The sequence below is a fragment of the Sturnira hondurensis genome, unplaced genomic scaffold (assembly GCF_014824575.4).
Source record: "Sturnira hondurensis isolate 20B ecotype Veracruz unplaced genomic scaffold, ASM1482457v3 Scaffold0014384, whole genome shotgun sequence".
NCBI lineage: Eukaryota > Metazoa > Chordata > Mammalia > Chiroptera > Phyllostomidae > Sturnira > Sturnira hondurensis.
Window position 1 is genome coordinate 12451077 of NW_028087015.1, and position 72089 is coordinate 12523165.

At 44.8% G+C, this 72089-nt stretch overlaps 1 protein-coding gene across 2 annotated transcripts; it reads right to left on the minus strand.

The window, feature by feature from the left end:
* Positions 1-45268: 45268 nt before the first annotated feature.
* Positions 45269-51985, minus strand: MED10 (mediator complex subunit 10). Of its 2 annotated transcripts, none has more exons than XM_037062973.1 (4): positions 51799-51985; positions 50596-50679; positions 47559-47661; positions 45269-45561 (listed from the first exon to the last, which is right to left on the minus strand). In XM_037062973.1, the coding sequence occupies exons 1-4, from the start codon at positions 51918-51920 to the stop codon at positions 45463-45465; spliced, it is 408 nt and encodes a 135-aa protein (XP_036918868.1). In that variant the 5' UTR covers positions 51921-51985; the 3' UTR covers positions 45269-45462. The 2 variants fall into 2 exon arrangements, with proteins under 2 accessions (XP_036918868.1, XP_036918869.1); XM_037062974.1 differs by having other exon boundaries at positions 51731-51806.
* Positions 51986-72089: the final 20104 nt, after the last annotated feature.

The window sequence follows — 72089 nt, forward strand, 5'->3', positions numbered from 1 at the left end:
TTTTTTTAATTGAAAATGAAATTGTATTTATGGAGGCATCCAAAGAAGGTAGAAATAAATTCCCTCAAAATCAGATTACCTAATCTAATGAAAAGCGCACTAGCAAGGAAAAAATAAAATGGGTTTTTAATTGTGGAAAGTAAACATCCGAACACATCTGAGAAATCCCAACATACAGCCACTTTCTTCAGGTGAATTCCTGTCTCTTGGCTTCACCCGACTGACACCCAGTGTCTTCCCTGGTCCCTCACCCAGCCCCAGGGTGAGAAGCACCTGCAGCTGCCTCCCAGGAGGACGTCACCTCTTCTTTAAAAACCACCTTGTTCTTTTTCTCTGCAAGCCCTGTCTCATCAGCTCTCTGGCACACTAAGGAGCCCACGAGCATGTTATCAGTACTCACGATTATTTCCAAACAGCACTGCAAGGGAGGACTGCAAATCATTACGGCATTGTTCTAGAGAAAGAAATCTGTCAATGAATAACCAACATACACATGCTGTTCAATGGAGAGTATTGTTTCATTATTCACACTTACTTCCTCGCCGTGACTCCCAGTCCCTAGGACTCGTTCACATTCCCTGAGAACAAACAACTGAAGAGTCTCCCCAATATCTGAGAAAATGGAAGGCCCTTGTGGGCTACCCCATGGGACCTGTAAGATCTGCAATTAATAAAGCAAAGGAACAAAAAGTCACCCTGAAGTGTAGAAGCTCCCAGACCAGGATCTACTGGAGCTGGCTCAGCAGATGTGAGAAGGAACACAGCACACCAACTAGAAAGGATGCGGGAGAGGGCTGAGGGTACAAGACCTAGAGAGAAGTTGATCACATCAATGAAGGCCCTAGAAGGTTGTTCAGCCTCTGTCCCCAGCAGTGAGAGGATCCCCATTGTAAAATGGGTGCTCAGTCTGGCACCATTAAACCACTAGCTCAGCCAGCTTCGGATCTTCCTGCCTGTGCACAGAAAGTGTGCTGATCTCCCTTACTTCAAACCATCCATGCACTGGGCCAGCTGTGCCAGAGTCCTCACTATGAATGAAACAAATCAGCTTACTGGTTTTGCCCATCAATCAGTCTTACCAGCTTGGCTAATATGAGTCTACCTCTAAAATATGGAACCACTCTCAATGTGGCTGACCAAGCCATCTGTTTGATCCGGGGATGTCTCTTGAAAGACTGGAAACCTAGCTAAGAGAAAGACCATGTGGCCGCAGGAACAAGACCAGGGTTATTTTTCCTTGAGACACCTACCATCATTCTGTTCTCAGGCTTCAGATAAGAAGATACATAATAAACAGGACTTCCACCCTCTGGATGATAAATGGACCAAGGACCTTCTCCTGAGCCCCTGGACACCCACTGAAACATCCCAACCATAACTGTACTAGGGAGCCCAACAACCTAGAGATGCTGTTCTGGGGAATGTCTTCAAAGACTTAGAAGGTATCTCAAAGGTTGTACAGACCCCCACCCTAATTTATCCCCATAGGAACAGGCTTTGGTCAAATGGCCAAATCACAGCCCTTACAGCATCCCCACAAGAGACAGGTCTAAAATGGTCACGTACAGGAATCATTGCATTCTTCAGAAGCTACAGGCCCAGGAGTTTTCATTTGGATTATTCAAACACCTTAGTATTTGAGATTGATATGGAGACCTGAGGTCATAAAAAAATGAAAAAAATAAAACCATGATTTTCTTGCTTAATAAAATATACCATATGTTGATCAGAGTATGAAAAAATAGATAAGCAGATAAGGGTATAAATTTTTGCAAGCTACAGAAGGACAACTTAGTAGTTTAATATTTATTAAACTGCTAAAATCACGTGCCTTCTAAGCAAGTCATTCTACCTCTAATAAATCATATTAGCATTGTTTATAATAAAAATATATACTGGAAATCACCAAAATACATAATAATAAGTTTTTGCACGTCCATACAATGGAATATCACACATCTTTTGAGAAGGATAAGAAGTGCCCTATGCACTAGCATGAAAAGCTATTTCAGGGTTATTGCATGCCCACGTACAAGTTGCACAAACTGTGTGCATATTACACATGTGCTTGTACAAGTATGCAATGTTCCAGACTAAGGAACTATCTGAAGAGGTTATTTCAGAAGGGTGGCACTGCAGGGCACCCTGTGACTGTGGGCATGTGCAGAGCATCAGCATAGCCCCACTTTGTCTGAGGGCAGCAAGGATCGCCTGAATGAATGAATGTACACAAAGCATGTAGAACAATGCCTGGCACAGAGTAGGCACAGTATGAGTGCTTGCAACTTTCAATTCCTACTGTTAGAAAACCTTTTACTGTGAGTTTGAACTGCTATCATAATAAGAAACAAATTAGTACAAGAATCGGCCGCATTTGAGCAATCTTACTTGGACCTGTGCCTCTACCTCCTTGCACGGTGTGTCTCTGCCGAGAGACTGGAGCTGACACCCCCTTTCGCATAAGACGTGTTCAGCCTGGAAGCCATAGACACTCTGCCGCTGAGATAAGAATACAACGGAATACCCTTTCTGGCTGGAACGGCTTTCTCTTTCCCTCTTGCTCTCCTGCTTCCTTGCGACAATCTAATCCATCAGTGATGACCCAGAAGGGCTTGTCCTGGGCGGCTCCAGGCTGATGGGAGGGAGGCGGCTGCAGCAGCACCAGTGGACTCAGCAACCTTTCTCATCTCTGCCATTGCCAGAGTCCCCATGGGAGTTTTTACCATCACAATTACCTTACTGTTCTTAAAAAAATACTAAGACACTAGTTAGGAATAAAATTTTTTAACTAGCAAAATGGTGGTGTGAGCATTGGCTATCTACATCAAATCCTGAAATACAAGAACCATATTGTCCCTCTGAGGAAGACAAGAGATTTGGGGAGGGATCTCCGAAAGGAAGTGCCCCTTTGCTTGATGTGCGCATCACAATCTACAAATGTGGGTTGAAGCTAAAACCAAGACGACTGCAGACTTAGGGAAGTGGGGAAGTTTTAAGGGTAATTCCAGACTTTCAAGATGGTATTCAAACCGGCAAGCCTAAAAGCCTTTTTTGCTTTTATCGAAATCATACCACTCAGCTGAACAGGGTGTTTCTCTGACTCTGGGACACAGAGACCAAATAAGCATCCATGCATTCCTTCGCACGCTGACCCTCACCCAAAGCTGTGTCACAATCTCATTTCTTTTTCTTCTCACTGGAATTTTAATCAGTCTGTTTTTTTATTCAACTCCAGCAAGTCTGCGGGACACTATAGCCTGTATCTCTTTATTTTTGTTTTCCCACTGACCTCGGCCTCTGGGTCTAATTTGTATCTTGCCTGTCCATTGTATATCTTTTGTTTCTATCTCACTATTTAAAAATTGCCCGTGTTTTAGTATGGAGGGTCCTTTAAAAACTAAAAACATAACTACCTTATAATCTAGCAATTCCACTTATGGGTACATACATACATCTGACGGAACCAAATTTACTAATTTGAAAGAATACATGCACCCCTATGTTTATTGCCGTGTTATTTACAATAGCCAAAATGTGGAAACTACTGAAGGGCCCATCGGTAGATGACTGGATAAAAAAAGCGGTGGTATATACATGCAATGGAATATTACTCAGCCATATAAAAGAATGAAATCCTACCATTTGCAATGGCATGGATGGACCTAGAGGATATTAAGTTAAGTAAAATGTGTCAGTTGGAGAAAGACAAAGATCTTATGATTTTATGTTGTAAAACCTGAAGAATAAAACAAATGATCAAACGAAACTGAAACAGACTCAGACACAGGGAAGAGACTGACTGTTGCCAGAGGAGATGGGATTGGGAAGTGAGTGAAAAACATAAAAGGATTAAGAAGTACAAATTGATAGTTACGAAATGGTCATGGGATGCAAAGTGCAGCATAGAAAATGCAGTCAATAATCGTGTCATGATTATGTATGGTGCCAGATGGATATTGGAAATAACAGAGGGATCACTTTGTAAAGTATATGATTGTCTAACCACTTATGCTGTATACCCGAAACTAACCTAAAATAATATTGAATGTAAACTGTATTTGAAAATAAAATAAAATAAACATTCAAAAAAATGCCCACCTTTTCTTAAAACTATTTCATATCTGTCTTTCAGTCGTGCATTTCCAGCTTATTGCCTGAATATTGTCTGCCCTCACCATGCCTTCGTAGGTCTGTCTCCACTTCCCAGCCCTCACAGGTCCCCTGATGCACTGCCCTCTGGACACAGCTGATCTTGCTAGCCCTTGGGGGTTCTTACCACACTGAAGAGTGGGTGCTCCTCCTTGTTTCCTCTTGGAAGATGGGAAATGTCAGCATCAGGAAGAACAGTGCCTGGCACACAGTAGGCACTCACTACTGGAGTGATAAGAAAAACCTCGTGAGTGAATGACAAATGAATGAATGAGTGAAGGTCACCAACCTGCTTTAAGGTATATGCATCTTCCTTGCCTCCAAATGGATGTGTCAGTAAAATTGCTCAGGATTTCATCTCTTTCCCTGGATGAACTCTTCCAGGGCCCTGGCGGCGCACCTAGAGTCAGCAGTTTGTTAATTGGGAAGGAAAATTCCATTCACCAGATGCCCCTCTGGTTTCTGCCAGTCAAGCAGACAAGCATGTGGAAAAGTTTGTGCAATCTTAAACCTCATAGTAGCAGTGGCAGTAATCATAGTAATGACAGAGGTGAAAATAATAATAATAACAATAATAATAACAGGCACTCTAAATTTGAAAACACTTCATAGTTTTCCAAGTGCTTTCAAATGCATTAGCTGCTTCCTTCCTTGCCTTCAATGACCCTGCAAAAGCACAGGTAATCACTACTGTGGCCACATCTTTAAAAGTTCCTGTGATTTTAAATCAAGATTCAAGGGCTCAGGAAAGAGAAAAAATTTTATCAGCACAAAGAAGGAGATTAATACAATATGCTCACTGGATCATCCCAGGAAGGATAGGCACCATCCTTTTGGGGAGGGCCCCTGAGGGTCCTACCCTCTGTTGTCCACACCTTCCTTCCATGGGTGCTCAGTTAACAAACTGATAACAAGCAACAATGTGAGACTTTATAGGTTCAGGATTGCCAGGAGAAGAGTGACCCTCCAAAGCTGTGTCACAATCTCATTTCTTTTTCTTCTCACTGGAATTTTAATCAGTCTGAGCATCAGCTAATGATTCTTTCTATCCATTTGATTAAAACACAAAGTCACTGAGGCAGGAGCAAATTGGATTTTTTTTCCCCTTGGCCCTTAATGCACTGCAGTAATGAAATCTATGACTTCCAACCTCAGCTAGTGAAGAGCCAACAAGTACAGTATGGAAGCCAGAAAGGCTCATTTATCTCTTGGCTCATTTTCCTTCCCAAAGAAGGCCCTCCAGGAGCCCTGCATCAATGGAATGGGGCACCTGTGCTGTTGGAGCTGAAGACTGAATGTCAAGTGCAATACAACTTCATTTTTAAAACAATTACAGCTTTTATTACTTGAGTGAAATTATATCCCACATACTAATTTAATGAACTCCTTTAAGTTACACAAAGTCCTATCTTGGAAAAGGATGCATTTCTATCCCACTGGCCAGTGCATTGAAAGATTTCCATCTGTTGTACAACCCAAGGTAGAAAGAGTTGTCAAGATTAAATTTTTTTTTAAAAAAAGGAAAAACCACTCCAGTTCAGATACTGATTAAACTTTACAGAGTCTGATTATCACAAAATCAGGTCATAAAGGTGAAATGGCGAGGTGAGCATCCAAATCCTTTTCATTTAAATATATAAAGAAAGTGGCTCCCCACTGCCCTTGCTTAGGCCTTATTAATGATCCCCTCCTGTCCTGTAGCTCATTGCCTCAAGTCCCAAGATCACCAGCCCTGGGCAAAGACTGCCTTGGCGGAGCTCACTGCCAGTCCTGCCAGTGCGGGTGGTTCCCAGGGGTTGCTCCCAGGGGGGCAGAAGGTCCTATGGCCCACCCTTCACTCCCTTTTTGTTGTTGTTGTTCAAAGGGAAAAGGTCAGGAACAAAGAATTATTGGGGAACCAACTATTGCAGTAGACTGCTGCTTCAAAATGTTTTTAAAAGCCCTATTATTTACTTTATGAAGAAATAATATGACTTTATACACCTGATTTTATATTTATTTATTCAATAATTTTTTTCTTCTATATATATGGCACTGGAGAGATATCCATGAACAAAATAAAAACCTATGTCCTCGCACAGAGCTTTACACTCTATTATAAAGTTGTACTATATAATTTTATTTTATTTTATTTTTTAAAGATTTTATTTATTTATTTCTAGAGGGAGGGGGAGGGAGGGAGAAAGAGAGAGAGGAACATCAATGTGTGGTTGCCTCTCACGTGTCCCCCACTGGGAACCTGGCCTGCAACCAAGGCATGTGCCCTGACCGGGAATTGAACTGGAGACCCTTTGGTTCACAGCCCATGCTATGCTCTATAATTTTAAAACTAACCTGGTAGTTTTATTACATTTATACAGCCAGTCCTTGGGATGAATGACATGCAACATCCTTCAGGTCCTGGCAACTTCAGGACCACAGAGGTGGACAGTTACACACACACTGCTCGTGTTTCCAGGCCAAGCCAGGCCACTTGTCTCTCCACATTCCCAAAGTTGCACAAGGCTTCTGAGCTGCACTTGGAAATGGGGAAATTCGTGCACCAGAACAACCCTTGGAAGGTGGGCATCCGTAGGTAAATATCCAAGCATCACCATCCTCTAGTGAAACAACTCAGAAGCATGCTTCCTTAGGTCTCCTGTGAGTTAATGTCTAGCCTTTCTTAGCAGTAACCCTCAGAGTAAGGAACGCTTACTGATGTTTCTCTTTTTCCTTGACTCATTCCCAGTCCTCACGATTGTTTCCCTGATAGGATATCCTTTATTAGTCAGGATTTTTCAGATAAACTGAACCAATGAGATATAGAGATTTAGATATAGATATAAGTATAGCTATAAATATAAATATAGATATAGATATAGACATAGATATTTCTTTATAAGGAGATAATATGAGAGAGAGAAAGATTGTTGGATAATGATTTATTATAAAGAATTGGTTCATGCAATTATGAGCATAGAGAAGTCCCATGACCTGTAGTTAATAAGCTGGAAAGTCGGTGGTATAGTTTCAGGCCAGGTGTGAAGGCCTGAGAACAAGGAACACTTACGGTGTAAGTTCTAATCCAGGGCACGAGAAAACAAATGTCCAGCTCGAACAGTCAGGAAGCTGAAGTTCCCTCTTACTCAGTAATTTGTGCTATTCAGGCTTCCAGTAGATTGAATGAGGGCAACCAACCCCAGAGAGGACAATCAGCTTTACTTACTCTACCCATACAAATGTTAATATCACTTAAAAACACCCTCCCAGAGACATCTTGAAGAACGTTTGATCACGTGTCTTGGCACCCTTGGTCAAGAAAGTAGTAGAAAATCATATTTAAACCATAGTTTATGTGCTCTTAAGTTTTCATATTGGATTTTAAGACAAATATATAGAGCTTAAATGCCAATACTACACACTGGAGGATTAACAAGAAATAAGGAAAAAACGTATTAGTAAAAATAAAGATACACTGATAGTAGTTTATCATTAAAGTCAAGATACGCAGACAGTGGAAACACTGAGCAACTCGAGAGAGGAAAGAATGCAGCACCTGCAGTAGGAGCTTGGTTGTGGTGCCTGGTTTTGTAAGGCGGCCAGACTTCTAAGAGAACCCAAATTAATCCCCAACAATCCAGGTTAAACATGCAATGTTCAGCCCAGATCAACGAGTTGACTCATATTTAGCCTTTGGAAGGAAGAGCCAAATTCCTGTATCCATGTCCTTGCTGAATCTCTGAACTTGTGAATGTTCCATAGTCACATGGTTCATGAGCTACCATCATATCCAACTAGCATAAAAGTGCCAACAATATGCACAAATTATGTCACTTGAATTTATCGTCTTTATCTGAATAATCAGATTCAAAATCATGTATTATGATATAAGTTGAAGTGAAAATCTCCTAAGGTTTTTTATGTTAAAATTTTGCCAGTTAAAGCATAAATTTACATTTATTATGACAAAATATAATGCTGGCAAAATCACCTTCAGCCGCAGGGCCACTAGGCCACTTCACTGCTGTGGCCCTGGTCAGCAGCACTCTGTGCTGGTCGCGCTTTGGCTCTAAAATCATCAACGAAAGACAGCAAGTATTTTACATCCAAGTGTGCACAGTTGAATGATCACAGAGGCAATCTGTCAACAAACTTAAATCTGACCACCAAAATATAATGATCACATTTTTAGCACCATTCAAATTTACTCTTACATCCTAGCAATCTAGCCTATAATGGTAAACTCAGCTGATTGTTGCATCTCACCATTTGTCAGGTTGTCGTCTGGTGCAGCTCTGATTTAAAGGCCATGTTTGATTATGCTTTAATAACTTGGCAGAGGACTAATAAATAGCTTTTAATCGTGGGTAAAGATAAAAGTCTATGAAAGTGCTTCCCCTTCAACTATCGCAACGAAGATATGTCATGTGTTTGGGGATGGGCACACAGCTCCTGAAGGTGTCTTACAGTCCACTTTTGGGCCATGGACCAGATGCTGAGCATCACTGCTGTCCAGCTCTGCCCAGGTAACAGGACACACACTTGCTCTTTGTTGAGAGACCATTATCCACGGGTCTTTCATGTTTCTACCTGCCTTGTGAGCAGAGGCACTGACTGACCTTCATTCTAAAATGTTCCTTTCTTCTCAAGGATGCTTGAATCATGAATACACGTTTATATAGCAATAGAACAGTGATTCCCACTCAAGCATGATTTTGACAATGTCTGGAGACGTGTCTGCTTACCATAACTGGGGTAGGGGATGTTAACATCATTTGTGGTTGAATCAAGAGATGCTGGCAAACATCTTACAATGTACAGAAATGCCTCCAACAATGAAGAATTATTTATCCCAAAATGTCCCTGGTGCCTAGTTTGAGAGCCCCTTTATACAAATAGCCTCTCCCTCCAAAACAAAGGGTAGACATGCTCACTGCCCATTATGAAAAGATTTGTGTCCCCAAGATCCAAGTTACCTGAGATAAAACACACCTGCTGGGTACACAGGCATCCATCCACCTGCTTCATGCCTTGAGATTTGGGGACAAGAAAAACTACTGCGCTGCATTTAATGAACTCCTTTGTTTCTGAGCCAAGAGTGTTGTGTTTTCTACCAGCCTCAAGGGAACTGACAGGCTAACTTGTAAGCTTGCCAGTGGGGTAGAAATGCACCCTTCATAATCTTGACATCTTTCTAGAGTGTTGCCTTTTGGATTCAGTATGTTGATGTCTGAGATCTGAGACACTTTGATGTGCTAGGAGAGTGGCTATAGAACAAACAAGCGGCTCACAGGGTCAACAGGAACAGGAGAAGAGCTTTGTGCCAGAACGCTGCCATCCTGCCTCACATATACCATTTGCCAAGGAAGCGGAGAGTGGAAGCCCTCAGGGCCCAGGAGCAGTCACTGGAGGAGGAAGGGACTCTGTTACAGCTCATCCCAAAGCTAATAAGCAGCCAGACAAAGCTGAGGCTGCGGCTGCCAGGTGTGACTATATCAGGCTCTGGAATCCATCAAAGCAATTCAATAACTCATGTCATATGACTGGTTTCAATTCATTTTTCCAACAGGCATCTGTTCCTATTTGATCTGGGGAGAAGGAATTGGGCACAGCAAGCTCAGCATCCATACACCCAGCAGCTGCCACCTAGAGGGGGGTTCACACAGATAGGAGAGTGGGGGTGAGGAGGAGAGAAGCAAGACTGAATCTGCATCAGAAGCTCAGGCACTGGAACTGCCTCATAGCCCATCAAAGCCCATTTATAATTTCCAGAACAAAGAAGCGCAAAGTCATTGCATGGTGACGCCAATGTCAGAGTCCTTACCTCCTTCTCATTGACTCCCAAATGGGTGTCCCCTGATGAATCATCCTAAAAATCAGTCAAGATATCGTCTCTCATCCATTTATGCTCACTGGCCCTGACTGGCTTGCCAGGGCTCAAAACCCTCTGCACTGGGGTTCAGGCTCAAGTGCAAGTTCCAATCTTTACAGGAAACAAAATATAAATCAAGTTCTATAGTATAATATCTAGGCTTGTGACTGCAGGGGGGCAGGATAATAATTTTTGAATGTTTCAGTGCTTTGAGGGAACACATGCTATACCATTCACGCCTTGCCATTGGCTAAGGAAGATGGGAAGGCGAGACAAAGGTGGACAGGCACCAAGGCCCATTTTTACCTCCTCTGCTAATAGATGAGTGACCTGCCAACACAGAACAAGACTGGCTCCTAGATTTTTCCTTATCAGGTGTCTGATTCCCAGAGGATCTGCTTCACCCACTACAGGCAATGTTTTTGTCAGAGCCTGATAGGGACAAGAGTGCACAGGGTGTAGTCCACTCAATGCCAAGCAGAGAATGAACCCGCGGTGGCCCAGGGAGAGGGTGGGAGACCGACTGTTGATTTCCCATCTCAGAATTGGTGTTATTCTTCACAAGGCCCCTTTAAAAAACAAATGTTGGAAAACAAGGAACTTAAAACCTGTGTTTTGGCCCTGGCTGGTGTAGCTCAGTGGATTGAGCGCCGGCCTGCGAACCACATGATCGCGGTTCGATTCCCAGTCAGGGCACATGCCTGGGTTGCAGACCAGTTCCCAGCAGGGGACTCATGAGAGGCAATCATACATTGATGTTTCTCTCCTTCTCTCCTTCCCTCCCTCTCTAAAGATAAATAAATAAAATCTTTAAAAAAACACCTGTGTTTTGTTAAAAGATCTATCCTTCTTGGAAATTCATTTAGCTTTAGAAAGGTCATTTTTCCTTTCATTTCTAGGCCGTTTCTGTAAGAATATTTTTTCTCCTGTTGCCTTTTGTTGAAAGGTAATACAAACAATCATTTTTAAGTCCGCACTGTGCAAAAGACTGTTGCTGTCCCCTCCATAGCACTAGGTCTCCCTTTCCTCTTGTCTGCAACAATGACTGTCACCAAGGTCCTACCTATCTAGGTCACTTTTGAAAACAACCCCCCCCCCAAAAAAAATCCATCATCTCCTAGGGTTGGAGAATGGGGTAAGGGAGGGAGAAAGAAACCCATCCTTGTCGAAGCAGGCTCTCTGACAAGGACATCCCTGGCCACTTTGCGTATGCAACTTTATCCTTAAACATGAGCGTGAAATAAACATTGTTTTCTTTACAGATAAGGAAACTGAGGTCCTAACCTTTGATTGCATCTAACTACCTATACCACAAAGCTTTCATTTCAGTAACAAAAGATCTGTAAATATCATTATATATGTGTATGTGTGCATGTATGTGTATGTGCATGTATATGCACACATATATATGTACACACACACCATAATATATGTATGCTATATATATATATCATATATATACACCATAATACTTATTCGTAAATTAGATTCAATTATCTATCATTGCAGAACAAGTGATCCCAAAGCTCAATGGTTTAAAACAGCAACACATTTCTTTTGTTCACTATTTTGCTGAGCAGAGCTCAGCAGGGAACCTTGGCCCTGCCCCACGTGGCATCAGTTGGCATAACTCATCTGGACCCAGTTCAAGATGGCACATCACAGAGCTGACAAGTTGATGCTGGTTAGTGGGTCCTCCCCATGTAGGTGGCTTAAGCTTCCTCCCAGGATGGTGGCTGGGGTCTGAGATGAAGGGTTCCAAGGGACAGGAAGTAGAAGTTACCATTTTCTTACCTGAGCTGAGAAACTGGAAAGTCAGCCCATGGTATTCTACTGTCCAGGCAACACAGACTCAAGGGGGGGGACATGGACTCTACCTCTCAATGGTGAAGAATTTTGAAAATATGTTTCCAAGCTTTGCCAGTGACTCATTTGTTGTACTGTTTATTAGTTCACTTATTTATTCTTTGAAAGCTATGTTGAATATAATTCAAAATGCCATTCATCTCAGGTGCCATACCTAATTAGACCATGTTTAAATATCAGCAGAAGCAGTGGAGAGTTTTTGTGTCAGAAAACAGATACAGGTTCTCCCAAAAACCTGTCCCTGTAGCCTGCTAGTAATCATAAAGAGGAAGCCAAACCTACAGGAAACAGTATCTTCTTTTGAAAAATAAGGAGGAGAGAGATTCCTGTGTGGCACGGGTTGTGGCAGAGCTCACAGCTATGACATGTGTCCTGTGACAGCTCCTCCCTGCTTCCTACACATGATGGATTATTCACAGCCTGAACCTCTGTCTGATCAGCGGCGAGGCCTCTGCCTGTGACACATGGCTCTCTCCTCTTTTCTCCGGGATCTCTGTCCTTCCTGGGCACAAGGGAGTTTCCTTTAAGCCTTCTGGCCAACTTGATCTTCTGTCTAATGTTTTATTAACAGTTCTTCTCTGTTTTCTCAGAGATCTTACACATAGCCCAGCCTTTTTTATCACTTCTTTAAAAAAGTTTTAACACAAAATTAAGTAAACTGTGAGGATTAAGTAGACTGTGAGAGGACTAGAGCACCCACCACAGGGGGACTATACAGTACCAGGCCACCCACAACCAAAATGTGGTGAGCTGTTGATCAAGTAAATATTCAGTGACTAATGTGGAGAATTATAAGTGTTTTCATCTGCCTGTCACCTTGCAAAGATAACATTTAACAACAAACAGGTGTGATTATTACAGGATCACAAAATAATTACACACGTGTTGGTGGTGGGGAGCCCACAAAAGCTTCAACCAGCTGAACCTGAGACACAGACAAGCATTTTCTGTACAGTCCCCTGGTGAGAGGAGGTTCTCACTTTCCCCCAGTCAGTGCTCCTTACTAGGAGCACAGACATTTAATTGTTCACCCATTCATTCATTGAACAACACACAAGCACATCTGAAGCATAGGTACATATGACTTCATGCATGTGTGTGCACATATACACAAAACAACTCTTGGCCATGGGGAGCCTATGCCCTTGCTTCTACAGGTCATGTGTGGACTCTGCAAGCGCAGGGAGGTGGGAAGCTATGGAGATCAATAAGGAGAAGGGATAACTCAGTAGAATGGAGCTGGAAGAATAGAAAGTCTGGGAACCTGTTTCTTGATGCTCCCTGATGCCTAGCTTCTTTATTCAACATGCACCCAGCACAGCCCATGTGCAGATGCATGTGTTCATGTGTTCCTTTGGAAGCGTTGTCTTTAAGGGTTTTTGAATGGGTGCTGTGATGGGTCTGAGCACTACAGAGGTGATGCACAAGTCCCATCCTGCCTGCATCTAGCACAGCACCGGGACTCAACAGATAGGCACTAAGTAAATCAATGAGCGGCCTCAGTAGGTGCTCCCACAGGCTGCTGCGTTGGAGGGGGCAGGGAGCACTTGGACCACAGAAAAGGGAAAGTCTGGCTGTTCAAGCAGCCTCGGGCTGTCTCCGAAAGTCCTGGCCCAGGCAGCACTAACTCCTCTCTCTCCCACACTTTCCCTCTATCAGGAGTTCTCAACCTTTGCTGGAACAAAGTTCTCTCCCCAGTAGCCTGGTGAAGCTGTAAACCCCTGCAAAAACACTGCTTTTTAAATGCACAAAATAAACACAAAGATTACAAAAGACCCAGTCATACCCAAATCCAGATCTCTGGGTGAACTTGAGTAGGAGACCCCCACCCACCCACCCACGGCAGCCACGTGTTGGAGCCCATTTCCCATCTTCCATATCTTTTATCACCAGGCCCTTCCAGGTGCATCCTCCCTCTAGTAAGGAATACCCAGAGTTGGTGAGATGCAGAGGGATTGTTGTTGGCAGACAAATAAAGGTAGGACAAGGGAGAGTGAGGCAAAAGGCAGCATCTCACGTTTCTGAGAGGCTGTGGCTGCTGTTTCAAACAGCGAGATCTGAATCATGATTTATGGGTTGCAGAGCCTGGGTAGAAAGAGGGGAGAGAGAGAGGGAGAGAGAGAGAGAGAGAGAGAGAGAACCGTTCTCATAGACAAAGCACAAGAAATACCAGAGCTGGTGCAAAATTGTTCCCAATGCAGTGATGATTTTGAACTAAAATCTGTGGACCTTGGAAGTATTTTCTGTGCTTTTATTTTGACTTCATCAGGCACTGTATATACAAAGCATTAGGACTAGCAAAGACATATGTCACATGACTTCAAGGATCACACAAGCTCAAAGTAGAAAAAAAGCTTGCTATTTTTTTTCTTCTAACCAGTGGCAAAGCAGAGGAAATGAAATGATTTTTTTATATCATGAGATTTTAAAGGTTTTTTTTCATACTGTGTCTATTTCCTTTTAATGACAGTTTGTCAGAAGTCACTTCTAAGAAAGTACTTTGAAATTGAATAGAAAATGTCGCACATGTTTACTTTTCCTATTTTTGTGAAATTCAAATAAGATGTGAGGACAGGCACCGAGTGCTTCATCCCCCATGCTCAACAAATGCAAGCTTTTTTTTAAGCCTCCCTTTTCTGAAGTGGGAGAAGAGACCAGAGGTCTGTTAAGAGGCACCTGGCTGAGATTTCTACCTCTGTGACTCAGCTCCCACAAAAAAACGCTGTGCAGAGAGTGGTAGACAGAAGGATGACCCCCCACACCACACACTGTCCGTGCCCTAACTCCTTAGACTTCACTCTCAGGCCTGCCTGCCTACCCATGAGCAGGTAGTTAGTGTGCGTACGTGCAAGCTGCAGAGGTTCCAGGGCTTGTTTCTGTGACAGCAGCTACCTTCTACAAAAACACCTTCTAGGCGTTTGGCTTGAGCAGCAGTGGTTCAGTTTACCAAGTGGAGGGGTTGACAAAGGCAGGTGAGACTTTGTTTTAGGGCAGTTTAACAAACAGGAACATCAGCTATTTTATGCAGGATGAAACATAACTTTAACACTCCTTGCATATGTAGGAAAATCATTACTTCCATCTGAAATTCAATACCCCAAATAAATTTTTAAATATTTTGTGCTTGAGCTATTCATTGTCAAACATGATATTTCCCAGAATTGTTTAATTCACATTTATTTATTTTTTTTTTTAGAAAAAGTACATTTACAGTTCCCCCCTGCCCTCCACCAAGTGGTTTTAAAGAGCTTAAAAATGGGATTACAAAGGATGACTCCCCCAGCCTCACCTCACCTCATCGTTACTGAGCTGGGTGAGGCTTGGGGAGCAGGCCTGTGGAGATCAAGGTGGGAAAGTGACCCCCTTAAAACTCAAAACTACACCTGGGTCACCCTAAGAAATAACACTGACTGTGTTACGGATGGCCCTCCGTGAAGTTGGCCAAGAGAAGTTTCCCCAGCAAAGAGGTTTTTGTTGTGCTTTGCTTTGTTTTTGTTTTTATCAAGACAAAAATCATCTATTTTAAAATTTTATTAAGGTTACGGAAATGGCATTGGTTAACAAAATTACATAGGTTTCAAATGTACAGTTCTACAAAAATCTGTGTTTTCCTTTGAGTGCTCACCACCCGAAGTCTCCTCCACCACGTATTTGAGCCCCTTGCCTTTCCCCCTCCCCCTTTCCTTCTGGTAACCACCGTGCTATCTGAGTTTTAATGTACAGTCATCTTTCATAAGATAAGAGACATGGGTTTTTTTGAAATTCTAACCTGATATTTGGTTTATGAATAATTTCATATCATGTTTCACTCACTGAATATCATAGTTCCACATAACAATGTAATCTTTATAATTAAAATGTAATGCTGCTCAATAAATAGATATATCATAACGTATTTTTAGTTTACTTTTTTGTAACTTTATTTTTCAACCAGATAATAATACGCATTCATGGAAGTTGTTGAATATGCATGTTGAATCTGCATTATTAAGTGGAAAAAAATATAAAATAGTACTCTTTGTATAATACAATAAAATTAAATGTAACAAATATTGTGTACATATAAAATATATAATATATAATGTATTTTATAATATATAAATAATATGTGATATATAATATATTTTTATATAAAGATCTCTGAATAGATTAACCTATAAACCTATGAAGATTTTTGGGTTTTGTTTTTTTATTTCTACATCTCTTAATTTCTTTATGACAAATACCTGTTTTTTTCTAGAATTAAAACACAAGATGTTTTACCAAGAAGAAATCATTCATACCAGAAAACCCTGAGGGGAAGACCCTAGCACTAAAGCATTGCAGCTACAATGTTTTCAAATAGGTTTCCAAGAGGATAACATCGTTAGTGAGGCTTTCAGTCCATGGGATAATGACCCAACTAACATTTTACAGTCCGTGACTCCTGACAGCCTACCACATGCTTACCGCTGCTTAGTGTATTTTAATATAATACAGTATTAATATTTTATGTCCTATTGTTTCTGTTTATGGGCAGCTACAGCCTGAATGAGCAAGGCACGGCCTAGAGACACAAAAGCACACCGCTGAATTCACACTTCCCCTGAATGTCAGGTACAACTGATGCATTAGAAAGAGCAGCTGGGGGTGCAGGCACACTTTGCTAGTTTGATCTAGACCATTTTTATACTCAAAGGGTGCCTTGAAATGCATAATTGTGCTGAGAGGAAAAAGCACTTAGCGTCAGCTGAGCACTTGCTCAAAGTCCAAATTGGCGATTTACAGTAACGTGTCAGCCAACACTCAGGGGGCTTCTGAGCTCTGCAAAGGGCTGAGGGGGCGCCGGCTGCTGGAAGAGGACTTGTGGGGTCTCTTTCTGCCTCCTATGCACTATAAAGGTCTACCTTTTCCTTGGCCTTCTTTGCCCAGTCTCCTTCCTGCCTCACTCCTTCCTGATGGGAAAGAGAGAGGCAAACAAGATTCAATTCAGTTCTACACAGATGAGCTGCCTCAGACTCTCAGTTGTACAATCTTCACTCAAGAGTGTGTAATCCATCCACTCTCCCTTTGCCTTCAGTGTCTGAGCTTGAATGAAACCCAAAGGTCATCTAAAGCTCCAGGAGAAATTGCTGAATTTCACTGATGGCTGAGTCAAAATCTCCAAATTTAGCCTGGATCTGTCTTCAAACGGTGATTCACCAGGCTTTGAAGCTTGATGCTTCCAACAAGGCTGTCTGGCCGTGGGAAGTTTGAACAGAATCTCAAACCTTGCAAGTTTTAGCCTATTTCAAGCCCTGCCCGTCTTGAGTCTTCTGCTTACCAACAAAATGGAAGTGTTAGTATTGGACGAGAGCCATCATCATAACTTGGTAGCACCTCCAAGGCCGGTGTCACACTCAAAATAGACCCCCCCACCCCCGCCCTGGACGTCTGCCTGCCCATCAGCCTGAGATTGATGTTCTGTTGGTTTCTTTCCATTTTTCTGACTCTTAATAGATTGTAGTCATCTCATGAATTGCTGCTTTTTAAAAAAGGAATATCTTTTCAGATTGGTTCAAAAATTGATCTATTTTTGGCTGTAATACTTCAAAGTCAATAAATGCTGGAATTTTCCTGTAACTGTCTTTCCAGAACATGGACCAGAACAAAGAGGTGTTTTATTAAAAAGTACCAGAAAGAGGTGGTCACCATGATATATATTCCTCTGTGGCAAAGCAAGCCCTCTGGGCCTTGAGGAGGACATCATAGTGATGCTCTGTCAGTGTCATCACCATGGAAGGTGAGCTGCTATTACCTTGGTGAGAGGGAGGAGTAAGGTCCATAGCCGTGACAATGATGCATCCGGAACCACCACAGAAGCTTATGGCCCCACTGGAGTCATCTGAGGCTCTTAAAATCCTGAGGCCAAAACCAGATTCACTATGTCAGATGCTCTGCAGGTGATGGTATTAGGCAGCTGGGTGAAGACACTGAGTCTATGGTCACTTCATTGCCTCCATCCATTAATGCCATGTGTTTCTGGGTCTTGACCTCCATTGACCTTCTGGAAAGGAGGTGGGAAGGTCAAGCAAGAAAGCAGGAGATGGGCCTTGGCCTCACAGACTTTGCAATCTTACTAGAAAGACACTCATGACTACTTAGAGGAAACATAGTATAAAATGAATGCCTAAGTTAGTGTTCAGAGAGATAAAGATGGAGACAAAACATGTCACAGAGGGGTGATTATGCAACTGAAACCAACTCTGTTCAGCATTCAGCCCAGCGCAGTCACAGAGAAAAACCAGAGGAGCACCAAGAAGCCACATGGGTTTCCCAGCATCAGACAGCTCGTTGGCCTCCCAGTGAATCCGACACATGAAGCTCCAACTCCGGCTCCCTCTGACCCACTCAAAGCAGAAAGGAACACTCAGGCCATTTCCTGCATGATTATGTGCTTTTTTTCACTCTCATCTAATACATTCATACAATTGACCCCCTCACAAGTGATTTTTTTCTTTTTGAGTTATCCACATAATTGTCATTATTTCATACTTCATTTTGCTTATGTCACTGTAACCTCACTTCTCCCTTTTGTATAGTCAGCTTGAAGCAGATTTTCCCCTGGTCATCCAAATATATTGAGTTATTATTACATATACAGCAGTCTAGTTGGTATGATGAAAAACTGTGAGCGTGAATTATAAATAAGCACATAGAAGTGCCCTGCCTTCACAAGCTCATAGCCTGTTTCATACATAGTCTTAGGAGAAAGTAACTCACAGGATAAGCAAGGCATGATGGGTACAGGGGGAGGACAGTGGTGGATGGAGCAGGGGAGAGAGGAAAGAACATGAGAACTGTCAGAGCAGAGATGCAGGGATGGAAAGTTAGGCTGTGTCGAGAGGGTCCTCTGGCTGCCCATCTAAATGAGAGGAAGTAGAACCTGTCCATGTGAGGTCATCAGATGCCTGATTGTTTAAAACCAGGTTGGACTGGGCTCTACCAGTTAAGAGCTGGGTGAGTTGTACAAGTCACTTCACCTCTCTGGGCATCAGGTTACCATTTTTAAATGGGTGTAATCATACCTTTCCTCATTAGGTTATTATCTTAGTTTGGGCTGCTATAATACCATAAACTGGTAAAAATACCATAAACTGGTACTCACAGTTCTGAGGCTAGAGAAGTATGTCCGAGATCAAGAAGCTGGCAGGTCTGGTATCCGGTGAGAGCCTACTTCCCAGCTTCTAGACAGCTGGCACGAATCCCATCGGGTAGCCCAGCTTCATGACTTCATCTAACTCTGAGCACTTCCAAAGTCCCCACTTTCAAAACCCATCAATTGGGTATTAGGATTTTAACATTTGGATTTGAAGAGGACAGAAACATTTAGTCCAAAGTAGTTATTTGGAAGATTAAATGAGTTGATATCTGTAAATCATTTCCCGAGTGCCAGGAGCATCATAAGAACCATGTGATTGCTAGTTAACTACCCTACAGATCCTAGAAGCTTGAGGATGACTGTCATTCTAGGCTCTGAGCAGGGGTGTAGTGTGACACCTCACCAAGGACTTCACCACCCCTTTGCAGAATGAAAGGAGCCAGGACAGAGGAGCAGCCACACAGTGTCAGGGGAGAACCAGGGAGCCCTGCCCTGGTGCTGGAGCCTGGGAACAACACCGAATCACATAAATAAGAGATGTGGCAAGAATGAAGGGCCAAGGTGCCCTGGTTGGTGCGCTAGCAAAGTGTGAGGCTGACCACACAGATGGCCTTACTGTCCCTTACAGCTGGTTCGGGGCAGAGAAAGAGGAGCACCTTTCATTTCTGCCGAATGTGAGGTCTCTCGTGGTCCTCAGGTAGGAAACCCAGTGGCCTATCGGAGAGGAGACACCAGATGTGACTGGAAGTTTGGGAGATGAAGCTGTGGAGCAGGTGGGTGCTCCGAGGAGAGAACCTAGGAAGAGGTGAGTGATAGGCTGAAGCCTGGGGAGCCAGGGAAGAGGCATCGCCACCCCATAGAGAACAGCAGTTCTGGGGATGGTGGATGTGACAACCAGAAAGAAACTATAGAGCCCAAATAGATACCAGCATACCTGGCACTTTGTGTGAAATACTAAAGCCAGGACAGAGTTCAAGGTGGCCTGTACCTCAGAGGATTCCGAATTCTCATGCTCTGAAAGTGGCAAAGACCTAGGGCTAATACTGAGAATCAGCGAGGACGCAGGGGACCATCTGCTGCTGGCTGGCCTTGCGGGCATCTTTGAATATTTTTAATGCTTCAGTTTTGGCCATTTATTCAATGTTTAAATCCACAGGAGAAACCATGACTTTGTAGATCTATTAGCAACTCTGAACTGAATGCATGTTGAAATATATCAACTCTATCCAAACCTATACTTCTGAAGGATCCATGAAGCCCCTGAAGATGCAGACTGAAAAGGGCCAGGCTCTACACAGAGAAGTGAAACACCAGGAATCTGAATGAGGTCAGCATTCTGAACGCAGGCTGCTAGTTCTGTTTGCAGACACACTGGTGCCCTGAGTTATTATTATTATTATTTACTTCAAAAACAGCCGCAAACCCTCTACATGTTTTGGCTAATTTTCCAGTAAGTATGAAAGAAGATGAATGGAGGGAGGGAGACATGGAGGGATGAAACAAAGAATGGAATGAAGATAAATGGATGGCTGGGTGGATGGATAGATGCATAGATGGATGGATGGATGAACAGACGGATGGACAGGCAGATGGAGAAACATTCTACATAATAAACCTTCCAACAAAATTGAGCCTGAAATTTACAATAACTTTAATTTCCCATCTGTGAAGTGGATTTTTTTCTTTCTATAGCCTTTATCTTTTTCTTACAGAATCTGGCTTCAGTAAATGTGACACTTCTCAGGTTGTACCCCAAATGCCTGCACAAAGCTCTTCTAAACCCCCTTTGACCCACCACCTTATGATCCGCCCATTTTTTCCAGTTGCCCTCAGAGTCACTGCCCTCCTCATAGTCTTCAGTGCCCAGCACAGGGTCACCCATGTTTGGTATCTCACCCCAGTTCCCAGTGATGTCAGGACATGTGTACAGTGGCGTAAGAGCAGTTATATGGCTGTTTCGCAATGTGTCTCCCACCTTCTGAAGGTGCTGAGTAATTCCATCGTGACGGGATGGATCAGATCATTGTTTGAAGCTGTCTGTACATCACCACTTGTGTTTATTATCGTCAGAAGGAAGGAAAGGAGTGTGGGAAGAAGGAAGGAAGGAAGGAAGGAAGGGAGGGAGGAAGGAAGGAAGGAAGGAGGGAAGGAGGAAGGAAGGGAGGGAGGGAGGGACAAAGGGAGGGAGGGGGAAGAAGGAAGGAAAGAAGGGAAGGAAGAAGGAGGGAAGGAAGGAAGGAAGGAAGGGAGGGAGGAAGGAAGGAAGGAAGGAGGGAGGGAAGGAGGAAGGAGGGAAGGGAGGAAGTCCATGGGCTTGTCCTACACCATCAGAAGACAGACCTCAATGCTAACTTTGTTCAGACTCCGGAAAAATAAGCACCAGAAAGTATGGAAATGAGATGAAAACTAAAATCCCCTAATGTCCAGAAAAATGAAATCTTCTCAGTTCCCTAAATCTAGCACATGTTCCCATATGAGCTAAAGAAGTAAATCATCTCAAAACACATGTGAATTATTATTCTGCCTAGAATGTTAACTACGTCAGTGTAAGAAAAATAACATAGAATGCATATTAATACTAAGGTATATTTTAAGTAGTGTTCATCATAATCGATCTGATTCTGATGAAAGTCTAATTACTAAAATTAAGTTTACTTTTTCCATTCCTAATCTTACTAACATTAATTGTAATACAATTCCAGTGGGTTTTCTAGCCAATCGACAGAACAGTTCTGGGATGATCGCCTTGACAGTATTTTTATAAAAGCTTCTTATGTAAGCATAAGTAAGTAACACCAGTTTAATTTTCCTGAGTTCTAACCAGTATCATTCAAAAAAAAAGCTGAGAGTACAAATCATTAATTTTTTTGAAACACATCAAACCTACCGCATGATACGATATGATGAGTTGATGCTCATGTGATCTGAACCTTCTCACCAGTTCTGGTTCTGAGATCACACGGTGTGGCTAACCAGTCATTCAGCACAAACATTTACCAAGAAACAAACATTTACTAGAGAGGCCACTCCAGAGGCAGTGGTGCCTGTGACGGGGCGCAAATGTCCACGCCCAGGGCAGGTAGATGGAGACAGAATGGAGCAAGGAGGGGGCCTCCTGGAGCGCTAACTTGGCAGATGAGTGCGAGAAGAACAGCAAGGCCGCGGCTCTCTGACGCAGAAACAGCAGCCCCGCAGAGCAGGAGACCCCTGACATGGGGACTGAAGGACTGGGGATGACAAAGGAGACCCACAGATGGCAGGTGGCTGCACTGAGCCATGTCGGCTGAGCACGGTGCTGGGCCATCTGAGGATTGCTAAGTGGAGGGGGCAGGATGTGAGATGAGCTTTGGCAAGGCCACTCTGGGAGGGTGAGGAGGATGAATAAGGGTGGGGGGTGGGGGTGGGACTGGGGGAGGTGGAGGGACCGCACAGAGGCTGTTGTTCTCCAGGCCTGGGCAGTGGGAGCAGAAGCAGCAAGTGCCGCGGCGGAAGCTGCAAGCAGATCCCAAGAACCAGTCCACTGGGCCAGCGTAACAGTGGCAGAAGAGGGTTCTAGCCAACGATGGCCAGGCTGGTGGGTAGAACAGGGAGGCTTTAGTGCCCGAGAGGGTCCCAGAGCAGGAGGAGCACAGCCGCACGTAGCTCTGGGGTTTCTGGCTGCCAGGGAGTATCCAGGGGCCCCTCTGGCCTCCTCTTAGCAGAGAAGCCCGAGATGACTGCTGACCTTCTAGTTGCCGTGAACCTGAGCGACAAGAGCCTGGGGTGCTGGTCCAGCCCTAAGGTTTGCGACAGGCTGGATCCCAGATCCTGACGGAGGGAACCTGTCCCCTTCTCTTCCAGAAAAGAAAGGCCACCTGGTGTCTTGGAAAACCTGGGGCTGGGCCTTCTGAGCCCGTTTAATCTTACCAGGCTCCTGTCTTCTTATCTAGAAAAGGAGAGCTTTGCTTGGAAATCTCTGAGGTGATTTCAGCTTTAAACCATCCTGAATCCCATCTTCCTGCTGACTGACATTATAATTTTACAGAGGCCTTATCTTCCCTGCAAATAAATGATCTTCAGCAGCAGCCGAGCCTTTCAGCCTAGCTTAAGTCACCCTGACCTTTTTATCAAGTGGTTAATAAACCCCCTGGTGCTGACGGTGCTGTCCTGCCAGTGTGTGTGGTCCTCCGAGGACCTTTTCCGGCACGGAAAAGCCGCTTACACGATTAACGCCAAGAACACAAAACTCCCTTTGGTTTTCTCAAAGCTGAGCACGGGAGAAGGTGGTCTGCAGGGGTCCCTGAGTCCAGAATGCTGGCTCACATTTCCTGCCTCATTTTTATCTTCAGAAGGGCTTGTATCCTCAAGAATCCACGTGGCACTGTTTGTCACCCAAGGAGGAGGTCACAGACATGGTCAGGAGGGCCCCACATCGGAAGGTCAGTCTCATCTTGGTGCCAGGAGAAGCTCCCCCACTAAGCACCTGTCTTCACACAGCTGACAGGAGGGTGGCAGGCATGAGTGTGTCCCCAGCGGGCCAGGAAACAGTGCATGTGAGTTCTCAGACATGACAGAGTGCTCTGGTACCCAGTCAGATTTTCTAAAATGGAGGCGCCTGTGAAGAGAAATCGACCCTCTGGCTAATTCTTATATCTCTATTTGCCTTGCATCCACATTTCGGGATATCATGTTATCAGCTGACCATTCATGAATACAAGGCTACGAGATAAGAAGTGGTAAACACATATATTATCATCACACAAAAACACTTGTAACTTTCTGTGGTAACAGACGTTAGCTAACCTACTGGTGATATTCCATAATATGCACGGTATTGAGTCATTACAGTGCCCACCCGGAGCTAACACAATGTCACATGGCATTACACCCCAATTAAAAATATGCGTGTGTATAAACATTGGAAGAAAGTGTTCAGTATAACTAGCCAGTCTGATATCAGTGATCTGGCATCTTGGTGTACCTGAATTATCAAAGGTCCTAAGAAAATTAATGGCTTTTTTCTTACACACGTGCAATTCCATGTGGGGTATCACCTCTGTGAGTAGCTTTAAAATCATTATACTTGTCAAACCGGGCAAGTATAAAAGTAGAGTGCTACGTAATTCGTTAAGAAGACATTTGTGAATTATTTAATAATCAGCTTCTTATAACTGAATTTCATTTTTGCTCTCAGAATAATCCTGACAGTGTTACCTGCCACTCCAAAAAGCAGTAATTGTACCGAAAAGCAATAATCTTTGGATCCTCGATTTGATTGTCTATAAACTATTTTTCTTTTATGGCCGGAACCCTAGCACAGCAGCGACTGGTGGAGAGGTGGGAAGGGAGGTAGGAGAGACCTGGGGGTTGAAAGCTGCCAGCGGGAGGCAGAGGGGACCGGCTGCAGCCACCGCTGCTGTTTGTTCTGCCTGAGCTTCATTTTATAAGGTCCACGTAAGGGCACCACTTGGTAAATACCAGGGAGCTCTCACAGCAGGACTCCCGGGCTCCACAAACACACTCACGCACGGTGCTCATAAGCGGGCCGTCAATCACATGGGCTCCTGGCAGGGGAGGATTTCCCGGTAGGTGCCACTGTGCCCTGGGCGCCTCTGGCTGCCCAGTTTTGTGGACTGTCTCTGAGCAGTGCCGACCCAACCCCTTCTCTCCAGAATCTGAACTATTGCCCTCAGCACGGGCTGCCTCACAGCTCCACTGCTTTCCTCCTACAGAGCAGGGACAGTGGCACCCGCAGTGACACGTGGTGTGCTGCCAGAGGCTAAACAGAAGGTGCCGATGCAGGTTTCAAATAGAATCAGAACCCCCACCCTGACTGGAAATGAGGGTCACTGCCTCTTCATGCCTCCCCTACCCCTGGCTGGGTCCCTCCATTGCCTCCAAAACCATGGAACGAGTGTTGTGGGTAGCTGGGAGCCTCTGGAGCTGGCCCACAAACACCTGGTAACCTCTCCACCTTGAAGCGCAGTATCGCTCTAGGCGATTGTGGGTAGGGGATGCAGAGCTCCTTTTAGCAAAGTGGCCCAGAGTGCAGGAACTCAAAGCAAACCTTGGACCAAACACCACTGGAAACCACAAATACAGGAGTTGACCATCACTTTTCCTAAGAGTTTTATAATGCACTTGAGGCTCTGATTTCAACTTCAGGTCTGAATTACAAACCATCCACACTTCTCTAAAAATTCACCTTGAGATGTGCTGGAGTATTTGAGTTCCATGCAATTCAACAAACATAGTGATATCAAGAGGAAAAGGGCCCAGCGTTTACCCTGGAAAGGCTCCCAGACACTGTAAGCAGAGCACTGCCATGTGATGCACTGCGTGTCCTCAGGAAGGACAGCAGAGGAGGCATGGCTGTCCCACTAGACCTGGCGGGCAGGTCAGCCAGCATCTGACACGGGTCTGGGCGGAGGAGCTCACCCAGCAGGATGGGAGGCAGAAGCAAGGTGCACTCCAGAAAGGGCTGACCGGGTGGCAGGGGCAGGGGAGGAGGGTGGCATCTGCATGCGACTAGGTTGAAGCAGGAGAGGGGCTTGGGGGCATGAAGAGCGTGTGAGGAGCCCCAGGGTGCGAAGGAGGGGCAGGAGTCAGGCTCGCTGCCCAGATCGGAGGGGGCTGGGAGATAGGGAGACAAGCGGGGTCAAGGAGGGAACCACGCTACAGGAACTTGTCTCCGCTCTGTGCTCCGTCACTACCACCCGCACAAGAGCCCTAGGAGACACAAGGGGAAAAAAAAACCCAATCTAAGGCAGAGAAAGTGGAAATGCCAAATAAGTGATTTAAAAATCAGGGCACAATCCACACACATGATCCTTATTTCACACCATTCAGAATTGAATGCCTGATGGATTGTAAATCTAAATGTGAAAGGCAAAATAATAAAACTTTAAGAAGAACATGGGAGAACAGGGGGAAAATAGCACTAACCATAAAAGGAAAAAAAATGGTAAATTTGACCACATTAGAACTAAGAACTTTTGTTCATCAAAAGATATCATTGAGAGAGCCAGCCTTCAGAGAAAAAAAGACATTCACAAGACATATATGAAAAAAAAGGTCTTGTGTCCAGGGTAAAACAAAATAAACTTGTATAAGTCAATTTTAAAATCCAATAAATCTAGACAATGAAATTCAAAGAACTGGGCAAAGGGACCAGCACTTCACAAAAGATGTTAGCCTCATTGTCTATGAACACGTGAAAAGATGGTCAACATTGCCCACACCACAACATGACACAGTCCACACACTCACCAGAACTGCTGGAACAGACAGAGAGGCCACCCCAGCTGCGGGCAGAGCGAGTGGTGGGCTCTGGTCCTCCCCTGGGAAAGTGGACTCATTGCCTTGGGAACAGTATCTACAGACACTGAGAACGTGCCTCCCTCTGGCCAGCTCTCACACTCCTGGTTGTCCACACGCAGCAATGAGTTTATGTATGTGCACCAGGAGACATGAACCCACAGTAGTCACGGCAGCACATTTGTAGTAGCCAAAAAGCAGAAATGATCCATTGCCCACCCAGGGCAGAATGGTACTAATGGTGGGGTGGGCACGCATGGGCAGATACACCAAGATGAAAATGAAGGAGCTACAACCACACAAGGATCGATTTCACACATGATGGAGAGTGAGAGAAGTGGACACAGAACACACACATGAATCCATGAATGTGTAATTCAAAACCAGGCTGTTTAGAGGTGGGGTAGAGGGTCCCTCTGAGTGGGAAGCAATGACTGACAGGAGGCACAGGGGATTCTGGGATGTCAGCAGGATTCTATTATTTCATCCATATCCTCTTTGTCTGGGTGTATCCCATTTGCAATTACATGCAGGATTTGTCCATTTTCCTGTATATCTGTGTATAGTGGGCTGAATGGTGGCCACTAAAAAGATAAGTCCACATCCTGATTCCCAGAATCTTATGTGACAAAGACTGACTATTACCTTACGTAGTTAAGACGTAGTTAAGGCTTTTGAGAGAAGGAGCTCACCCTGGATTATGCATGTGGGCTCTCAGTCTAAAAGGAGATCGTCCTTGTGAGGGACAGAAGCACAGAGAGACACAGAGAAAGCCACGTGCAGACAGAGACGGAAATTGGAGTGACACTGCTCTGAACCAGGGGCTGGAGAGGCAGGAAGGCTCCTCCCCTAGAGCCTTCAGAGGCCGGTCCTTCCTGCTGGTCCCCAGAACTGGAGACAATAAATTTCTGTTGTGTTAAGCCTCTGCATGTGCAGTAATTGGTTACAGCAGCCACAGGAAACTAATGCTCTTATACTTCAATGAAATAGAAGAAAAAGATAAAGTTAAGACCTAAGGATGTCTAGGCCCCACCCTGGACCAAAAAAGGCAGACCAGTTGGGAAATGGGGTCTTAGCAGCCATATAGTGGTGCCAATAATACTTTACCAGGTTTAAGAACCACGAAGAGAGACGCGCGCTTGCCTAACACCCCGTGTAAAGGCCCTCAGTGGGGAGCAGCCAATTTCAGGTTGCACTGAGGCCCTTCCAGGGCTGGCTGTCATGAATATAAAGTGAGAGCATAGCCCAGTTGTGTAATTTTCTCCGGCAATGTTCAGACACTCAGGGCAGATGGATGGATTTAATCAGAGCTGGGATGTTTCCAAGTAATTATAAAATAGAGGGAAGAGGGCAAGGGAATGGAGGGTGTGTAAAAGGAGTGAATATAGGAAAGACCACAGAATCTTAGCTGGATGAGAGGGAAAATGAGGATGGGGGAGGTAGGTAGGACACGCATGAAAATGGAAGACTCAGAAGTCTCCAGGAGGATAGGAGAGCACAGCAGGGAGAACACCAGGAGGCCAGGCAGGTGGAGGAGGCAGTCGGAGGGAAGAGGCTTGCGAGAGATTTTGGAGGAGGTGAGGACTCTGTGGGGACAACAGCCTAGGTGTGGCCATGGGAGTAGGTGGCCGAGGTGGGCGGGGGAAGATAGCTGGAGCTTTGAGAAGGTCACAGAACAGTGATCCGGTATCCCCCGGATCATCCTTAAGGGGATCAAAGATATAAAAGTGGGGAGTAGAGGGAATACCACGACCAGAGAAGCCAAAGTCTCAGGGAATGAGGGAAAGGACCCACAGGTCAGGCATGACAGCAGTGCCACGTGCGCTCGAGAGGGGCTGCAGGAGTGAGGGAGGAGAAAGGAGAAGGCTTGGGGAAAGAGTGATGGGGCACCAGGAGGGCCCCTGCTCCACGGGGACCACGGACAGTGAGAGGCAGAACACTGTCCCTCAGCGGGGGTGTCAGAGGATGGCTGGGTTCTGCAGAGGGAGCTTTCAGAGAAGAGGCTGAGGAGCAGCAAGGATTTCTGCACACAGGTCTCTAGAGTTAACTGAAAAGAAACCCATCAGGGAGAAAGCAGATGGACATTGCTCTTTACCCACAGAAACTCTAATGTCCAGAAGGATTGATGAAAAAGTAAGAGACAGGCATCTTCCCAATCTCTCAGCCCCGGGAGTCCACAGGACAGGTCCACACTACATGGCTGCCTCCTTCGGACGCTCACCAGGCAGCTTCTCTTATGACTGCCTCCTGCAGACGTGGGAAGTGAGCGAACTGGGGCTAAATAAGTCTCCGCCATTTTTAGGGGCACTCCCTGGCCCCTACTGCGTGACATCAGCTGGAAGGCAAGTGAGGCTCAGAGTGCCTATGTGGGAGACACCGCTCCTCTGGTTCTCTGCAGGGGCTGAGCAGGTTGAGGGCTGCATCGCCTAGTCCCACTCCCTCACTGTGGTGCCTGTGGGTCTCTCCTGCTGCTTCTTACTGGATTGTTCATTGAGGCACCCTTGGTGCCTACAGAGCCCATTTCAACCCCAGACCCTGCAATGGCAGGACCCCCTGATGCCCTCAGCGGAAGCCCTCCCCTCCTTTCCATCTTGCCTGGAGGGCACTCACCAAAGGGGAGTTCTGGAAAAGATCCTCTCTGTGGCCAGATTGGCACACTGCTGCTTTGCATGCGCTCGAGAATACCACAAGAATGAGGTTCCACCCCACTGCAGAAGCCAAGATTCTCTCCGCTGGTGGAAAGTGAATGACCTCGGGGCTGGGGGAGATTTTCAGGCAACCTCAGGTACTACTTTTCTTTTGCTGCTGTAACAACGTACCACTACCTTGGTGGATTAAAATGGTATATATGTATCTTCATGTTCTAGAGTCTAGAAGTTCAGAAAAGTTCTCACCAGGCTGAAGCCAAAGTGTGGTTAGAGCAGCATTCCTTCTGGAGGCTTTGGTCTGGGGGAGGGGGGTTGTGGGGGGGGATGTGTGATCCATTTCCTCACCTTCTCCAGCCTTTAGAAGCTGCCCAAGTTCATGGCTCATGGCCCCTTGCTCAGTCTCCAAAGCAGCAACATTGACTCTTTGCTCCCTCTCTCTTTGGCACCCACACCACCCTCTGACTCTCTTCCTCTGCTTTCCTTTCCACCTTTAAGGACCCTTGTGATGGCTTTGGGCTCACCCAGATAATCCAGGATGACCTCCCTATGTGAAGGTCAGCCAGTTCACAACCTTGTTCTCCTTCATCACTCACCTAACATTTCCACGGTATCTAGAGAATGGGATGTGGACATCCTCAGAGGCCCTAATTCAACCCATCACACCTCTCATCTTGCCCAGGCTTACATTATCCCATTTGATGTCTGACGTGGCAGGGAACAGACGGGCCTCCCTGCCATCCCCCAATTCAGGCTGAAGTCATCATGATGGAGAGGCCCCTCCAGCAACTACTTACTTTGTACAGGAGCCAACATCCTCAGTAAGTAGGGAGAGCTCTAGAAACACAGCTGCCAGAGAGCCAGAAATTCTAAAATTCACTATTAAACACAGGAGAGTTTTTGCAATCTGTACATCATTTCCAAGTTAGGTCACCACTAGGTGAACAAGAACCCACCACGAGTGAAGTGGCATGTGCTCCAAGGTGAGAGACTGAAGTGAAGAAGAGAGACTGTGGAGAAGCAGGAGGGTAAGGGCAGAAGAGACCCCAGAGAGAAGCAGGATGAAGACAGGACCCCAGGCTTCCTGCATAAGTGCTTTACTTGGTCAAGGAGGAAACAGCTGGTACACACCTACATTGCATCAAGAGCCATTCAGGACAATGGCTTAGAGGCAACTTGATTGTTTAATAATGGTACCTCAAGACTATACTTTCAGGGATCATTTCTATAGTTCGTTAATAATGACACCTCGTTCATTCCATTCTCAGCCAAACCTCTTGTGTTCTTCCCAGAAAAGGGGAAGAATGAATACATATTAACGTTTACTAAGGGCTCTGACACTACTCCAAGTGCTTTCCCTACTTTGCCTGCAGGCACTGCTGAGAACACAGGCATAGCTCTCAAGAACTACCTAGTAACTAAAGCTTAAAATTCTAGCAGTCAGTCCTTTCAGAGTTCCACACCCCTCACCACCTTGCTTCTTAACTGGAGGCCAAGAGTGCGCCTAAGGGTAAATAAAGCAACAGAATAAACAAAAGGAGGTTTTCAGGCCAATGATTTTGTTCAATGCAAATAATTTAACAAATAAAATAACTTATTTTATTTAAAACAAGTACAAGCCTATGAAGCTACAAATCAGAAATATTTTTTAAAACTCTGCTAAAGTGAAGCCCTGGCTGGTGTAGCTCAGTGGATTGAGCGCGGGCCTGCGAACCAGACGATCGCGGTTCGATTCCCAGTCAGGGCACATGCTTGGGTTGCAGGCCAGTTTCCTGCAGGGGCCAGTTCCCTGCAGGGGATGCACAAGAAGCAACCATACATTGATGTTTCTTTCCTCTCTCCTTCCCTTCCCCTCTAAAAAGATAAATAAATAAAATATTTTTTAAAAAAAAAAAGCTCTGCTAAAGTGAGTCTCTTATTTTTGCTTCCAAACTATATGAATCCAGGCAGAAGTCCTTTTCCTCTGATGTGAGGGCATGCTTTGATGGAAAGGTTTGAAGTTCACTGTCAGGGCAGCTGCTCTCCTTCCTCTTACGCCCCGCTGCCATGGCCCAGCATGTGGGAATCCTACTCAGTCCCCTGGCCCTATTGTTGCTCTCACAGAGCCTCACAGGATGGAGTTAGAAATGTCTACAGAACTGGGATCAGGCTGTGTATGACTATATTTAACTTCCTCTGAGAGTACAGTACATTGTTTGTGCTTCTAAAGACCTCAGGCCAGCTCTAGGAGTCTTCCTCTGTGGCATTTGGCTTAGACCCACTAGGGCAGCTCTCCTGGTCTTGGCTGGGCTCACTCGTGCATCTGTGTTCAGTTGTGGGGTTGGATGAGGAATGGCTGGTCCAGAATGGCCTCAGCTGGGTATCTCACTCTACTCCACATGGTCTCATCCTCCAGCACACTAGCCCCGACTGGTTCACCGTGATGCCTGGACAGGGCTCTGAGACAGAGGAAGCACGTACTGCCCCTTGAAGCCTACCTCTAGGTAGACTCTACCGCATTCTGTTGGTCAGAGCATCACCTCTACCGCATCCTGTTGGTCAGAGCCAGTCAAGAGGTCAGCCCAGATTCAAGGAACAGAGAAACAGACTGCACTCCTTGATGGAAGAGATTCCAAGTCACACTGCAGACAGGGAGGAGAATAATGGTAGCAATCTCTGCAAACATGCAGTTTTTTCTCCTCTTCCATGATTCAGTGCAGGGTCTCTAGATTCAAACTCGCTCACAGTGGTTCCCATGGAGGCACAGATGAATGCTGCTCAGATACATTCACGCACATGTTTGTGTGTGTGCCCTCCCCATCACAAGATCCCTAACCTCATCTGCAGTCTCCTTTGCCATGACAATAGCATTACCAGGTCAGGGAGGGTGGGGTTTGGACATCTAGGGGACCATCATTCAGCCCACCACAGCAACAAGAGCTCGATCCACTAGTGAGGGAGAAGGAGTGAGAGCCTTACTGTGCATCCTAGTGACCAGGTGCTGACAACTAGCCCGGGTGCACCCTACACGGCTGATAAGGGAGGATCTCCAGAGATATTTTAGTTTAAAAAGGTGAAAGGCTAAGCAATGCATATAATAGGACCCATTCGTATCTGCATAAGCATAAACCTGAATATATACTTACCGAGTTTCTGGTTTGCCTGGCAGGACAGATGTAGTTAGTAGGGAGGAGGCTGGGGTCTGGAGGGCGCTGCCTCCCCACACCGTTTGCGTTTCTCACTGTGGAGAACGACCATATGAAATAACAGTAGTACGTGTGCTGTCTGTTTTTGCTTGCTGTATAAGGTAACATTTGTACAGACAAAAGGCTATTGAAGCTTAACAAGAGATGCAATAAAAAGCGGGTCCAAATCAATACCGTTTAAGACCTGTTATACATACAGGGAGGCTGCCACATTCTGTGCTGAGTAAGATTTCTGGGTGCACACTGTGGACAGCAAATACATGGCTATTGATAATAGTAATGATAATGGCCTCCATTGGCTCCTGCAATACAATTAGACTCACGGTGGGGCATGACCCGCACCTGAGGACTAGTGTTCGCTCTTCACTCGGGTTCCCAACTTAAAGGGGTCAGACAGAGAGTATAAAAGGCCCAGCCTGTGTTTCGCTTTGTGCCTTAATTTCATGACTCAACCTAACCCAGGGCCCCAGCTGTTCCTTTTGATTAAATCAGAGGACAACTGTGTTAGTGGCCCTTTGGGATACTGGCGTGGCAGCCTGCACACACTCGAGAATTAATGAACACCTCGGCACGAACGGCTGCCTGCAGGGCATCTTAAAATGCGTGCATCTTCCCCCAATGTACTGCCAGGGACAAGTAAAGGTCCCTGCAGAGTTGATTGGGGGTGGTGCAAAGACAGAGTGTGAGAGGGAACACATCTCAAACTCAGTCCCTTTGTGGGAGGGAGGGAGACTGAGAAGGACACGGGACAGAGCTCAGGGCATTTTCAGGGGGAGAGTGGGAGGGAGGGGGAGGAGGAAGGAGAAGGAGAAACATAGAGAGAGGAGGCGGGAGGCCTGTGAACTCTCTGTCTATGCATCCATCACCTCCCCCAGCCTTGGGAAGGCACAGGTGCAAAGAATTGGAAGGTCAGAAGAGATGATTGCAGATGAAGGAGAAAAGACAAGTTGAAAATAAACTGGGTGTGTTGCTGTCAAGAAGTTGATGCTACTGATACAAACCCTGGCACTGTAGCCAGTGCAGGAAGACAAGGACCAATGCCCTTTACTCCCGGCTCCCCAGACCCCCAGCACCCCACCCCCATGCACCCACAGGCCACAGGAAGTGTTTCAGAGCCACTATGCCTCCAAGTTTTTCCAGCTTTGTACATGGGAGCCAGCCCCCCTCAGAGAGCCAGGGCCAACACCCTCTGGCTTTTTTAGTGGTTTGTGCGGCAGTGTCTGGACACGGATTTGCGACTAACGACAGGGGTAGAGGTGAACTGGTATGGGAAGGATGGTGTGGACCTGGGGCAGGACACTGACAGCGCCACTCATCTGCAGCTCGGGACACAGGGGGGAACGGGCCACGGACCCTGAATCTGCTCAGCATCTTTGTCATCAATGCTATTACCCAGCACCCCCAGGGGGAGCCTGTGGAAGGCCCCACGTCCCCATCCTTCTCATTGCAGAATCTGGATGGCAGATGTGACTCATTCTTCCTCGTACCCTGTACTTTTGGTGCTTAATACAAAAGACCCCACATATTTGTCAAATAAGCAAAACAAAAAATTCATAACTCTGCATCTGGGATCTAAAGTTATTTATCTTAAATTTAAAGTTGTAGCCTTAAGTTACCCCTATAAGTAAGTGTGAGAAAGGACGAACATCAGAACCCAGTGTGTGGAAATCCACATCTTTGTTCTGCAGGTGCCAGCGCCAGCCCCGCAGGTTGTCTGACAACTCCCATTCCCAGTCCCCTCCCCTCTCACCTGCCCCGACTCTACGGGTGTGAAAGCTGAGCTCTAGATCACTTTACCTCCCTTGCAACTATGGGGAAGCCATGAGATGCCACTGTGGTCAGTGGCATGTGGACAGAAGTCTCTGAGAGAGACATCCCTTCTAGAATAAAATGGGAATGCCTCCGCTGGACAAGTCTTTCTTCTCATCACCTTTTGTCTTTCTCTTCTATGTCCCCACTAGGTGGAATGCAGACATGATGTCAGGACACTCAGCAGCCTTCTTGTGATGTGAAGGCAAAGCCACTTATTAAAAATGGCAGAGGAAAAGGTAGATCAGTGTGGGTCCTGGTCAATGCCTGCGAGGGGCTACCGCTGTTCTGGACAGACAACTTTGGATTGCTTGTCACCAGAGAAAAACTAACTTCTATCATTTCAATTCATTGTTAGCTGATCCCTCCCTAATTTGAAGCCAACTTACATATAACAGTAGATAAAAGCCAATGATTATAATATAATTAATGTAATAAAATTACATAAATATACACATATATAATTATTTTCAATTATCCAATGTATTCCATTTCAGTTATTCTGAGAGACTTACTATGTACAATTGTTTTTTAAATTTTAAAGTGTTATTGATATTATATAAGATTGCTCTTAAAAGACTTCAGAACTTCAAAGATAGTGAAAACCAAATTAAATGCCTCTGAACCATTGTAAATAATCCTAGCTCAATGGGAACCCACAAAAATAAAAAGTCAGAAAGCCCTGCTGAAAGCAAGATTCTAGCAATCCTGCTTGTCTTGCACACAAGTCACCTAATTGCCGGGCAGTAAAAGGCATTGTGAAATGTAACTCAGTCACAGAATCCCAAGGAGCTGAGGCAAAATTACAAAGTCCAGAGCAGATGAGGATTAGGGACCTTAAATAAAACAAAGAGGGGTGTGTGTGTGACAGGCTGAGCGAGCACCAACCCGCACAGCCTCGGCAGCATCGGGGCACATGGTGGGGGGCCGCCCCACCTATCTGCCTTTTTGCTGCTTTCTGATTCTGCAACAGACGATGCTATAAATAAAGTCAGAAATAAATATTCTGTCAGCGCATCCCTTGTTCTCCCAGCCTGCACGTGTTCAGCTGCAGAGCGACACTGCCTCCCTTCCAGCGCTCATTATCCTAATGGCTCCACCATAAAACCAGCAAAAAAACTGCTCCTGTGGCCCCACTTGCCTGTGCCCACATCACAGGAGCGGCCAATCTGCCTGACTGCACGTCTCGGCAGGGAAAGTTCACAAGGAAATACCAAAGGAAATACCTGAGCACCGGCCTCCCTAACCACGTCGTTGCCCGCTGTGGGGACAGCACAGTACCTACACATTCCTCCTCACCCTCCTCCAGCCAGTGCTCAGTGTCCCACTGGGGCAGTGTGTTAGGAGCCAAGAAAACCAAACAGTTGCTCTGGGAACCAAGACTAGCAATGAGACTCAATACATGTAACAGAGAAATAATAAAACTAAGAGACCCCTTACTGACTGGTCACTACTGAGTGAGGGCCTCAAAAGTGCTAAGCACAATAGAGAGTAAACACATGTGTGTGTGTCTGTCTGTTCGGGTGCCATAACATCTATGTGTGTGTGAACATGGACATGAGGCACAGGACTCTCCATAAAATAAGTGACTGCAGTGAACCCCAGCCACCAAATCAGAACTGGCCTCCTCCTGTATTTCCAAGGCGTTTTAAAATTAAATGAACATGTGCATTGCATTTCTCTGTGTTCTCTGTGCACTTAGCAAATGAAAGAAGCCATTTCAATGTTTGTCTTTAAAATGGAACCCATACAAATGCTTAGTGCCAGCTCATGGCTGACGTGCTACCCCAGGGAACTCGTACTCGCCAGCTCGACAGAAAGATACAGGCATCCCCCTGGGTAGGCTCAGTATCAAACAAGGACATGCAGTTTGCGTCAATGCATGTGTTACCTTTCCTCTCTCGGGGCACCCATGGGAGCACCGTCTGCACCGCCATGTACAGGAACCAGGGATGCCCTCCCAGTGCTCACGCAGTGCTTCTTACCTGCGTCAGGGCTGCACAGGCAGGCAGCACACAACTTCTGGGCACTGCTGGGATTTTTTGCCACATAAAAGCCTGTTCCGTCCTCAGTATATTTGCAATAACGAGGATTTATTGAAATGTGTGTGTGTGTGTGTGTGTGTGTGTCAAGGCCGTCTGCAAGGATCCCTGCTTTCACAGCATTGTGACTTCCACCGTCACACATAATATTGCTTCCTTATCGCCAAGCCAGAAGGCCTATGTGTGTTTTTCCTTCTTCTATAATTCATTTTTTTCCTTTCAAAAAGCAGAAAAGAATCATATGGGACAAGGAAGAAGACAAATGGTGCTTCTGTCTCTACATGGACATGCACTATGTTAGTGTTTTCTCAAGTCTTCTGTCTTAAACTCTGAACTCATGACCCGTGTCCATGGGTATCGGGACACAGATGTGTACACAGTGGGCAGGGTGGACTCTGGGTGGATCTGGAAGAATGGACATGAAAATCCCAGAGTAAGACCCGACCCTAACAAGGCTGGGTCAGCAAAGCCTTGATGGATGGCCTGCCTAAAAGAGCAAAGTAGCAGATGAATGGTGACTTCCCGAAGGATCTGTCCATTGGGACCCTGAAAATGTGACCTTTCTTTAGAAAGAATCTTTGCAGATGTAGTTAAGATTCTCAAGATGAGATCATCCTGGATTACCCAGGTGGACCCCAAGTCCAGTAATAAATATCAGTAAAGAGACACATAGGAGGGACACATGGGGAAGAAGGGAAGGCCAAGTGAGACAAAGACAGAGACTAAAGGGACGGGCCACCAAACACTGAGTGGCACCAGAAGCTGGAAGCAGCAAGGATCCTCCCCTAGGGTCTTCAGAGGGAGTGTGGCCCTACCAACGCCTAACACCTTCATTTCAGACCTCTGGTCTCCAGAACCACGACAAAAATGTTGGCTGTTTTAAGCCACCCAGTTTGTGACACTTCATTATGGCAGCCAGAGGGAACTCATCCAGGCGGCAGTCAGGAATTCTGGAGACTGTATTTACTCTCAGCTGTCCCTTCCTACTTAAAGAGCTCCTTGTGGCTGTGCTATTGTTCCTCCTCAGATAAATCCTCTGAGGAGAGAGCCATGAAAATTCTCACAGCTGCCAGAACAGAAATTGAGTCTTGGTATATGTCTGCTATGCGAGGTCTGTCCAGAAAATTCCAGCCAATGTTAATATAATGGCAATGGTTTGCATGACATCAGTGTAACCTGGCAGCCAAGGAGAGTGGAATGGAATGCACATGGGTGAACAATGATAACTTCACGGTACTAGTGAGTAGGGGCTGCAGACACGGTTGAGTGAGCATGTGTACTGTGTGGCTGTCACATTCAAAATTCTGAGCGAGGAGAGCCACGAATCTGCATTCAATTCTGTATTAAGCTCGAACATTCCTCCCTGGAAACTATTTGGATGATTCAGAAGGCAGAGGCTCTGGGCATCTGATGACTGGCATCTTCATCATGTGCCCATTCACACATCGAGTCTCGTGCAGAGTTTTTTGAGAAATATCAAGTCACCCAGGTGACTCAGTCCCCCTACAGACCCAGATCTGGAGACTTCTGGCTTTTCCCAAAACTAAAATCACTTTTGAGAGGGAACAGATTTCAGGAAACTATCAGTGAGACTCAGGAAAATACGACGGGGCAGCTGATGGCAATTGGGAGAATGGTGTGAAGCCACCAAGTGCCTACTCTGAAGGGGACTGAGGCGTCATTGTCCTTTGTACAATGTTTCTTGTATCTTGTATCTTCTTCAATAAATGTCTATTTCGTAGTATACGGCTGGATACTTTCTGGACAGGTGTCATATTTCCAATATCTTCTCTGCAAAATGTTTTCCAGAATGATGATTTCACATGTTTGAAGTGTTTTTAGAACCTTGGGTTAAACAAGACTATGACAATTAAACTACAAGTGTAAATAGAAAATACAACCATTGCCTCTTCCAAGATCAGTGAACAGATTACCCCTTCTATCCATATTCTGTACCTTATCTGTTTGTTTGCTCAATTGGAGTACTAGTCTCCTATTGCTGCCATAACTGTTTATCAAACACTTAAACAAATACAAATGTGTTATCTTACACTTCCGGAGGCCAGGCGTCCTAAAATCGAGTTGTCTGTAGGGATGCTTTGCTTTTGGAGTCTCTAGGGAAAAACCAGTTTCCTTGTCTATTTCAGCTTCTAGAGGACACCTTACCTTAACTCATGGTTCACGGCCCCTTCCCAAAGCGTAGTGTAGAATCTCTCTCCCTCCCCTTCTCATCTCCTCTCTCCCCACCTCCTTCTGCCTATCTCACCTCTGCTTCCATCATCACACATCCTTCCTACTGCCTCCTCTGATAAGGAAAATTGTGATGAAATTGGGTCCCCCTGGATCATCCACAATAATTTCTCATCTCAAGATCCTTAATCACATCTGCACAGTCCCTCCCCTATACCGTGTAAGGCAGGGGTCTGCTTCTCAGCTGGTGGACATGGCTGTGGTGGCATTCAGATGCACTGGCTTCTGGTCTGTGGCACCAATCTCCTGCCCTGCAGGCCTATCTGCAGGGCAGCTCCCAACAGAGCAGTCCATGGTCTTGTTGAGCACACCCACCCTGCAGACTGAGACCAGTCAGGCTGTGGGTAAGAGAAACAATCTTCTGTCTTCTTTTATTCTGGATCTTTCTGTTGCACTGATTTCACCTCTACCTTGATACAAAACTATCTGACTTTTCATTTCTAAGAAATGTAAGTTCATGCATCCGAATTTTTATGTTAAAGTTTAAAAAAGCTAAAAAGTTAAAGTTATGCAATTAGCTTAAAAATCAATAAAATCTAGATTTGGGGTTGCAATAATTAAATAATAGTGAGTAATAAAGCTACAAAATAAAGTTGTTTTGTACTTAGTATAGCTTGGACAAAAATGGCTACAATAGATTCTTAGAAACTACAATAAATTGGATATGGAATCCTTCTAGAGCCAAATAAAATGGACATATGACTGTACCCTTTAAGGGCAAGCAACATTCTTTCTATAAAAATAGGAATAGTTATCACTCATCTGGATCTTTTTGTTGACAACTGAAACTTGGCCAAAGGCTGCGTGAGTGTTCTAGAAAGGAAAGAAGCAAACATGAGGAAGCCCCACCATCGCTGGCTGATGACCCAGGCACATCAGCTCAGCTGAGCAAAGACGAGTTAATGGACCAGAAGTCCCTGCAAACAGCCTGCCCTCAGCAGATCCCAAAGGGGCCAGGATGAAGGGAGTGAGGGCACCAAGCCATTTTGAACCAGGTCTTCTTTTCTGTGCAGAAGCACACTGAGTGGTCTGGGAGGATCATTTCACACCCATCTCCACGCCACTCCGAGTTTCAGCTAGAGACCTCAGACAACCGACCAGAACTCCTTTTGACGGACTCTGGCCATTTTCTTTGTCTTATGAGCTCTGTCCCATTAATGTCACAGAATGTGGACGTAGGGTCTGGGGAACAGCCAGACTTTCCTCCTGTGAGGATAAAACAGTCTTCTGCACCCAGTGCAGTTGTGACATTTCACTTCCACTGTCACGCTTTGTGTCATTTTGCTTGGCCACTGCTGGATCCATGCATGATTCCCCAAATACCTAGACTTGCTTGTGTCATATAATTTGACTGCTCACTAACTGTTCAATGACTAATAAACACCATTATGTGTCAGGCACATGGTAAGTCCTAGATCCCAGGAATAAGTAAGACTGGCATGATCCAGGCTCCTAAGGAGATTACAGTCTTGAAGGTAAGATGTTTCTGTAACTCTGTGCCTCTGATACTGAATGTCAAAGGAAAGACTACCAAGTAGACCAAGCATCCCGAGGTGTGGGTGCTTTTACACTGCAACCTGGAAGATGAGTCAAGTAGCCAGGTAGGGAGGTGAACCATGAGGGAAGGGATGTGCTATGTTGGGAGAACCAAACAGGAGCATGGCTGTAGGAAATAGGGAAAAGAAATGGCAAATTTAGGACACTTAGTGACAGGCAGGAAAGTGGTGAAGGAGGAAAAGGAAGCAAGAATGGTGGATCTGGAAGGAAGGTGGTGCCACTTTCTGAGGGGAGATCTGGGGAGAGGCTGGGGTAGGAAAGCCGGTGAGTCCAGCTCTGGCAACTCTAAGTTGGAGGTGCCTGGGGGACAGCCAAGTGGAGAGGAACAGAGAGTTGGTTAAGGGTGGGTGGGACTCACTTAGCAGGGAGTATACAGACCTGAGAATCTCAGCACAAGATTGTAACTGGAGCCACGAGATGGTTGGCCTTGCCCGGGGAGAGGGTGTGCAGTGAAAGAGAACTCCTGAGGAACGCAACACTGAATGCGCAGGTGGAGTGTGCTGTTTCGAAGTGAAGGGAGGAGAGGACTCTCCTAGAGCAGTGCTTTTGGGGTGGGGCCCACAATAGCATTTTTAATACGCCCCCCATTGGTTCCACAAGTGGGCAGATCACCTTGGAGAAACACTCATCCAGATTTGCATATAGATAGCTTACATCCCTGTAGGTAGACCCTTAATTAATGTTTGTTGAACAAACTTGTTTTTATTAACAGTATACCTTGGCAATTCCTTATTACATACAGATTTTCTTTACTTTTTCATTTTTTAATCACTGCATACTAACCCATCAAACAGATAAACCATAATTTAAGCTATTGCGTATGGACATTCAACTTACTGCTTTTTCTTCTACTTTTTTCCTGTCATAAAGAATGTAACAATGAACATCTGCCTATTCTTCCATAAGTTTGTTTTTTCTTATTAGTGTCAGAGCTCTACGTACAGTATTTAGGTCTTTGTCATATGAATAGGTTTCTTATTTGTCTTTGGGGTTTATTGTGTTATTGTGACATTAGTTTGGGGTGTTTTTATTTAACCTTTATACAGACAAATGTATTCATCATTTCTGTTTGTAACTTCTTAGGTTTGTGGCACACTTAAACAGGACAGCTGTCCCCTAACATCGCCCGAGGCTTTAAAGAATCAAGCCTTGCATGTTCTGCAGGTCCCTCTTGGATCAATGGCACCTCTGCCAGGTGGGCGGATGGGTCAGCTCTGTACAGGTAAGTGCAGGTATGTGGCAGAAAACAGAGCCACTCAGAGCAGGACACCTGGTTGTTCGGGGTCACATGACCTTGCTAGCAGTCAGCATCTGTGTCATCATTGGCTGTAGTAATACTTCAGCAAGCCATTCACATATTTTTGTTTGGTAAGAACATAATTGATAAACTACCCAGGGCCATTACTACCCCACACAGGAACATCTGCCTTGGAAAACAACACCCGGTTATTTCAGGGCTGGAGGGCAACAGGAAACAAGTACGACAACCCTGAACAAACGTAAACCCCATAACCAACTCCCAGAAATGTATCCTAAATCACCACTGGACAAGCAGAGGAAAGTGTATGAACAAAGATGAGTGTTTTGTATTAGTAAAAGGATTGTGAACTCCATAGATATCCAATAGTGACTGATGGGCTCAGTGCAAGAGGTGAGACGGCCACATGGGCCGGGCCTGTGGTTGTGCAGGTGTGAGCCCCCTCAGCCCCCTGCTAAGTGCCCCAGCTGGTCACCCACCCTCTCTGTGCCTCCGGTTCTTCAATGGTCTGCTGTGGGGGCCGAGTCAATGCATAAAAAGTGCTTAAACCATGTCTGGCGTACCAATTACACATATCAAGTACCTGCTGTTACTACATTTATGGAACACTAAGCACTAACAGTTACTATGTAGGAGAAAGTTTACTGCTCTCCCAGATTTCCATTGTACAGTGTTTTAAATGAAACATTAACAACTTATATGTATAGGAATAATTCTACACCCAATTATTCATGTGTTTGTGAATAAAGAATGTTTAGATAATTAAAAAGCACAACACTGACAATTAAAGCAGCAATACAATGCTCTTCTTAGCTATATTTTTCTGAGTTTTCTATACAAACACACCTGATATACAATGAGGTCTGTCTGGAAAAAGTCCAGACATTGTTAATATAACAAGAACTGTTTGTGTCAGGTCGATGGAACCTGAGTGGACTGGAGTGAGCGTGCATGAACAATGCAGACTTCACTGTACACAAAGGGGCAGTAGATACCAACCCACCGAGTGAGCACGTGCACTGTGTGGGTGTCACATTCAAAATGACTGAGCAAGGAGAGCAACAAATCTGCATCAAATTCTGCGTTATGTTTGCACATTCCTCCACAGAAACTATTCGGATGACTCACAAGGCTGCAGCTATGGGTAACTGGTGACCGGCGGCTTCATCAGGACAATGGCCCACTCGCACATCACATCTCATGCAGTTTTTTAGCAAAACATCAAATCACACAGGTAACTCAACCCCCTTACAGCCCAGAGTAGGAGCCCTGTGACTTCTGGTTTTTCCCAAAACTAAAATCACCTTTGAAAGGGAATGATCATCGTTGATGAGATTCAGGAAAATACAATGGGGCAGCTGAGGGCAACTGGGAGAACTGTGTGAGGTCCCAAGGTGCCCACTTTAAAAGGGATTGAGGCATCATTGTCCTATGTACACTGTTTTTTGTATCTTCTTCAATAAACATCTCTATTTTTCATATTACATGAGTGGATACCTTCTGGACAGACCTTCTATACCCAAAAAGATAAAGGACCTTTCTACTTCCTGATAAAGGTGGTGCTTAGTATTTGGATTTGGAGTTTTCTTTACCACAGAGGCAGTGCAGGTAACCCAGAACAGTGACTCAGAGCTCAGGCCCCCGACTGCACCAGGACCTGCCTGTGGTGGCACAGTGATGTAGTCACGTGTCGAAAGTGACTGGGCTTTCCAGTTGGTTGCTTGATCTGTGTTCTGACGGAGGAGGTGGGGAGACACATTCAGTCGAAGAAGGAATCGGTGACAAATTTGATGTCTATGGATGGAAGTGACCCAAAGAGGAGCAGTCCATCAAAACGGTTGACATTTCACAAGGAAGGCTCCAGTAATTACTGTTTTAACTAAAATGTGGCCCTTGAGGAGGGGTCAAAGGGTCAAGCAAAGGAACAGGGAGTTCAGGGTGCACATCGGGATCTGAGGTGTGGTCCTGGGCCTTCTGGTGGAGAAGCTGGGGCAGTGGCAACTATAACTAACACCACACCTTTATTGTGAGTCTGCAAGGCGGCCTGTGGACCTTTCAATGCCCCTTTGAAATCACAGAACACCACGTCATTTCTGAACCTAAAGACTTGCAAGTGACTGGAACTCGCAGTAAATGCAAATGCCAGCAGGTACAGTGCAAAACAGAGACCAGCCCATGAACATAAGGAGATCATGGTACAATGTCATGGCATCATAAGCTGCCATTCCCAGTCATTCCTGGGGATCCCCTGTGATGTGGTGGTGTCAGTGCACTTGAGAGAACTGTTTAAGAGTTCCGGGGCTGACCTTGGAACACCACATACTTAAATCTGCAGTGAAAAGGGGACTGGCAATCACTCCAGAGTGACACATTATAGCCGCACCTGCCCTGCTGGGCCACAGTCAGCACACCCACAATGCTGTCAGGCTTCGTATTATCGTTGGCCACAAATAAGCATCTTCACTAATTGATGGTGACCCGCTCTCCCCAAAGTCAGGTATCTATACTAAATGGCCCAAGGCCACCTGTGCCTCACAGACCCAGCATATGCAGAGCCAACCTTTCCCCATTGCCAGCTACACCCTGTATGTATTTAACAGAACCCAAAGGGGAATCAGGGACACCCATGGACCAGCCAGGGACCAGTGCAGAGGGAATGGAAATGCACCTACCAAGGAGGAGGAGGCCAAAACCCAGAGCCACAGCACAACGTTTTAACTGGGAGGGTGATGGTCTGGAGCAGCTGGGCTACAGCTGCAACTGCAGAATGATGTCATCTACTGAGGCAACATAGTGCTGTGGTTTAGAACACAAACCCCGGACAAGGTCAGCCAGCATTGAACATGCAACTCTGCTATACACATTAGCTGTGTGAGTGGGCTTGCGATTTAGCCTCTGTGCCCTTGTTTGGCTTTGTAACATAAATATAAGTTCCCATAACAGGGATGTGGCGGGACTGAGTTGACTCATGAGAACAGTGCCTGGGGAAGGCTCCACAAGCCAGGCCCCAAAGCCTCTGTGGAGCAGGTAACTGTCAGGGAGATTAGAGGTGGGAAAACCCACTCAGGGAGGGGACTGCTGGCTCCAGGACCTAGTGGACAGGAGAGTCCCCTCAGCAAGAAGAAACCATGTCTCCATGTGGGAGGCCCCTTTCTGGTATCATTTTGGAAAGCATGGAACTCTTAACAAAGTAGCAACTTCCTAAGGTGTGTGACCCGTGACTCTCTGGAAGAAAGACCCCTCAGGGAAGCAGTGGGTGTGCACAAGTCCCCCCCCCCCTTTCCAGAAAGGGACAGTGAGGACACTGAAAGCTGGGCTCTGACTCTCATTTACCTAACCCATTCCTATAGTCTTGCATGACACAGACCACTGACACTGCTACACACTGATGACATCAAAGTCCCTAGGGCGTGTTCTGGGATCTAAACAGGCTCAGAATCACTCAAGGGAAGCAAATCAACAATATAGGTTCCCAGGACCCAGTGTAAGGTCACTAACTCAGCAGGCCTAAATTGGGCCCATCCTTCTAACTAATAAGTCCAGGTTATGCTGATGCAGGTGGCTTGCAAATGCAGCCCATGAGCAATGATGCACCTGGGCTGCGACTCAGAGTGGCCCACAGATGCCACAGCATCATGAGTTTACAAGCCAGGCAGCCTTCCGAGGCCCACGAGGACCCACGGAGTCAGACAGTACAGTCGATCACAACCCCCTGCGGTCGGTAAGCAGCCTGCAGGATGTTCTTCAATAGTGTCCCTAAATCGGCCTTCTTCAGTATTCGTTACGCTGCCAGTGAAGCAGGCTGTGAAGAAATCAGAACTCTGCATTTTGCTTTGGCTCTTCCTGCCTAACTGCCAACAGAATAAATTTTATGAATGTTACTCACACTCTAGGGAAGCAATAATTGACCGTTTACAAGATACACTGTACTATACTGTAAAAATGTTATGAAATAGTTACATGGAATAAGTCATATAAGTACTTGAAGACTTTATCATATGCATATATCTAATTGAAATCCATACAGTTACACTGAACAGTCTGTACGCACTAAACTTGAAAATATAAAATATAAAACCAACTCAAGTACTTTTCATATTAAAGCAATTTTTTTAATTTTTTTATTTTTTAGCTTTCTTTGACACCATAATAGAACAAAAAAGTATGCAAACAGTGTATTAAGGAAAATTTTTGAAACCTTTTACTTTACCTAACATATTTAATATTTTCAAAACAATTCTGGCGTAAAGATCAAATCACCATCCTCCAAGACCTGAGCTCACCAGCTGTCTGAAAACACAGGGTGGCTGCCAGCGCACAGCTCCGCCAAGCCCTCTGGGCCCCACCATCCGCGGACACTCACTCACAGGCTGCCTGAAGGTCACGGCGATGCGAACAGGACTGGAAGGGTCTTCAGACAGAGGGAGGACGGAGTTAGGAAGGGGGGTGCTCCTCCCCTCGGATGCTTCGGTATTTAGCCATGTCTTCTGGAAATACTTTGGAAAGTTCTTGAATCAACAGGCTTTTAAATTTCTAAGAAGAAAAATGTATACTGTCAAAACATCTTTGCAACCCAACACCCAAGTTAAAGACCACACCCCACAGAGCCCTCCAAGGACCGGAGCCCACTTTGCCCTCATGCAATCCCACGTCCCAGAGCTGCCTGCCCACCACCCACGGATGCCATGCTCGGCGCAGCAGCTGCAAACTGCACTTGCAACTACGTTACAGGAACATCAAGAACTAGCTGAAAGGGGAAATCAAGTTCAAATCAAATACACGTCTTCCCTCTCAATTCCAAGTGATAAAAGGCCCTCCTAACGGGCGCCATTGACACAGACAAAAATGATTTTTGTACAAAGCACACGTAACAGGAATCCAAATAATACTTAATGAAGCAGTGAATGACCTGAACCACATCGTACCGTGTGTGCAACAGCTCAGTCAAGCATTCAGGGCACCTGGAAACCCGTCTACGCCAAACGCCATGGCTTCCGGATCCTACGTGTCAGCATAACATCTGCTTTACACCAATCTTAATGGCAGCTGAGTATCTATCGGCATTTCAAAACCTTTTTTTATAAGCTACACTATAGGTAAGAATACATTTTCAAAGGAGACTGCACATCAACCCTTCAATACACACCCACTGGGAAAAGGCCACATAACTGCTCAGTGACTTTCACAGGTCTTGGAGAGAGTAACACCAAGCAACAACCGTGTCAAACTGAAGACAAACCACAGTTCCCAGGCCGTACTGCCAACAGGAAGCCTCTGTGTCACCCACAGGCACTGGAGTTGCACAGAAGCATGCGGGACCAAGCAGAACTCGCAGGGACAACAACCCTGTCCCCAGGGAGATTTCTGCTGGACAGTGCAACTCCCTCACAAAACAGTTCAAACAGGCACAGCTCACTACCGATTAAAGCTGCATTATTTCTCGTAGATGACACTGATTCAACAGCAACTGAGTTTCAAACCGACAAAAGAGAAATGAAGCCACACTAACAGTTACAGCAAATACCCCTCCAGGGCACATTGCCTATCACCAGCACAGATCACTCAGGGGCACACCAAGAAGACCTGCGACCTCAGGGCAACAGGTGATCCTGAGTGTCTCTCTCATTGCTCTTCACACCCTCTGACCCTAAAAGGTCACATCAGACACCGACTGAGCACACCCAAGAGTGCTGGGCATCAGCAGGAATGGAACACTCATGCCCCACGACACTGGAGGGTAAGCTGCAAGAAAGAGACAGAATAGAGAAAAAAAAAAAGGAACCCTCCTCAGCACTCTCAGGAAAAAGGCTTGGGAAAAGCTCGTCCCCAAGGCCTCCCTGAGCAGGTGACATACGATGACGCCAAAGGAAAGGCAGTTTGCAAAGAGAGCACGTAAGAGCTCCAGAGAAAAAAGGCCACACAAGAACAAACAGAAGGGAGAGGGTTCGGTGACCTCCAGAAATGGAAACAAAACCAGCGTGGCTGGGCTGGAATGAGGAGTGGGGGTGGAGAGGCAGCAGGGCTCCTCGTAGGAAGCCGACAGAAATGGGAGACCAAAAAAGGGATGGCCCTGTCCAATTAGAGGAAAAATCAAACCACACACACTCCAATCAGAACCACATTTGCGTGGATTTAAGAAAAAAACAACCTATTTCATGTTGTAGATGCACGGAGGTTTCTAGATCTCATCGCAGCTCAGAAACAGAGCAAGTTCTCTGTGGAGAAGGGAGTGACCAGGGGATGTGGTACAAAGGGGTCTGCAGTCAGAAGCTGGAGCCCACCACCAGAGATGCAAAAGGGAGTGAGGATTCAAGACTCCTCCTAACCACAGAGCCACAATCACAGGACAAGACGCGACAGTGATATTTCACTGTTTAGTGCAATCACACAATTCAGAAATCTCAACCGTGTCGCGTCGTAAGAGAGCTGGTGTTTTACCAGACACAGAAAAGATTGACAAAGTCCACCAGCCAAATTCGCTTTGTAATGATTTATGCTGTAACATTGTTTTCAGTTTATAGGAGCCTTACCTTCATGGTGTCGATCTTGCCTTTAACTTGTTCATTTTTCGCTAGGGCCCTCTCCAGGCACTCTTTGGTGTAGAGCTGTGGGTTTCGACCTTGATCTATATATCTGGAAACAAGAAACATCTTTGCTAATATCTATTCTTATGGGGCAGAAAAGTTAGCTATCTATAACTTCATATGGCCCTGTTGAGAAGAAACTGTGTCCAAGAACCAGGTAAATGGGATGCCTTCATTTATACAAGGATAGCTGTGATCTCGCATTACTTGTAATAATATGAACACCTCATGAAATCAAGCAACGATCCCTTACAAACCTAGCAAGGTCCACAGCTGCACCACTTGACATCTGCAGCATCCATGCTTCCCAAAGGCTTCCTGGCCATTACATTTGGATCCTCGCAACGACCTATGAGGCTAGGAGGCTCTTGATACAAGAGAGCTATGAGTGGGTCAGGGCTTCAGGCAAGGTATTCACGCACAGCAACATGGGAGAGCCAGGGAGAGCCCTCCAGGATGCCACCTACACACCAGGTCCCCCATCCTTGAGAACCCTATGTGGAGGAGCCTCAGGCCGCTAGAGGTAGAAGGGGGGAGAGCTGCAAGCAGGACGGCCGGGCCTGTTCACCCAACATTATTTTACAAACTCTTCCACTGCTTTCCTTCCCTCCCCCCTTATTTAGTAGGGGGATACTACTAAATAACCTAAGTAACTTGAATAGAACAGAGATTCTCCCCAATTATTTCTAAACAGTATAAAACTGTGTCTTGAAAATTTCAACACTTTTTGCAATTTGTCTTCCTTATCCCAAAGATTTCATTGAGCACACTGCCTAGACGAATATGCACATCTTACCAGCGGTAGGCTCCCTATCTCCTTCTGTACCCTGAAGACCTTCATATCACTCAGCTAAACTGAATTATTCATTACAAACAATAACTACCACCACCACACTAAGCCCAATTTATGTATTTTAATGCTTCAGTTAAAGAAAATCACTTTAGATAAAAGCACTGTTAAATTACTTAATGGCATAAAAACTTGCCTTCATGACAGACAGCAAAAAATTAATAAATCACAAGTTCTAGAAATTCCACTGCATTGCAGTGTTCTTGAAATGATGGAATGAAGGAAGCAGAATTATGGTTAATTCTAAACAAAATCTGTCCATTTCTAGAGAACAAAAAACCTTCCAGGTTCAAGTGTCCTAAATAAACCACCATTCAACGGCAATATTATTCAGATTGGGCTCTTCTTCCAGGACCCAAAGGCTGAACCCACTTCTGCCAACACACCCACCCAGTGAGGTTAGGAAGTGCTGGACAGAAGGGTCCAGGCTAACATCTCTACCCCTGTTACAGAAAACAGTCAGTGTCTGAAAGAGTGTGCTGAGAAAGCCACTGTGGGCCAGGAAATTCCTACCTTGTGCAGAAATGACTGACAGTTTGCATCACTGATTATTGGAGCCCAGAGGCAACCTCACTGCCAACATCCAGGTGAGTCTCCATTATCCCTTCGGCCCAGCTGCTGGGGCTGGGGCTGAGCTGGCCAAAGCCCTATTCCCCGCTGTCCTTCAGCAATCTTTCTCCATCATCCTACTATCTGTCAATAAACCCATCCCACATACGCAGGACCAGAACAGCACTGATGAGGAAAGCAAGGTAGCCTCCACCTTCCCACACTCCACATGCCGGCACTATCACCCAGGAGTCCAGACCTGTAACCCACTCACAGGACCTTCACGCCCACTGGAGCCAGAGAATTCAGTGGGGCTCACTGAGAACATGCAGAGAAATCATGACACTGTGGCCAACAGGTGAGGACGCAGCCAGGCCCCTGAAAACTGCAGCATGAATACCCAGTCTGTGGAGAACTACTGAGCTCCCCTGTCGCCTGGACTTGTATCTCTGACCTTTTAGGATATAAAATGACAATAGCTTTTCCTTTACAGTCAAAGGTCAGTTCTCAAATGTTTCCCATCTAGAAAAACTTGGTTCTCAACCAAGCTATTCACAGAAAAAAATGCCTCAGTTGTCAAAAACAAAACTCCGTTTCTCAACCCAACAACACTTTCATGCTGATACTGCATTTCTAATGGGAGAAAATAATTCGGTTTTCAAAACAACAAAAACTGCTTCTCAAACAGCCTTCCAGAACAAATTAAGTTTGAGAACCAAGGTTCCACTGTACTGTTCAAGGAAACTGATGGTTTACACTTTTAGTTTTACTGCAAAAAGTACTGGCATGCTCCTGCAAATCCACTGGAGTCAGCTCCAGGAAGAGGCTGTCACAGAGAAAACGGCCCTGGTTGAGGAAGGACAGGTCCAGGATTTTAGTCTTCACTCTGACACCGACTAGTAACTAAACTAGTCCACTGCAGTCACTTATCAGCCCCTTCTCCTGTGAAATCAGGGGTGTGACAACCAGACCAATGTGATAAAACCTGGATTAAGAAAATTTACATTTACTTGCTGGATGCATTCTCTGGACCGTGACTACAGTAGAAACACATACCCTCCTGTAGAAAACTGTGAACAGCCTTCTCAAAGTTATTTGGCCTAAGAACCTTTACTTTTTCAGTCAATTCCCACCTCCAAGAGCTAGCAGTCCCAGGGAAGAATGGGAGATACCAGACCAGATTACTTTTCAGGTTGTTTCTGGCTGTAATTTTTTTAAATTTAAAATAATCCTACTTAAGACTCACTCTTTTTTCTCTTTTTTCAATGAAAAGGGAAGTTATGTGGCTGTCCTTCTATTCAAACAGGACTTTAACAGTCTATGATGTTTCTCCTTTTCATATTTAATATTCCTCTATTCTTAAGTAACTTTTTCAACAATACAATATTGAGATATTTTAAAATTGTTAATCCTCCCAGAGCATAAAACTCTATGACGACAGGTGTTTTTGTCCATTTCCTTCACTGGCACATTCCCAGCACCCAGGCTGTGCCTACCACACAGCAGGCACTAAAACACCTGTGACTGGAGCAGTCACAACTAAACAAGAATTACACTCGAATGAATATCAGAAATGGTACTTACTCGAAAACTTCTAAAGGTACAGTAATATCATGAAGTTGCTGTCTGCACTTATCAATATCCTGTAAGCCAGTCACAATAAAATTCCTGGGGAAAAAGGCAAAAATGGGGGCATTTGGTTAACTCCAGGGCACTGTAAGCACCACCCCCCTGGCCAACTGGTGCTCCACAAAAGTGTTCCTTCCACATACAGGGTTTACACATAGCCCATAGCTTTTTGGTTACCTAGAGAACTCCAAGGAAGGGTTTGAAATTACAGAATACCTCACAAGTTTGTTGATTTGCTTTCTAAATTAGAAATTGCCAATGTCGGGGGACAGGAACCGACTCCCTTGAGAATGTCATGAAAAATGTAAACGTTCTCTCAAAAACATTACCCTGAGATGCATTATGATTTTGTTTGTGGGGCAGTGGACTCTGGCTTAAGAAGGCGACCTCAAAGTCTGGAAGGAAGAAAGCCCTCACCTCCTGGCTGAATTTCAGCCCCTGTGGGGAGCCTTCCTAAATCACAGGACTAGTCCCCCAGCACTGGGTACTTATACTCCCTACAAAGCGGTGAGCCCTTCTCCAGGCATTCTATTTGTGTGTTTGCCTTTGTCCAACCCAGGCCCTAGCACCACGCTGGCACAACGCTGTTGACCAAAAAGTATGAGTTAATAAAGTGTCTAGGGACTTTCTCACCGTCCCTTCCCCCAGTTCCTCCAAATTCAGTCCTATGTAACAGGCGGTGCCAAGCAGCCCTCATTTTCCCAGGCCCACTTCTGCGAGCTCCCAGCGAGGCCCACCTCCCCCTCTGGGGACAGACAAGCTCTGAATTCCCTAGGGAGTTAGGAAGAAACGCCGGGACGGCGTCAGAGGTGCACAGGGAGAAACTTAGATAATGAAGCATGGCTCCCTCGGATGTGGCCCCAGAACGGAAACTGTTTCGTCTGGCATGAGAACGTCTCCAAATGAGCCTGCAAGGCAAAGCGGGAAGCGGATGGGCCGGCAACAGACGGCAGCTGCAAGCTCGCCCTCAGTGCACAGCCGAAAGCGAGGAGTCCGGAAAGGACTAGGCCCAGAGGAGGGTGGGAGAAAGGATGTGGCTCTAAGCCCGGCCCTGGCTTCCCTATCCCAGTTCCCCATCCCCGATCCCATCCTGGCTCCCAGAACCAATGCTGCCCGGCCAGCCCCACCGAAACGCAGCGACATCTGGCCGTTACTTACAGTTTTTGGTTGAGTCCAGCCTGGCTGCTGGGCTGGAAGTCACTGACGATGATGCCGAGCTGCCGGATATTCTCCACAAACTTCTCCAGGTGCTCCTCCAGGTGGTCGAACTTCTCCGCCATGGCCCCAAAGTCAGCACCGCCACGGGCGTCGCCCTACTCCACTGCTTCCTGCTTCCGCCCGGACCCACCACCACTTCCGTTTCCTCTGGGGGCGGGAGGAGCGGTGACTGGATGGTGGGCGGGGTTTGCTGTTGAGAGCAAATCCCAGATCCTGGAGCGCCTCGGGGGCGGGGGCCTGAGCAATGTAAGGGGCGGGGTTTGTATCGGCCCCGCCCCAAAATTCCTGAACGGCACAAGTGGGCGGAGCAGCCAGGTATCAGTCATCAGGACTTCCCCGCTGGCTCTAAGGGCCATAAAGGGCCGGTGGTGAGAACCTGGAAGATCTTTCTCTACCTTTGTGTTCCTGAACAAGTTCCCTTGTTCTTGAGCCTCTGTTCACTTCAATAACAGTCAGGAAAATCAGACAGGACAGCTACCTGAGGTTAGAAGAGGTAATGGCAGGAAAAAGGAGAAGCAGAGTGTCCAGGGCTTGGAGAGAGTTGCTTGGACCCACAATTAAAATGACTTTTTATTCTGGATATACAAATTCTGGATATTCACGTCAAATAATTAAAACAATACAGAAAAGAAAGTGTAATAAAGAAAGCGAGAAAGATCTGAAACCTTGCCCCTCCCCCCTACTTAAGCCATCTTTAAGATAGATCGTTCCCTGCATTTCTTGGGTATACATACGTCTGAGTTTGTATGGGTAAGACCCTGATTATGCTTATCATCCTGGTGTAATTTTAATAGCGCTCCCTTTTACTCTCTATCAAAATGTCGCAATTTGGTTGATACATAGTCTCCCTAGTTCAAGGGGAAACTAAAATATTTGGAACTGACCAATAAGCACTTCCTATCGAAGTTTAGCTTTGTTTCTAAAATGATACTTTGATGGATGATAGTCTGGAAATAAAAAGCTAGGGTTTCAACTCAAACAAAAGGAGCAAGAGAGAAATCACAAGTTCAGCAATTGTATACAGAGTCTGACAGAAGTCAGGCTTGCTTGGGTGTGGTGGTAGGATACTTAAACGTCTCACACAAGATGGACAGCAATTTGAACATTCCACCTAAAATGTCATATGGTGAGCTGGAGTGTGATACTTTTATGTTACAGAATTATATGCTTACGATTTGGTAATAAAAGATTTCGTAATAAAAAAGAGGTTATTTGTGCTGGACCCTGTGGAAAGAAGTAATGAAAGTAAAGACATATAGTGATTTTTTTAAAGTTTCACTAGTTTTCTCTCCATACTCATGATGGGGGGCTCGGAAGTTGGGAAATTTTAGTTTAGGTAGTAGCTAATTAGCTTAGTAATCAATGTATGTAAAAGCTATTGTTCCAGTAAGTGAAAATATGACCTACCCTGACTCCAGGAGACCATAAGTGGTTCCACCTTTGTGCCTCAGGAGGACTGCAAGCAATTCAAGATAGTATCTGAGCCATTGTACTCCAGAGTGAGATGACCAACGCCCAGGACACAACTGAAGACCACCGCCCAGGGCAAGAATGCTGCAGGGTTTTAATCCAATTAACTTTCCCCTGAATTCCAAAGCCTTTATCACCAGTTTGTTCTCCTTACAAAAATAGTTATTTTAAAATGAAATGTCAGATGGTTTGTTAGGATACAAACCCACTGTCTTCTCAGATCACCAACCATCTGAATAAAGTGCCTATAAAGATTCAATCCCTGTCTCTGCTTATTGGGTCCGGTAGATGACAGGCTGCATGAACACCAGCTTTGCCAATTACAATTAGAAGCTGGAGAAATGCACAGTAAAGGAAAACTAACTGTTGAAAAGCTGAATATGCGTACTTTTGTCAAATCTCATCAGGGAGGCAGAGAGAGAATAAATAACATTATAAATGAATGAGGGAATATAATTCAGTTGCAGTGAAACTTGTTCATATTTTGAAAGCTTAAAGGATATGGGTGAGTTTCTAGGAAACTATGAAAACTTAACTTAAAAAATCATAGAAAATGAGAATAGATCCTAAGTTTGTAATAAAGTGGCCAGTAGTCAAAAATCTATTAAAGAAATGAAAAGCATCAAGCTCTGACAGCTTTTTACATTAGTTTGTCTTACTTTAATCAAACATTAAAGAAAAAATAATTTCAAACTTACCTAGATACTTTCAGAGACTAGGGGGGAAAAAAGAACACACACCAGGTCATTTTTTTAAGGGTTGTGTAACTTTGGTGTGAAAAGCAGATAAGGACAGTGAAAAACAGAAAAAAAAGGAAAATATAGTTCAATTTTTTTTTCTGCAAGTAGGTGCAAAAGTCCTAAACAGAAACATGAGCAAATTGAATCAAATAACGTGTGTCAGCTATCTATTGTTACATAGCAAACCTCCCTAAAACTTAGTGTCTTAAAATAGTCACAACCCGCTTATTGGCTCCCAAATCTGCAATGTGGCCTGTGCATGGCACTCACAGTTTGTGTCTCTGCTCCTTGTCACATCAGTCGGGGTGGCTTCACTGGGGCTGGAGGATCTGCTTTCAAGATGGCTGACTCACTTGGCTGCCATGTTGGTAGAGGATGCCAGCTAGGAGCTCAGCTGAACTGTAGGCTGGAGCGCAGCATTCCCACCCCCCATTTCAGCCTCTCTGCAGGCTTTGGGGGATTTCTCACCTCATTGTGGCTGGGTTGCAGGAGTGCATAGCTCAAGAGAAGCAGGCAGAAGCTGTATTGCCTTTTATGACCCAGATTTAGAGGTTCCATCATCACTTCCACCACAGCCATGGTACATTTGGATTTCCAGAGAGGGAATGTAAACCCAACCTCTCAATGGAAAAAGAAAGTCACCTTGTTGGTGTTAGAGAGTGTTCTGGGAGATGGAGGACCTAAGCCTCCACCTATACTAGAACAAAGAAGGTATGCCTCACTGGCTAAATACCTGACCACAAGATTCCCCATTATCAGAAGCAACTGAGTCATAGCCACCTGCATCCTGCTGTAAACTGGTTAAATCCTCACTGTCTCTCCCCTCTCCATCGTGCTTTTCCCAGAAACAGGGCCCAGACTTTCTCTCGCTGATTCAGCCATCCCCAGTCACAGGACATTACTTGCAAACACCTGTAGTACACAGGACACCTGGGGCAGATCAGCAAGGTGACCCACCCTCCCCTGGGATCTGCTACACACCCTTCAAAACCCTTCACCCTTTTCCTTGCTGCTGCAGTCTGCTTGGACTCAGCTCACAGATCGTAGTGTCCCTCCCGGAGTGAAAGCCCTTCCTTGGACTTTCTGGCTCCCGGTCCTTTCTTAGCCTCCTCAGCTACCTAAGAGGTGGTAGAGTAGGTAAAATGGGAAATCTCATTGAAGCCATTTTCAGATAATACAACCTGTCACACTTAATATTGAAAAAATTATAATGATCTACTAGGCTTTTCCTAGGACTGTGTGAATGGTTAGCTATCATAAAATCTATAATTAAGTCCATTTAAAAGTGTAGAAAAAATCTCCAGCCAATTTAAAAAAATAGATATTTGGTAAAAATTCAACCCAATTCACGATTATTGAAAAAAAAGAAATTTCCTAAATCTAATAAGGGATAAATACAGAAAGCATCAGATTAATGACGAAACCCCAACTGTCCAGGACTACTTTACACTTAAGTACCAGTCAGAGCTTAAAGACAGTCAAGGGAGCAAGCAGCTCTTGGCTATTTTTTAAGTCCTTGCTATTGTCTGCCCTTATTTTGACATTGAACCTTCTGAATTGTCATTAACATTTCTTTTTTCTGCCTTAGCTTCCCAACTATATTTTAGGCATTTTGAGGACAGGAATCTAAACTTACATATTCCTCAGAGTCCCAAATAAATAGTTTTTGATTATTTAAAGGCTACGGGGAAAGGAGACAAAGGAAGCAGCAAAAAGAAACCTGATGCCTATTTTTCTGCTATGAATGTCACTCCCCAGGAAGTCATTTTTTTCTGTGAAGGTAGACCTGACAGTACTTGCTTTCCAAATAATAAAGAGAAATGGGGGGCTTCTGAAGTTTTGACTTAGGGCCCCCTCTCCTGTTTCATTTCGTTTTGTTTTGTTTAGCATTTGCTGGGTTGTTTCTGTCTTCTCCTATACCTGCATGTACGGCCTGCAAAGGCCAGTTTCTAAGACCAATTTGGCCAAAGAAAAGCTTACGTGCATGGAGATGTCTGTATTGCTGCTTTCCCCCCTGCCTAATAACAGTCCTCTTGTGTCTGTTATGTTACCCTTGTATTGATTCCCTAGGGCTGCCGCAACAAAATATCACAGGCTCAGAGGGCTTAAACAACAGAAATTTATTCTCTCAGCATTCTGGAAGGCAGAGCTCAGAGATCAAGGTGCCGGCACAGCTGGCTACTTCTGAGGCTGAGGGAGAGTCTGTTCCAGGGCTCTCCCCTGGCTTTTGGTGGTTTGATGGCCGTGTTTGAGATTCCTTGTCCTGTATAAGCATCACTCCTACCTCTGCCTGAATGTCTCATGGCTTTCTTCCTATGTGGGTCCATCTCAGAATTTTCCCTTTTCCCCCAGTCGTTTTGGATTAGAGCCCACCCTAACGACTTGGTTTTAACTTGATTATATCTGCAAAGATGCTATGTCCAAAAGAGATCACATTCTGAGACACTGGGCGTTAGGATCCCAACATCTTCCTCTTCTGTTCAGAAACACTAGCCCCAGCTCCTGCACTGTGACCACAGGACGTTGGTGTCAAGTTGTAATGAGGACAATTTGGTATCGGTCCTTACATTTCTGTGACTTCTGACTAGACATAAGTTCCAATCTTCCTTTCTATAAACTTTCTCCTTGCCCTTGCCTCTTATTTGCATTGGCTAGAGTGAGAACAGAAATTAAGATTTCAAAGTCTGACTTTTGAAAACCAGGCCAAAGGGAGCCATTGAGATCCACTGAGTACGGAGGACTTTAAAAGCATTTCTAAGTCACTTATCTCCCAGTTGTCCAAAATTATTGCTCTATTTTGTTCCCTGATGAAAACAAAAGCATTCAAAACCTACTGAAATGTACATTGAAATTCATCCTTTTCCTCCTTAAACAGCTAAGTAGTGGCTGCCTTCCCTCTACTTAACATCCTAAATACTGTTGATTTGTTTGTAAGACCCATTTTAAAATTTAAACACCCCAGGCTCCCAGTGTAAATGAAATTCGGCTGGAAAATTCCAGCAAGCCAGAAGGTACACCGGCTAAGACCCTGCGTGCAGAAACTCCGTAGAGCTCTTCTGACAGTAGCCCCCGCCTCCGGTTCCCTGTCCACGTGACCTGGGAAATTTCCTAGCTTCTAAATCTTTGTGACCTTGGAATGGGGAGGCCCGGGTTTGGGGTTTGGGGAGTGTTTTGTTCATTCACATTATTGTTGCTTCATCATCACTCATGGCCTTTAGTGACGCCATTTGGAACATCTTTTTGCCCTTCATTCTAATTTATCTGAGAACCAGATTCAGCTTAAGTTACTTTTTAAATGTAGCTATCCTGCCCAGAGGGTAAAGCAGCTGGTTTCTGCTTTTCACTTTGCAAATTTTCAACACATAAGCAGTTCTAGCAGAAGGAAGCTTCATAACCCCGTTGTTTTCATGATGATGATGGTCATGGTCATGGTCATGATCATAGTGATAACAATATCTAGCAATTTATATGAATTATCTCATTTATTCTTTATAGCCCTAAGAGAAAGCTACTATGATTTGCACCATACGTGGTCAAATACAGGCCAAAATTTTTCATAGTATTGGGAGGCAGAATAATTCCATTTGGTAGAGGATGATGATATTGTTTTTTCCCAAGCACCACATTAACCCATGACTGTTGAAATAAATTAGATTTACCATCCATTCTAGTAGGTTCACATGTCAATAAAAGACCATGAGTTGCAATAAAAAATACAAATTGTGTCTTAGCCTTACACTAATAAGTTTTGAGAAACATTAAGATTTCTCTTCTGTTTTCTTTCACATGCAACATTGTGGTTCTACCTTAGAATTCTGTGTAATGAAACTGTGACATGACTTTAACAGCCACAATGTGAGATTCTACCTGTAAAGCCTACAGACTGTCATGTAAACCCATCAGGAAATGGAAGTGTGCAATGGACTTTCGCTGCCAAGTTTCTGTGAAAAGCTCATCACAAATTCAAGAGAGAACAGGACAACATTATAGAAATGGGGATAAGATAAGACATCTAACTCTTTTGTCAATTATACACACAGGCACACAAAAATGAGACTTTTTAGACTTTGTACCCATTTTTACTCTACTACTTCCTTTTAATGCACTGTGTAAGTCCTTATGTCGCATAGTCTTGTGTAAAAATTAATGACCTTCAGCTGATGTCTAAGTTTGTATTCAACACTCCAGAGAGCAAGGAATTGTGCTCAAGTACGCTCTTCTAATTATGATGATCCAGAAACCAAAGTCTTACCTTGCAGAAATTCAGAGTGCACGTGGACGTGGAACACCTGCTTCTGGTTCTGATCAAGAAAGACAGATATTTCACTCGGCACAATATTCTCCAGTTAAATAAGCCAGTTTGTGAAAGACCAATGCCATATGATCTCACCTATAAGAGGAATCTAACAAAGGAAATAAGCCAATGAACAAAATAGAACCACAGGCATGGAGAAATGGAAGCAGACTGACAGTGAAGAGAAGGAGGAAAGGAGGGGGATCATGGTGGAAAAAAGGGGAAAGGACTAGTCAAAAAATATGTATGAGTGACCCATGGATGTGGACAACAGTGTGGGGACTGATGGTGGGAGCTGGGGGTGGGATGGGCGTAGGAGGGCAAAGGGGGGGAAACTGGGACAACTATAATAAAATAGCAACAAAAAATGATCAATAACAAAATTAGACTCAAAACAAGGCAGAAAAGAAAAGAAAGAAAAAGAGTCAACCAGGATGCTGCCTAGCAAAGAGCACCTGAAATGAGCAAATATTAAGCAGCTTTTGTTACAAAACTAAGTAAAAATGTATTAAAGCCCTTCCGTGTGGAAGACGGAAGCTAAGAAGGGACATTCACGATCCAGGCCTGTGCAATTTTGAACAGGCGTGCTTGTTAATGCCCAGGACAGCAGAACTAGTGTTAACCTCCTTAACCATCTAGAAAATGGCTTTAGTTATGCTAGTCCAGGTCCTCTGAGAATCAGGGTCCTCTGAGAATCAAATTCCAAGATGGGAGTAAACATGTCAGAAATTTTTAGGGAAACTATGTGTTAGAGAAAATAGGGAAGAAACCAGAAAAAGGCTGAAAGAGAAATCAGACCAAGATGTACATATGACCCCAAAAAGAGGAACAAAGGGAGGAAGCAGGGAAGGAAGGCGCAAAGGAGAGGGAGAGAAGAAGGGAGAGAGGGAAGGAGGGATGCTTTTAAAATACAAGCAAATGGTATATGTGTTCTACATAATTCATGGTGACAAGATTTGAGACCTGCACCATCACAACTTCCCACCAAATGACTCATCATCACACTGAGCTCTCAATGACCCCAAATGGTTTTCCTTATGTCCTTCTGACTGTCTATAAATGAGATTTAGGCATGGCCAGGAAAGGACAAGACTCCACCACATCTTCACTATATGACTTTGCACCACATTTTGACTTTTTTTGGACATTTGTTTTCTCCCCCTGGAAATAAAGGTAATGTCTATCATTGTGTAAGACATCCATAATAGCACCTGGACTCTAGAAAGCATTTGACAAATCTGATTCTCTCTACCAGCTTAAATGTAACATGCACAAAGCCAAAACCTTTACTTCTTGTAGCATTAACTGGCTCTTTCTTCCAAAAGTGCATTGATTAATATCACTCCTCAACCTAAAATCTTCTGACATCATCCAATTGTCTACAACCGGGATTTTTAAATCTCTCTGCATAACCCTATTCATGTGCCCCACGTACTTGCTCCATTACAAGCCCCAATTCTGTGGTGGGACAGGAGGGAGGTGATTGCATGTGCCCCTGAAAGAGCCATGGGACCCTCAGAAGAGTGGAATATGTGGTCTGGAAATATTTATCCTCCAGGAAGTTAGGCTCAGCCATCATCTTCCCTTTGAGAGTCCCCAGTCCTCAGAGTGAACTTAGAGCCCTTCCATGACCTGCACCCTAGGGCCGGGCTGGAGCCTTGCAGTCCCCACCTCCTTGCTTTCGCAGATTTCCTCCCTCTGCTTGGGCCTCTTCTGCCCATGTGTCCCATACTTGGGGAAACTTCGTCCACTTCAGTGAAGCTTTCATTACTGATTCAGTCATAATGCTGGCACACCTAGGACCTGTCCCTTCCTACAGAGGTAGCAGATCAGCTAGAGGCTAAAAGAACAGGGTCTACCTTCAGGCAGATGCATGTAGTGGAGACCACTTGAATCCCAATAAAATCTGCTCCCCCTTCTTCCACAGAAATGGAAGCTGAACCAGGTCCATGGCTTCCCCGGCCAGTCCACTTTGCCTAGACCTGCTTGAAGTCACTTCTGGTCTTGCTACTAAGCAACTTGAGCAGAAATGTTGTGCACCAGATCTGGGTCTGGGGCACAACCCATCCACTGAGCCTTCTCAGGGATCGCTTCCCTCGTCTCCCTGGCCAGACCTGGACATGGCAGTTACTTCCAATAGAACTTTCTGAGATGTTGGAAATGTTCTAGATTTGTGCTGTCTCGTAGGGTAGCAACTGGGCAGTTGAAATGTGGGTAGGGCAACTGAGAAAAAAATTTTAATTGAATTTTAATTTATTTACATGGCCTCATGTCACCAGTGGCTACTATGTCAGATGTTGGTGACTTTGAGGAAAGAGGACAAAAGACTTCAAAGAAACATGGTCTTGGAATGCTCAGTGGAGCAGAAGTACCCACCAAAATGGACTATTAACTTGAAACTGTTGGGGGAGAGAGCAAAAAAGTGAATGCTTTTATGACATTTAGGGTGGTGTGCATCATGGTTATGGCAGAGATCTGGAGGCTCACTTTCTGGGTTCAAATCTTAGCTCTGCTACTTAATAGCCAGCTGTATGACCTTGGGTAGGTCACTTAACCTCCTTGTCCCTCAGATTTCTCATCACTGCACTGGAGAGATTAAGAGGACACATGACACCTCAGGTGGCTGTGAGAATTAAATGAAGTAATAAATGTAAAACACTTAGAATAGTGTATGCTTCATATAATTGTTATCTACCATTAATGAAATTGAGGGCCTCTTCATTATAAAGCGCATTAGCCTTTCGCTGACTAACACATGTGGGTTTGAATCATGGCTCCTTCATTTACCTGTGTAATATTGGCCAAGTCACTTGGCCCCTGTCAAGCACTCACTATCTGTGACTTTTACTGTAAAACATAGCATGTTATAGTGTAGGTTGCTGTTTAGGTATCTCTCTTGTGAGCATCTCAAGGATAGAGACTCTCATTTATCTTTTTGTTATTCTGTGATTAGTGCAGTGAAGATGCCCAGCAACTGTTTATTGAATAAATAAGTGAATGGATCAATAAGTCCTCTAGCCTTAGTTTACCTGAAGCCCCAGGACTTTAGCTGTTGAACTGCTGTTTCTGAGACTTCCCTTGATGACAAATCCCAGTGGTACTCCAATAGCACGCCTGAACAGGGTAGCCTGTCCCTTCCACCCAGATCATCCAACACACAGAAGGGTTACTCCGGCCTCGGCCCAGCACAGAGACTGGCCGGCGTGACTCACTAAAGCTGCTGCTGGCAGAGGGCACCTGCGAGATCACTCTCATCAATTGCTGTTTATTAAGTGCCTGCCTCTGCGGGGTGCCAGGGATAACTGGTGACACGTGGCTGGAATCTAAAGGCTTGGCAGGCCCAGCCTTACACTCCAGCTCATGCAAATAACTTACCCTAAGCAGGAACCTGTCAGGAAATCTTTGCTCAAGCCTTTACAGGAAGGGAGGAGGGCCTGGAATTTTCCCAGTTGTCAGGAGTAGAGAAGGGGAGACTCAGGCAATGAACCCTGGGGTGAGGTGCTCTGATAATAAACGTTCTCCAGAGGAACAGAACCAATAGAATGGATGGAAAGGGAGAGAGGGAGTTTATTTTAGGGAATTGGCTCATGTGATTGTAGGAGCTAGCAAGTCCAAAATCTGCAGGCAGAGACCCAGGGAATGTTTGGTGCTGCAGCTCAAAGTCTGAAGGCTGCCTGGAGGCAGAACTCCCTCTTACCTGGGGGCCCTCAATCTTTCTCTCTAAGGTCTTCACCTGATTGGATGGCCCAGCCAAGCTGACACAACCATGTTACTCTATAAAAGCAGAAAAAGCTGACACAGGTCTGGGGCCACCCCAGCATTTTTGGCAAGGACAGTGGGATTTGTCTAGCAGGAGCACAGGGTCTCATGGGATGAGTACTGTGAGGGGAAAGGACCAATCCGCAGGGACCTTTGCCTACACCCAGTGGAAAGGCCCTGAGGGTGTGAGCAGGTGAACATGAGTCCACCCCCAGCACACAGTGGTCCCAGCCTCAGCATCAGTCCACGTGAGAAATGGTGATGAGTAGGACAGAGGGATGGTTGTGACAGTGCGTAGTGGGAGTCAGTTGAACAAAAGAACTAGTGTGGGGAGGAGCTGCACATGGCTCTGTGGTTCTGGCTTGAACATTTGGCAGAGAGTGAAATGTTGAAACATGACAGAAGATTCCAGAGGATTAAATCAAGGAAGCATGGGATGTTGTTTTTTCAACCATCTTGAAGTTGAAGTGCTTTGGGGGTGTTCAAGTAGAAATGCCCAGCAGGCAGTCTGAGTGGACCAGTGCTCAGTGTCAAGGTCATGATAGAACCATGGGGAGAGAGGTTTAGGAGACTCAGAATTACAGGCCATTAATGTCATGTCTAGGGTGAAATTGTCAAAGGAGAGAGCATGTGGTGAGACCTGAAGGGCTCAGGGCAGGAACATGGGGGGACTGCCACACATAAGGAAGGACAGAAAGAGCCACCAGCAAGGGAGTGAGAGGAGCCTCTGAGAGGCGTGAGGTGAAGCTGGAGAGGGAGGGGCTGGAGGTGCTGAGAGAGGGGACTATCTCGAGCAGGAGGACTTGGACACTCTTGTTCTTTCTCAGTGCCCACAGGAAAGAACAAGAATGGAAATGCACCCACGGGAGGGAGAAAGGTGACTTTGCAAGATCAGAGAGAGGGCTTCTCCAGCAACCCCCAGTGTGCGAGCCATGACCAGGCCTGCAGGGCAGTGCAGCTTGAGGGCCTTAAGTCGTCTCGCTGCAGTTTTAGACTATGCACATGGTAGGTGACAATTGTGAAAGGAAAGGGGGCTACATGGCAGACCCGACAAGCTCAGTAACTGAAAGTAACCACACAAGATGTTCTGATCATTAAAATCCTAACCGAGCAGGTTATAATGGGAAGTCACGCCCCGAGGCCTATGTGATAGATTAATCTCTATCTTGAGCAAACCCTGTTCGCCATTTTCGTGCCTCTAGGATAACACACTTAAAATGTCAGAATGATCTCTTCTCCAGACCTCCAGAGATAAACACCCAGGACTGGGGCGACTTGACCCCAACATTCCTCATTGTTATTTTGTGGCTGCATACCTCTGTAAACTATGTGTGTTAAATGTTAACTACCCTGCACCCACCAATGTAAAGGAATCATGAATCTCTCCATTTATCTTTTTATCAAGTCCTCTTTATCCTAGAGATTGCCCTGCCTTGCTTACTCCTGCCTCCTAATTCTACCACCAATGGGTATCATGCACTCTTCCTTACATTCCCTTCTTTTCTTCTAATATATATAAAATAGAACTTTTATTTGGGCTTGACATTTCTTTTGTTGACACAGCCACTGGCATCCTGAGTGGTGGAAAATGAAACCAGCAGTCTAGAGCCTGCTGGGCCGGCAGGGCTGTCTTATAATCACTTCACACATACTCACTTCCTTAATCCTCACAACAGACTTACCATACAGGTGTCACTGTTCTCGCCAATTGTCAGAGAAGAGACAGAGGCAGAGGGGAGCTAAGTAGGGTGCTGAACTGGGAGCGAGTGTTGGCAATGGGATCCAGGGTCTAATTCCTAAGACATAGTGCTACCCACTCACAGAGCAGCTGGTTAAGATGCCACCAGGAAATTCTACTTGACAGCTGTCCTGTGCTACTCAGATAATTTTGCAGTGAGTTGAATGGTGCCACCTGAAAAGATATGTTCATTGTCTTAGCCCCTGGAATCCATGAATATGACTTAACTTGGGGGGAGGGTTGCATATATAATTAAATGAAGGATTTAAAGATGAAAGATCATCCTAGATAGAATCTAAATCCAATGACGTGTGTCCTTATAAAAGATAGAAGAGAGGAAAGACACAGGGGAGAAGGCCACACGAAGACAAAGGGTTTGGAGGGGGAGATTAAACAAGCCCAGGAAAGACAAGAACCACCAAAAAGCTGGAAGAGACAGAAAGGGTCCTCCCTTAGAGCCTGCAGACACCTTCATGTCAGAGGTGTAGCTTCCAAAACATTGAGGAAATAAAATGTCTGGTGTTTTTGAGCCACCACATTTGCGGTTATTGGTTATGGCAGCAGCAGGAAACTAACACACTTGTATCAAGACCTTCTAGGATTTCCCAGAGTCTGTTCTGCATTCCTTCTCTGCCAATTCTGAGAGGTGAACATCACTCTTCTTGTTATCAAACCTGGAATGCTAGGCAGTGAGGTCTCCAGAAAGTATTTTTAAATTCTACAAGCAATAGGCATTTCAAACTGCAACACTCAACTTGGAATGTCTGAGTTCAGAATTGGCTCAGGTTAAAGGTTTACTAACTCTTTTTGTAACGTGCAAATTTTACGGCCATCACTTAAACCCATGCTCGCTACTGGAAATAATTCTGTGCCCCATAGCAGGGGACGACTCGTCCCAGCCTGCCTGCTGTCCTCTGCTGCCCATCTCCCACACCTGGGACTCACAGCATGCCCAAGGCAGTGCATCTGGGTCACAGAATCCCCTCCCAAATATGACTTTGAGTCAGGATAGTATGAAGCTGGGAAAATTCCTGGGCAAGTGGAATGGAGAAACTGAGACAAGAAAATTAAACAAGGTCAAACAATATGAACAATTTACAGTCCGTAAGACTTTATCTTCCCTAACCAAAGACACTTGAAAGAAAATGGTTTATACCTCTCCTCTCTAAACAGAGAATAAAGAGCTTGAAGTGCACTGGTCAGGGAGATAAAGGACAGAGACTCACTTAATGTCTTTTGTGCCAGCCAAACCCAAGGACAGATGAAGTCAGGGAACAAATAACATCAAAAAAAGCCCACAAACCTCATTAGAGTCAGACAGACACAAGATAAAAAGTAAAGCAGCAAAGCTGACCAGAGAGTAATCCTAAACTTCCCTATACACTCATTTTGATGCATCAGCGTATTAAAACCACACCTGGAAAGCTGGTGAATATTCTACTAAAACCCTTCCCTAGGATTCTCGACCACAAGAGAGAATTAAAAATCCCCACAACAGAGAGCGCCAGCCCAGGCCCTCTTTGGAGCGTGCCCTTCTCCTTCTCAGGCATGAACTTTTCACTTTCTTTCTCATAGCCTCCAAGGGACCCTACAGCATTTGTAACTAGGGGAGCAGCTGGCAGCAATAACTCATCCCAGGCTTACCTCCTGAACCTGCCTCCAAGGTCCTCTTTTCTCTCATTTTGCAGTGAGCTGGCAGCAGCCCCACCCTGGCTCACCCCTTTTCTAAACCTTTCTAAGGACCTGAAGCAGAGCAGCGCCTTGACTCTCTCCCGTTGCTTCTTCTACCCTAAGTCCTTCCTCTGTTTCACTGTCCTCAGCTTTAATAAACATAGTCTCAAAGTCACTTGGACTCGTGCCGTGAAATCTTTCCTACAGGAAGCCAAGAGCCCACACACCACAGGGCAGATCCACTCTGAGCCCAGTCCCTTTCCAGTGAAAACATCACCTTCTCAACACCCTTTTTACATATGGCGGTAGTTACCCTCGTAGTTTGAAGAGTTGGGTGTTGGCTCACTTCAATGCCATACCTCTTCCAAGTCTTTGGTAGAGGTCAGGGAATTTGTCAGCCATATAAAATTGCTAAAAAAATCTCACCACACAAACAGTGACATGGTCTACTGGTGGTGTCTGCCAAGCTGAGTTATGTACGTACATTCAAAGCCTGAACACGACTGATCACCTGAGAGTTGCAACTTCTTGGCCTTTACTCTTACAGGTTAATCTCCGGCCTGTTGATCTGAATGTTTCACAAGCATAATCATCATAGAAATTATCCAGCTCTATTCTAATTAAAAGTATAAATAACATAATTTTTGCATAATCATGACAGTAAATTGAACCAAAAAATGTCTGGCCACTACAGTCTCAAAGCACTTTTGCACCTGACATATAAACTACTCTGAACAATGATTTATTCTAAAGTATATATCTTACTGTGGCTTCTGTAATCATTGCTGGCTTTTAAAATTCCATATTTTCCAAATAGCATCTGAACTCTTATTCCTTGAGAAGGTAAATTAACAGTTCTCCAAGCTTATCACTATTTATAGATGCTAAATTGGGGGCAGAGGCTTCTTTTTATGCTAATAAGTATTAAGAAACCACTCTGGCGAGCATTTTTACATATGCTACTATAATTAATTTTAGAAATCGGTTTTTTATTATTACTTAGCAGCTCCTTGGCTTGATTCTTATATCCCCTTTTTTCTGTAATAGGTTCTTTCTTTATGGGATTCCTCTGGGCAGAAATAGTGATTTCTCCACGCACAAATTTGCCAGAACCTCTCCATTAAGTGCTGAGGCTGTAAGACCCACAGCCGATTAATGACTTCTTGCTGTGAGCCTGGTGTTGGCTTACTCAGACATGAGTCAGACACAACTCTGAAAAGTCCCCTCAGGCCGTGTCTTGGGAGACCTGGGGGATGCCCTGCCATGCACGTGTGAGAGAGTGAATGTGTGAGAGTGTGCATACATGTGTGAATGTGTTAGATGTGAATATGTGTGTATGCATGTTTGTATTATGTATCTGTAAATGCATGTGAATGTGTGATTATATATGACTGTGAGAGAATAATGTGAGAGAATATGTGAATGAGTATAAGAGTGCATGGATGTGTGCAGATGTGACTGTGCATAAGTATGCGTGTGCATGTGTGTGAGTGTGCATCTGTTTGTGTATGTGTGTGCTGATGGGGATATTCAGAGTTGAGAGAGCCACAAACAACTGATGAGGAATGATCTAAAAGTTTTTTCTTCACCCAACAGTAAGGGTGACATAACTCAGTTAACAGAACCCTTGGATGTCCAGAATTCGAAGCAGGAGATTAATGGCCTCTTGTAAAACTGGAGGAAGCCTAGATCCTTGGGTAGGGGATCTGGGGATTTTCCAGGGATTTTCCTGGAGTGGGGATGAGGGTGGGAGGGAAGTAGAGACATCAAGGACTGAAACTTGGAAACCAGAAGTTAGACCAGAACAGAATCTCTAGTAGAGAGCATAGGATCTGTCTATTTTGATGCTTTGGCTGTGTAGTATCTTCAGAACTCGGAAGATGCCAATCCATTATCGTTTAGCATCCACTGTGGATAACAAGAGATCTTATTTCAAACTGATTCTCATTTTTCAGAAAATCTTTCTGCATTCTTTCTGCATTCTGAACATTTTCAGGAATGTATCTGAGCCAAGTTCTTCTATTCACTGCACTGAGAACTCAGAGGCCTTTTCCAATTTGAATGCTTTTATCCCTTAATTCTGGAAAATTCTCAATATCTCTTTTGTATATAATTCCGCCCACTCTCATTTTCTTTTATTGACTCCTTCCATCACATATTGGACTCCATGCATTGATGGAGACCCTCTGGGTCTTAAGCTTTTTTCTCCATGTTCCGTCTCTATTCTTGTTATTGTCTTGTCTAGGAGATTTTTTTTGTTTTAATCTTCCAATCCTTCACTGGGGGGTTTCCTTCTTTAGTTTCACCACTTATCTTTTATTTCAACAACTTTTTCTTATTCTCTATTTGCCCCACTTTTTAAAATAAAATTTTTTTTTACTTAGCAAGAGCAATGTGTCTTGAATCCCTGAGAATACAAATAATGGGGGGTTTCCACCAAAAATAGTGTCTTTGTCCCCTATATTAGTTCCCTTTGTTTTGGTTTATTTCTTTTTCTGTTCATATAGCTTAATCTCTCTAGTCACTAGCAGGGCTTTCCCCATCAACCGGTTGCTACTTACCCATTCTCAGCGAAGAGCAAACCTGCCTGTAAGCTCAGTATGTGTAGATGGAACTAGTTCACTTTGCTTGGTTGGAAATGGGTGGAAGCAACCATGCTTTAGGGCCCTGAAATGCAAGGAGGCAGTGTGTTGATTGAGAAACCAGTTGCCACAACTAGCTACCTGAGTTCTCTGAAGACACTTCATTCAATGTCTTCAGAAAATAATTCTACTCTAGGGAAGGAAGGTGGATGAAGTTATGGGGATTGATTGTGTTTGCTGTTGTTACTGTTGTTTTTGCTAGGAAATAAATCCCTGGTGATTGGATAATCCCCTCGTTGGGAAGACGGAGAACTAGCTGGTCATTTAAAAATATATAGCACACCCTGCAACCAACTCAAAATCCCTTACAGTAATGAATGAAGGACTTGAATTAGATATATCTGATAAACCCACAAAACCAGTGGAATTCAAACACGTACTGAAAACTGGCCTGGCCTTCTCAGGTCATGACGAAGTTGAAACCGCTATGACATCCCATCAGGGATGTCACATAGGCATCTCATCAGAGTACCAAAACCACAGTGCTTTCTGGCATGTTAAGTTTGAACCCAAATGAAAAAGAACTCTTCAATCTTATAAAAATGAGAGTATGGTCTGTCCTCATATGCATGTTTCTACTGTCCATGGCTTTCCCTGGCTTCTTAATTCAGCTCCTCAAACTGTGAATGAACCCTGATAGCTTTATTTCCTAGAGGGTAATCTTAAAAGTAGACTGCCTTAGTAATCACCTGGGATAAGTTCCAATTTTAAAGACAAAAAAGCTGAAGCCTAAAAACAATTTTTAAACTGCAATATCGAAGGCCATACAACTAGCTGGTGAGATGATAAAAAATGGAACATGAGATTGGACTAAGAAGTTCTGAGTCTGGCTCTAGTTTTGCTGGTTCAGATTGGCCAACATATTGGCTAGGATATATTTCTGGTAGGTTAATATGAGAATATGAGTCCTTGTAGCAAAAATCTGGGGTGTTCTAGATTCTGGCAAATCTTATACAATATCAAAATTATCTGAGAAATGTAAGTTTAGTGTCTGGTTGGCAGGGAAGACACCCCTGACCACATTTGCCTAAATCCATTTTAGCCATCATTGTCTGAATGTTTAGGTGAGTTTTTTGGAAAGCCAAATGGTTTTCCCACATGCCATGAGGCTCTCAGAACCAATCAAGAAGGGCCTAAAGAGGGTCAGAGATTTGAATAATCATTAGGTTTTAAGATTCCTAACAGGCCTTGGGATTATCCATTCTAATGCCCTCATTTTATGGGTGAAGAACAGAATGCATAAGTAGCTTAACCAAATTAACACAGTAAGTTAAACGACAGAGGCCACAAGAGCCACGTACTGGGGCCTCCCAGTCCAGTATTTTTCCGATCACTGTGTCACATGACCAGCAGAACCACATCCACAAACCAGTCTTGTGGTTTTCAAACTGAGAAATGAGATGAGTGAACAAACACTCACTGACACACTCCCCAGGACTATTTAATCTGGATGCACGTGGACCATTAAAAGAAATAGAATCATGAATGGCCAAGATATCTCTGTGTGATTAACATGCTTATAAAGAAAACATGTGGCTATACCCTAACTAACAATTTTTAATGTAATTCTGGAGTAATAAGCCTCTACGAATGCTTCTTAAGATCTTTAAAGATGGAAATTTTCTCAAATAGCTGCTTTGAGAAAGTACGCTCATACCATTTTCTCAGAAACACCTACTGCAGATTCCAAAGCTTTACATATACTTTAAAAATTATTTCTATACAGTTATTAACTTTCTTCCGTTTGGTTTGCAGTGATATTGAGCAGCGAAACAAAAGACGATGCTCCCAGGCTTTAATTTAATTTGGGTACAATATCTTTTGGGGGGTGTTTTAATGGGACTATAGACTGCACATTTACATGGGGCATTTGTTCCACTAATAAATGTTTGGAATGTTGTTGGTTTTTAATAAATGCTCCTCGGTACATACAGAATGTCAACGGTAAATACCGGTTTACCAGACCAACTGGCACAAATAAGTTCCTGTCTCCAGTGACCTGGCACCTTCCCATTGTCCTGTTTTGACACGGGGCGGGGGGGGCGCGGTGGACAGGACAGTATCACCTGAATGTCCTGGAATTAAAAGCTGTTCATCACAAAAGAAAAAGGACTCATGGAAATGGACAAGAGTGTGGTGACTGCCTGGGGGAGGGAGGCGTAGGGGGGCAAAATGTAATGGAAAAAATATAATAAAGATTAAGTAAAAAATAAAAACAACAAAAGGTAAAATAAAATAAAAGCTCCATGATAATGGATCTTTAACTGTCCTAATTTATTTCTGCCAGGCATTCTAGGAAGTAACTGGATATTGACAAACTATAAGATGGATATTTCAAGATCTAAGAAAAGAACTTGGAGAATAACAAGTTTTGTGGGTACCAGTGGGGGTCCAGACCATCCAGATGTGGTTTCTGAGGCCAGCAGAGGCCTGCATCCCCCTAAAAAAATAGTGAACACCCCCTAGGTATGGCCCCAGCCCCAGCATTCCATGTTTCTATGTCACAAACAAAAATGTACTTTCTGTGGAGTGTGATTCAGGAACCAGCCACCTAAAACTCCCTCTCTGGCTCTAGCTACAGAGTTCTTAACTAAAAACTACAGAGCTCTTTACCAATGTGCAATGTATTTCAGATCACACAAAAGCTGAAAATTCAACATGCCTTGGTGAGAAGTGCATTGAAAATCTTTTAAAAACATTCATGTCAACCTCAGAATTCCTATGGCCTAGAGTCCTATTTATCATGAATTATGATGTTGATGTTAAATTTATAAATACCAGATGTGTGAATACGGATGTCCAGTTACATAATACAAATGGATAATCTTATTTAGATAAGTAAGTTTAGTTTAAAAAACTTCATGCATGAACCATGGACATTCATATCAGCACTTTGAAATTGATATGGTGACTTATTTTTGGGGCACAAGCAGTGTGAGCAGGAAATGTTTGTAATAAACCCAATTCTTCCTCGACCAAGTCCCAGTTGACAGACAGCCTGCCTCTGTGGTCCTTAGAGTTGATCATGTGACAGCTTGCTTACTAAATGCAGGATATAACTCGTAGACAAAGCTCAGCTCCCTGGGGACTGGGCACCCGGCCCTCCTCTCAGGGTCGCATAACTGTGGTCACCTCTGCTCCCAGCAAGGACACTCAAAGAGACATTCTGGCCCCTGGCCTCCTGCCCCCTGGCCTCCTGCCCCCTCACAATTCCCGCAGCTCCAGGAATGCCCGTACTATGCCAAAAGCTTCCCTGGAAAAACACGTGTTAAACCAAAGCAAGCTGCTATGTGGGCAATGACCTGATTCACCATGACGACAAAGGCAAAGTCAGGCAGGAGCGGGTGTTGGAGAACAGAGAGCGATGGCCTCTCTTCTTTTTCTGCATCTTCTAAGTCTCCCTGGACCCTAGTTTAGCTTTATTCATAGAGTTCTGTTTTAAAGAAGGATGTGGAGTCTAAAATGAAAAGCATTATTTACTTTAACATCAGTACAGAAAACTTTAGGGCATGAGTTTATGGTCATTAGGAAGAAGGTGTGTGTTTTTAGGTGAAGAAATGAGTAAAATTCTGAGCACAGATTTCTGAACCTAACCTACAGCCTGCCCTGGTCAGCTGAACCTCAGAGCCTTGGACCCTCCAGCCCGCCCAGCACCCACGGAGCCCAGAGCCACTCTGCTCAACCAGCTCCCAGGACAAAGCAACACCGCTTGTGGGGAGGGAGAGAGGGGGGCCCATCTGCTTCCTGATGAAATGGGACAAGAGAGTGATGAAGAAACCCTGGACCTGAAAAAGCCCGGAACTTTGGATATTTAGAAGATCTCACCAAAAAGTTCATTTTTCTACCCCACCAGGGCAGACCTTTGGAGAATTTCATATAATCTTATCTAAAATGAATTCTCAATATTCTAAGTCCAG

Bases quoted from the DNA above. Each gene is read 5' to 3' on its own strand.
- MED10 (XM_037062973.1), bottom strand. From the start codon at position 51,920: ATGGCGGAGAAGTTCGACCACCTGGAGGAGCACCTGGAGAAGTTTGTG. The intron at 50,680-51,798 runs GTAAGTAACGGC...CTTTTTCCCCAG, and splicing joins GCTGGACTCAACCAAAAACT to GAATTTTATTGTGACTGGCT. The intron at 45,562-47,558 runs GTAAGGCTCCTA...TTTTCTTCTTAG, and splicing joins GCAAGATCGACACCATGAAG to AAATTTAAAAGCCTGTTGAT.